This window comes from Phodopus roborovskii, unplaced genomic scaffold (assembly GCF_943737965.1).
Source record: "Phodopus roborovskii unplaced genomic scaffold, PHOROB, whole genome shotgun sequence".
Lineage (NCBI taxonomy): Eukaryota > Metazoa > Chordata > Mammalia > Rodentia > Cricetidae > Phodopus > Phodopus roborovskii.
The window spans coordinates 12,084,587-12,156,675 of NW_026126546.1; the positions used below are offsets into that span (position 1 = coordinate 12,084,587).

A 72,089-nucleotide genomic window follows, 5' to 3' on the forward strand; every position below is an offset into this window, starting at 1 on the left:
CATGGGTAAAGGTGCTTGTCACCAAGCCTGATGACATGAGTTTAATATTTTGGACCTACATGGGAAGGAGAAAGAACTGATTCCTGCAGGTTGCTTTAGACCTCCACACTCCACCGGGCATAGGTGTGAAAGCCTGCTGTCCAGTCTCACACAACTGAACAGATACGTGTGATACATTTTTTAAAGAAAAATATTCTTGAAGATAAAAGAAAACAAAAATCTCAAGCTAAAATATTTTACTTATCATTTATTTTCTGACACAGGGTCAGTACTCAGTGTAGTGTAGTGTAGACCAGATGCCAGTCCTTGGCCTTCCAACACATACTCCTGTAAACACATGCTTGAGGGCATACACACATGTCAGTGCACACACACACACACACACACACACACACATCCCTCATACACACATGCATACAACATACCATACACACCACACAACACCCCCACACCACACATATACACAACACTACACACACAACACCACTGATACATACACACCACCACGCAGACCCCCCCACAACATCACACACACACAACCACCACATATACACCACCATATAATACCACATACACACATACACCATATGCACACACCACACCATTCACACACACATAGACCACCACACACATACCAAAACAATTACACACACTACTACACACACACACCACCACAAACATACACCACCACAAACATATCACATACCACAGACACATACACCACTACACTACACATACACAATACTACACACAGACACACACGCAAAACTACACACAGCAGCAGCAGCAACAACAATGGAAAAGTTGTCAGTAGTCCTCAGGTGATTATCTCTTCCTTTCTTCTCACCCACCACAGGGACTCCAGCTTAGTGACTCATCCCTTTCCTGGTATCAGAAAACAGGCTCCTGTCTGAGGGCCACCTACTTCAGATGTCCTACTCAGGTGTAGTTTTCCTCACAGTGCTGATAACCCACCTCTAAGAACAACAAAGACAGTGTTCAGAGAAGCCATCACAGGACTGTGTTTTATGGCATGTCACAAGAACCCAGCTGCCCTGGTTTTTACAGTTCTTATGCAACTGGGATGTGGGAGTGCCCAGTCTTTGGTAGATGGCCATGCTGTGAAGCCATGAAGCAATCAGGCAAGCTTCCTCTCACTTCTTCAACATGCATGAGGTTTCTTTTCTCACACTTGCAAAATGGCTGCCGAACCCTCTCAGTTTATGCAGCTAGGTCAACATTCCAGGCAGGACGAAAAAAGGAAAGGAGGTAAAGCCAATAGGCAAAAGGTGAAAGGCTCCCGGTAAAGTCCTTGCCACTGAATAAACTTCCTGGAATCCTCTACCTGGAATCCTGTCTCGGAACTTCCTGATACATTGGTTCAAACTGTACTACTCAGCTGTCTTCAGTTTCACTAGAATCTGGCAGTTGAGTGTTTTCAAATAAGCTCCATGAACAGAGTAGATTTGGCTTAGGACAGGACAGTAAATACTATACTGAGAACACTGTCAGTGTGCTGTAGAGAGAGCATATCCAGCATTTTGTGTTCGAGATGAGCCAGCCCGAGGCTGAATTCTGCCTTCATGAGAATGGTATTAGGCACCAGTCTCCCAGAGTGATCTAAAGGATGTTCTGTCATTTAGAGTATGTTTAGGCTGGGCAGGGGGGGGGGGAGCATGCTGAAATCCCAGCCCTGGGAGGCAGAGGCAAAAGCATTATTAAGTTGAGGTCTGTGAAACCATGAGTTTCAAAGAAATGAATGAATGAGAGAAAGGAAAAGAGAAGGAAGAATCTTTTAGGAAATCTGGTAGTTCGGTCGTCATCCAAAGGGCTAGGGTGGAGCTTGGTGGTTGAGTGTGTGCTTAGCATGTGCCCAAGCAACATGAAGAAGATGGTGATGATGCATTCACTCAAAACTGTTAATTCCCTGCTGGGTGTGGAGTTGCAAACCTGCAGTCCTAACTTCTTACTTAGGTGGTTGACGCAGAAGTCTGTGAGAGCAGTCTAAGCAATACAGCAAGTCGTCATCTCAAAATAAAACAACTCTTTTCCCCCGAAACTTGGTGTTATTGGATGCCTAGGAGCAATAGATGCTGCTATTATTATTATTATTATTATTATTATTATTATTTGGTTTTCTTAGACAAGGTTTCTGTACATAACAGTCTTGGAACTCACTTTGTAGACTAGCCTGGCCTCAAACTCACAGAACTCTGCCTGCCTCTGCCTCCCGAGTGTTACCACCATGGATGGGGGTCTATAACTATATGTAATATATAATAAACTCTCTTTTAAGAAGAAACTATAATTCACTTTTTTTATTATTCTTCTGTTTTATTTATTGTGTGTGTGCTTGCGCGCGCGTTCGCACGCGCAAGCGAGAATGTGTCTGTGTGTGTAGTGGAGTGCATCTGTTTCACGTGTAGAGGTCAGAGGGCAACTTTGTGCCATCATTTCTCTTCTTTTACAGTGGATTCCAAGCATCAAACTGGAGTCATCAGAAATGCATGGCAGTCACCTTTATCTACTAAGCCATTTCATTGTCTTGTTTTGTTTTTGTTTTTTAACATAGGGTCTCATAGAGACCAAACTGGCTTTGAAGTCATAACATAGGCAAGGATGGCCTTGAACTCCTGATCTTCCTGCCTCCACCTCCTGATTGCTAGGACTGCAGGCATGTGCCACCCTACCGGATTATTCACATTTGTTTACTTTTTTGTTATTTATATTCTTGTTTTAGATGTATGAATGTTTTGTCTTCAGGTACTATGTCTGTGCACCACTGGTGCCTGTGAAGGACAGAAGAAAGTGGGGTTACAGACAGCTGTGAGCTGCCATGTGGACGCTGAGAATCAGACCCAGGTCCTCTGGAAGAGCAGCCGGTGCTCTTAACCACTGAGTCATAGCTCCAGCCCTCACATTTATTGTAAAATATTTACATATTTGAATTTATGTTTACCAATTTATCTCATTTTTCTAGTTATTCATTTCTTGTGGTTATTCTTTTTTATTTATTCATTCATTCATTCATTTATTTTTGTGGTGCTGGGAATGGAGCCCAGGTCCTCTTCTGTTAAGATACACCCTTGCCCTGCCTCCCCTTTTGTCTCAATTTGATGTTATAGTTTCTGTTGTTGTTATTGTCCTCTGTCTTCCAGTACCTCATTCTTTCATTTCCGATCTTTCTTTCTTATAGTGTTTGGCTTCTGCTTTTCTAGAACAGTGATCTCAAATTATTTGGTTCTCATAGTCACTTAAACAATGTAACAATGCTATAGACCCCTGACAAAGATCCTTTGCTTGGCCGGCCACATTTTAGTCAGGGTGCAACCCCTCCTCTAGGTCTTAAGAAATCTTGCTTCATCAAGAACACTTCTCTGTCACTTTATCTGGAACCTGTGACTTGGATATCTGCTCACCTTCAACATGCCATCAGCTCCTCTCCCTTCCTTGTCCCTTCCAGGTTCCCCCACCCCCACCCGTCATTGCTGGCCACCTGGCCGGCCTGCACACATCCTGTTAGGTCGGTTTAGCCAGGATCTCCTTCGTCTTTGAAGTTTCCTCTTAGTAATTTTCCATCCTCTGGTTTCCACCCTGCTGCTTGAGCTGAAAAGCCCCACTTGGCCATGCAGTGTTTGGCGTTGGACCCAGTCTCTCTCCCCAGCTTCAGAATCTATTTCTCAACCCCAAATCCAGAGTGAGTAAAGTCTGAATGTCTTTAACAAATAGCCTGGCGCACATTTTCTTTAACACCTCTATAGATTTTAAATTTGATAGCTAAAATGTCTTGTCATAAATGTAAATATTAGCAAAGAGTGTTGTTTCATTTTTTTGAATTTAAAAAAAAAATTGGAAGTGCCTGGATCCAAGCCAGAGCTTGAATATGCTGAGGGCAGCAGTCTTATGTAACTTAGGCTAATCTCAAACTCACTATGTATCTGAGAATGACCTTGAATGCTTAATCTTCCAGTTTCCACCTTCTGGATGCTAGGATTTACAGGCATGTGCCACCTGGGGCAGTTTATGTGGGACTGAGAATTGAACCTGCTACACCCGTTAAAGCAGCCCTCTTCCTACTGAACTCTCACTATTCCCCCCACCCCCACCTCACTGAATATCAAACTCAGGGCCTTGCTGCTCTTGCAGAGGACATGAGTCCAGTTCCAGTACCACACGGCAGCTCACAACTGTCTGTATTCCTCTTCTTGGCACACATGTGGTACGCATACATACATGTAAGCAAATACCCGTACACATATAACTATGTAAAAAAAGGACCATGTTTTTATTGTTGTTTGTGCATGTCTGTGTGTTGGTGTGGGAATGTGCAGATAGATGGGTGCTCAGGGAAGCTTGGCAAAGCTCAGACTTTCCAAAGCTGCAGCTATAGGGAGCTGTGAACCACTTGATGATCTCTGCAAGAGCAGCAAGTGCTTTCCATGCTGAGCCGTGTCTCCAGCGCCCACTACGACATCTTACTATAAAACTTCGGGGCTGCAGATGTAAGTCAGGGGTACAGCATGTGTTTAGTGTGTACACTGTCCTGGGTTTATGCTCTAGCAACTAACTAACTAACTATCCAGGTAACTAACTAACATCAGTGACATGGCTCAGTGGGTAAAAACACTCACCTCCAAGTCTGAGGACCTGGGTTCAGTCCCTGGAACCCACTTCATGGAAGGAACTGATGGTCACATGTTGTCCTGTGACCTCTGCATGCATGTTGTGGCATGCTTCACCCACCCAATTTAAATGAATAAAATGTGATAAAATTTAAAAACAATTAAAATTTTGTTTGTTATTCTTTTAAACCTGTTCAATGAAATGTATGTACTATACATGGTAAGTGAGACTTCATCACCATCCATTTAATAAAGCTGAAGATTTATGGACTGAGGCTCAGAGGGCTAAGGGTTTGCTGAGTCTGGTCACAGTGGTACCTGTAATCTAAACACGTGTGTGTGTGTGTGTGTGTGTGTGTGTGTGTGTGTGTGTGTGGTCTGTTCACACCTTCTGAGGCTGAAGATTGAACGTTCTCTTGATAATAGATTACATACATGCACAAACATGAGAATTTATTTAGCAAGTACGAACATTAAGGTTAATGAGAGCTCTCTTTCTCCCTCCCTCCTCCCCTCCCTCCTGACAGGATCCCTCCTCCCCTCAGTACCCAGGCTGCCTTTTTGGCTCATGCCACCACACTCAGCTTGAAGGCTATGGTCTCATTGTTAGAGAGCAGAGTTAAGAACATGAGAGGATGGGGTGTGTGTGTGGGGGGGGGGGGGTTGGAGAGATGGCTCACAGTTGATGACCATTGGTCTTGCAGAGTTTGGTCCCTAGCACCCAGGTCTGGCAGCTCACAACTGCCTATAACTCCAGCTCCAGGGGATCCTAAGCCTCTGGCCTCTAGGGCACCAACATTTGCATGCTCATACCCAAGTACATAAACATAACTGAAAATAAAAAATAAGATCTTTCCAAGAAAGGAGAGAAGGTAAGAATATACCGTTTGAGCTGGCAGATCTCTGTGAGTTCAGGACAGCCAGAGCTACATAGTAAGACCTTCACTCAAAAACAAAACAACAAAAATACAACTTTTTATGTGGGTTAGAATTGGACTTAATGGAGTGAGCCCAGAGTTTTAAAACATGTGCTGCTGACCAATACAGAAGTAAATACAGCTATCTGCATTGACACTTTGTTATATATGTTGGCAAGCAAACAGTAATGTGTATTTATTTTTTTTAATCTGTCTACTAAGAAAATGTAGGAACAGTGGCATTCCACCAGCACTGTCAAATAAATGAATAAATAAACAATAAAAAGAAGCATAAACTCTTGCAACAATAAGCACGCTTAGTGCTAGATCTTTGTCAATAAATAAATCTCCAGTTTTTTTTTTAACAGGGAAAATATACACATTTTATAGCATGCTGAAGGCATTGAAATGTGAGGTTATATTTAGTGAGGTCAGTGCTGGGGATTAAAGGCCAGAGGCTTAATCCCCAGCACTGACAAAAAGAAAAACAGACCAAAAAAAAAAAAAACAAAAACACAAACAAACAAAAAAACCCCCAAAAAAACCCAAAAACAAAAACAAAAAAACAAAAACAAAACCCCAAAACAAACAAACACCCCCCCCCAAAAAAAAAACAAAAACCAAACCCCAACAGGGTATGGTGGTACATGTCTATGATCCCAGTGACAGAGAGGCCTCGTTCGGCAGGAGAACTGGTACAGGTTTGAGGCCAGCCTGTGCTACACACTGAGGTTGAGGCCAGCCTGGGTTACATAGTAAAATCTTGTTTTATAAAGTACAAGAGGACTGGAGAGACACCCAGTGGCTAAGAGACCTCTGTGGTTGCAGAGGACCTGAGTTCACTTCCCAGCTGCTCACAGCCATCTGTAACTTAAGTCCTAGGCATTCTGACACTCCCCTTTAGCCTCTGCAGTCACCAGACATGTGCATATGGTTTACCCATATGCATTAAATAATAAAATAAGAAATTAAAATGGAAGGAAAGAAGGAAGGGAAGATCTTTTGGGGCTCAGGGGTAGCTCAGTAGCAGAGAGTGTATCTGGGACATGCAAAGCCCTATGTTCCATCCCCAGAGCTTGCACAATGGCTGATCATAGGACTGGATCTGGGCTGGGAACAGCCTTATGGACTGGGGAGACAGTTCAGTGACTAAGAGCACTGGCTACCCTATCAGATGATCCTGATTCAATTCCTGGTTTACAGCTGTCTCTAACTCTTGTTCCACGGGATCTGTTGCATTCTTCTGGCCTTGGAAGGCAGCAGGAACACATGTAGCACACAGACATACATGCAGAAAAAACACTCATACATATAAATAATAAAAAATTAAAAAAAGATTTCCTCAAACAAAACAAAACAAAACAAACCCTGGGCATTGGTGGTGCACACTTTAATCCCAGCACTCAGGAGGCAGAGGCAGGTGGATCTCTGAGTTTTAGGTCAGCCTGATATCTACAGAGTGAGTTCCAGGACAGTCAGGGCTGTTACACAAAGAAATCCTGTACTAAAAAAAAAAAAAAAAAAAAAAAAAAACCAAACAACCCCCCCAAACAAAACCCAGATATATTTAGAAATATCAAAATGGTCAATAAATGATGGAGACAACAGGAGTTGTGGCTTGGTAGTAGAAACACTGGTAAGTATGTGCAAGACCCTGGATCTCATCCCAGCTCCCAGCACAGTGTGAGAGGTTATAGGAACAGGTCAAATTGAATTCACTGTTAAGTCTGGAAAGATGGTTCAGTGGTTAGGCACACTTCCGAGTCTTCCATGCGAAGTTCAGTTTCCAACACATATATGACTGCTCACAACCACCTGTAACTCTAGCTCTCAGGGATACGATGCCCTCTTCTAGCTTTCTCAGCATCACATACATGTGGTGCACATACATATAAGCAGGCCAAATACTCACACATGTGCTGATATATTATGATTGTTAAAGCTTGCCTGAAGATTCAGAAAGCAAAGTCAGCCACAAGCCATAGAAGCCAGGCACACACCTTTAATCTCAGAAGCAAGAAGCTAGGAGGAAGTGGTACACACCTTTAATCCTAGGACTCAGGGTTAAGAGTGGTGATTTTAATTTCAGGATGTCTGTGTGGTTCAGGCTAGCCTGGAGTTCTTGCAGCAAGGGATCTTCCAGTCAGTCTGTTTCCACAGTAGTCATTGCCACCATATTGAAACCTTGTTCTAAAAGCACTACATTAAATGGTGAGGTATCAAGAAAAGGGTAAAATTATAAACAACACATTTATTTATGTAAATAGTGTCTGGGATCAACCTCTCCCCAAATGAGGCAGGAGCCCAGGGCTTGGTGCCTGGTAGATAAGCACTTCTCCTACTGAACTATATCCCCCATCTAGCCTACACAGTCTTTTAATTTGTTTGTTTTTCCCAGATGGAGTTTCTTTGTATATCAGCCTTGGTTGTCCTGGAACCCACTATGTAGATCAGGCTGGCCTGGAACTCACAGAGATCCACCTGCCTCTGCCTCCTGAGTGCTCAGGGTTATAGGTGTGCACCACTGTTACGAGTAGGTTGCCACACTACCACCTGGCTCTGATTTGTTTTTGTTTGTTTTGTTTTTAATTGCAGTAAGATTCACAGATTTCAACATCTCTAAACCGTTTGGTGGCTTTAACTACTTTTCAGGGTGCAGGGAAGTGCCCTCAGAGCAGCTACACTTCAAGTGCTCCATGGCTTGTCAAGGTCTACCAAATCTCTCCTCCACTGTAGTTTCAGATAATTGACCCCAGCTCTAGCCTTCCCTGTGACTTGTCTTTGACTTTATGTTTTACTGGCCATCACTGCTTCTTGTGTGTCACAAGACTGAGGACTTAGTTTATCTACTTCGAATCAGTTGTGTCTTGTGGATGCTTTAAAACATTAATGGTCTCTTATGAAAGAGTTATCTAGCTAATCTTGCACAGAGGATATGAAACCATTCAAGTGTTTGCATTTAACTGGTGAAGATTTCACAAACAGCAGTCTGCACTGGGCCAAGTTACTGTTCTCAGTATGATTTGAAATGTTTGCCAGAAAGATAAAAAGCCCTGAAAAATATCTGAGGGAGTGAAAAATCCGCATTCCACTTCTACCCCATTAACCAAGACCAAAATACAGCTACGAAATTTTTCTCCTCTGCCCTCATCTTGTACTTTGTCCACCCACAGAATTACTCACTTTGCCCTAAAGGAGTCGTTCACATTCCTTTTATTTCTCTCGTTTCTTCCTCCTTCCCTCCCCTGCTCTTTCTCTGTTTTTATTTTATTTTTTTCCTGGCAGCGTTAGAAAGTGAATGCAGGGTTCCATGACTGCTAAGCAAACGCTCTGCCCCTGAACTACATTCCCAACCCCGCGTTTTCTTTTTATGCCCAATGGTTTTTATTCATCGTCATCCCCAGTGTGTTTGTGGACACATGATGTGACCAGGCATGTGTGGCGGAGGTCAACTTTGTGCAGTTGCTTCTCTCCATCTTGATGTGGCCTCCAGGGATCGGCTCAGATTGTCACCTTTCAGGATCAGGGGCCTTGACTGACAAAGTCATCTCTTTAGCTCCCAAAGCTTTGAGTTTCAGTGTTCCTCTGGGACTGCTAGCCCAGTTCCAGACATCCTTTTGGCGTTAATAAATCCTAATAAGTAGAAGAGTGTATGCCATAGTTACATGATTTTCCTTAGAGCCTCTCACAGATATACAAGGTCCTTTTACACGGATTTCTACCAACAGAGCTCCAAGGGTTTCTCTGGCAAGAGCTCACAGGCAGCAGTGAACCTCCTGTCACTGGAGGCTCTTTAGCACCCAGCAGCTCACAGCCTAAGAAAGGCAGGCTTCTTGCTCTTCAGAAGGGCCTCTACCCTGAGCTGGACCTGCCTATTTAAAGGAATGGTCATTGTGTTCCCTCATCAGTATGGCCAGAGAAAAGGGACTCATAGCCCTTTTTTTATTCCGGGAATAAAAAACACTGTATTTCTTTAAAGCGATGCTTCTCAACCTGTGGGCTGTGACCCGTGTGTGTGTGTGTGTGTGTGTGTGTGTGTGTGTGTGTGTGTGTTTGTGTGTGTTGGGGGGAGCAGGGGTCAAATGACCCTTTCACAAGGGTCGACTATCAGATATCCTGCATATCAGCTATTCACATTATGATTCATAACAGTAGAAAAATTACAGTTGTGAATTAATAATGGAATGATTTTATGGTTGGAGTCGCAACATGAGGGGCTGTATTAAAGGGTAGTGGCATTAGGAAGTCTGGGAACCACTGCTTTCTTTAAAGGGTGGATGAAACAGACATTGCTTTTACTTCTCCCTGGAGGACCACCTTGTTTGGAAGAACTAATCTGATTCCACACTCCTGAACCTTTCCTTAGACTCTTTGAGGCTTGGCACGCCTTCCCACCTTTGCACCCCTAGAACCAGAGACACGCCAGGCATGGAGCATGAAGTAGTGTCTCCTTGCCAAGGTTTTGGTTTATGATCCAGGGAGCTTACCACTTGTCATCACTTCCAGAAAATGAGGTGCATCTGTGGGTTGTCAGTAGTTTCCCCTGTTTAATAATCTTGAGTCTGAATTGCTCTCTTGCAGCTGCCTGGTGACTCCTCTTCCACAAGAACTGGCTGACCTCCTTAAAGTAGAGCCACTGGACCTGGTGACCCTACGGTCTAAAAGAAAAAAGAAAAAAGAAAAAAGAAAAAAAAAAAAAAAAAAAAAAGAAGAAGAAGGAAAAAAGGAAGGCATTTCTAGCCATTTGACTGACTTTCCCCGAGGCCCAGGTAAAACCCAATTCAGTTGTCACATAGAACAGTTTATTTTCTCCTCATAAAAATGACATTTATGTAGGAGCTGGACAGATGGCTCTGTGGGTAAGAATGCTGCACAAACATGAAGATTGGGGGTTCGAATTCCAGCACCCAAGTGAAAAGTCTAGCATGGCTGAGCCTGCTTATAACACCAGTGTTGGAGAGAAGCTTGATGGCCAGCCAGCACAGCCCCCAGGGCAAGCTTCAAGTGCAGCGGGAGACATTACCTAGAGAGAATAGGGCTGAGAGCAACAGAGGAGGACACCTAATATCCCTGCATCCTATCCCCCTTCACTTGCCAAAGAAAGACATGCTAATAATGTCAAGGCTGGGACACAGTTTAGCGGTATCTCTAATTTCATAGATGAAGTGGGCTGAAGGAATAGTTGAGTGTAGAACACTAGGTTCTGTGTTCAGGCTGTAGCATAGCAAAACAAAGGCAAAGATGGTGATTTAAGCTCATACCAGGGAGTTTAGAAATATAAGCAAAACGAAACCACATGTATCCCCACTGTGCAGACATTATTTATCAACCCTTTACTATGTGCTAAACAATGTTCTGGTGTTTTCTTTTAAAGTTATTTTTCTTTTTTTAAAAGAATAACTCCGGCTAGCTCAGACCTCCTTATGTAGCCCAGGCTGTCCTCAAACTGGAAACAAAGTGCTGAGACTTCGGGCGAGCATCATCATACCCGACTACACTTAGATTTGAAATTGTCTCCTTTCCCAAAGACTCATCTTGCAAAAATTGTGTGTATGTGTGTGTTTGTATATGTGTCCGCTAACTCCTGCAAAATTTGTGTGTGTGTGTGTGTGCGCGCGTGCGCGCGTCCGCTAATTCCAAGCCGGATATGCTTTGGGTTCGATTTTCCACTGCTCTGGGGGCCGACGTGGCGCTGGACATTAAAATGTGGTCAGGCTGGGGTAAAGATCTGTGAGACTCACTCTGGAAATCTGGCCAGCGAGAAAAGCCTGGCATTCCCAGAGATGGGGTGGGAACGCGTTTGCGGAGGACCCCGGCCTCCAATAACCCGGTCTCCGCTGTCCACTCGCCCTCAGGCCCAACTCGCCAGGCCGACAGCTGTGCAGCCACGCTGGACACCCGCCCCGCCCGCCTGGGCCCGCCCTCTGGCCCGCAGAACCAATAGGCGCGGAGAATAGCCGTGCGTCACGCGGAGAGGGCCTATCGCAGACGGCCACGACCCTAGAAAGGCTGGGCGCGGCTAGCGGCTACGGGGCGGGGGCGGTGGCGGCGCTGGCGTAGACGTTTCCTGACCATGGTGGTGGTGGCAGCGTCCCCGAACTCGGCCTCCGCGGCCCCGAAAGTGCTGCTCCTGTCGGGCCAGCCCGCCGCGGACGGCCGGGCGCTGCCACTCATGGTTCCGGGCTCACGGGCAGCAGGGTCCGAGGCGAGCGGGGCGCCGCAGGCTCGCAAGCGGCAGCGCCTCACGCACCTGAGCCCGGAGGAGAAGGCGCTGCGGAGGTGGGCCCGGCGGGCGGGGCGGCAAGGCCGGGCGTGGAACTCTGGTGTGGCGGTTGGGAGGGCTCCGTGGGGTGAGCAGCTTCGCCTCTGGTATCTACTGGAGGGAGGCGCGGAGCTGAGGTGGCAGCCCCTCCGAAGGTCTGTTCAGTCTGTCGGGAGAGGCCAACACTGGTGTCTGACACTCAGTCCTCCGTGAATGCTTGCTCTTGGGGGTCCCAGGGCAGGGTCCACTCTGGCTGTCATTGCAGCCGCTCGCTCAGCACTGGGAACCACCGAGTCACCAGCCTCTGGCAGCCCGAGTCGATCTTGGGGAGGGATGGTTGGTAGCGCCCCGGCCGCCTTCAGGGAGCCTGTTGGACAGTATCGGAACCAGAAAGCCGCGGGGGAGGGAAGATGGTTATGACGCAACGGGAATCTGTTTGCCTGGTGGTAAAGTAAGGCTTGAGTGGACAGCCACATGGAAGAGAAGCAAGTCTTCAAGGCCCGCGGGCAGAAAAGCTGTGGTTTTTGTCTTTTTTTGAGAGGAAGAGCCTCAGAATGTGTTTACCACTGTTTATCCTTATTCTGTAAAGTCATGGAAAGCACCAGCTGGCCACATTTGCAAATGAAGAATCAGGAAAGCTGGAGGTGATATTATATTCCGTTATATTCCTTGTCTTCCTTCAGGAAATTGAAAAACAGAGTAGCAGCGCAGACTGCCCGAGATAGAAAGAAAGCCCGGATGAGCGAGCTGGAACAGCAAGTGGTGGATTTGGAAGAAGAGGTAAAGGGATTTTAGGCCATACTTTCTTCCCTGCCCATCCTAAGCTGCCGCAGCCCTTTAGAATACAACTCAAAGTGCCATTTAAGCCGGGCATTGGTGGTGCACGTCTTTAGTCCCAGCACTTGAGAGGCAGAGGCAGGGGGATCTCTGTGAGTTCGAGGCCAGCCTGGTGTACAGAGCTAGTTCTAGGACAGGTTCTAAAGCTACACAGAGAAACCCTGTTTCGAATCCCTCCCTCTCTCCCCTCCCCCAGAAAAAAAAAGTGCCATTTAAAGTTTAACTAGCCTAGCAGATAGGTGATGAAGGCAGACATGACTCACTCCTGGCAGCTAGATACTATCGATAGAAGTTGCTCAGAGATTAGCTAGGTCAGATAGATCATGGCTTAACCTTCTGTACTCTTGGCTCTGCCAAAGCTCGCTAGAGCTTCCGCCCTTCTAGGGTTCTCTTGTTATCTAATCTGAGCAAGGGCTATTGTTCTTTTTAAAGTTTTAATCATCAGCTGGTTCGTAGAAGAAATGTGGGTCATATCAGTAAGAGTATAAAAAAAAAAAACCCAAACTATTTTGTTAGTTAGGTATAGCCTACCACCCCCACTTTGTTCTATATTCAGCATACAGAATATTGGGACATTTTCAAGCAACTTGTTTTAGTTGATTGATTGTTCTTCCCTGCCATTTCCTCCACACTCCTCCCACCCCCAGTATCGTTTTGCTTTCTGGGCACATGTCCATATCCCACATCCCAGCATCCTTTACCCTTTCTTGGACTTATAGCTTTGGCTTACATTTACATCCATTTATATGCACACACACACACACACACACACACACACACACACACACACTCTTTCTCCCTCCCTCCCTTCTTCCCTCTCTCTCTCTCTCTCTCTCTCTCTCTCTCTCACACACACACACACACACACACAGAGTAAGATCTACAATGCAAGAGAACTCTTGCCTCTGTGTTTGAGCCGCCTGACTTAACAAATCTACACGTTTTCCTGCCAACTTCCATTTTCTTTACAGCCAAGTAACATTCTACTGTGCATATGTGCCACATTTTCATCTGTTTCATTTATCATATGTTGGTGGGCATCTAACTTGCTGTGTAGCCAAGGATGTCCCTGGGTCTCTGTTCCTCCTGCTGCTATCTCCCACGTGCTGGCATTACAGGCATGAGCCACCCATACTAGTTTTATGCAGAGCTGGAGGTTGAACCCAGGGTTCATATTAGGGCAGGCATTCTACTAACTGTGCTATACCATTAACCACCAGTGGCACAATAGTTATGAACAACTGCATATGCATAGAATTTATGAGATCAATGAGAAAACCAACTGTAACAAATCACATTTTAATAGCCTTTTCTGGATTTTCTTACAGAACCAAAAACTTCTGTTAGAAAATCAGCTTTTACGGGAGAAAACTCATGGCCTTGTGATTGAGAACCAGGAGTTAAGAACTCGATTGGGAATGGATATATTGGCTACTGAAGAGGCTCCAGAGACAGAGTCCAAGGTAAATCTTGTGAGACCTGGTTGTGACATGAACGGATTGTATTTGTGTTCCCAACCTCTGATCAAGTCTTCCTTTTCCTTCTTTTTTGAGACAGACTCTTAATCTCTTAATTTTGGCTGGTCTTTGAACTTGCATCAGTTTTTCTGCCTCCAAAGTAGTGGAATTACAGACATGTGCCACATGATCAGTCTTGAAAATTTCCCCTAAGTTTCTCCACATTTCCAACAGGCAATGTGTTCATTCTTCAGTGATACTCATTCTTCAAGTGTGTAATGGAGTGCTACTAAGCCCTAATAATACAAGTAATTCAATTTACATAGTTCTCTCAGAACAAGTGCTAACACCAATAGCCAACAAGCTATACATGCAGACATCAAATAGAATGAGACTGCAAGGTCAGATTTGGTGGGCTTTTGGTCTTGTTTTGAGACAAAGTCTCTCTGTATACAATCCACGTTGGCCTTGAACTCATCATCCTCTTGCCATAGCCTCCCTGGCGCTGGGGAGTGGCTTGTTTCCTGGACTTTTATTTTTGATACACTCATGTAGCCCAGGTTGGTCTCAAACTTGGTTTGTAGCTGATAACCTTGTTTCTCCTTTCCAAGTGTTAAGATACAGGCATGTACTACTTTATTTGGTGTAGTTATATAGACATGGTATTTGTGTACATGAGTGTGGGTTTGTACACATCTATGCAAAATGTAGAGGCGAAAGGAAGATGCTGGACATCTTGCCCTATCTATCGCTCCCCACCTTATTCCTTTGAAGCAGATTATTTTACAAATCTGGAGCTAGGTTGATGGCCAGCAAACCCTGGTGATCCTCATGTCTCTGCAATTATCATGCTCCACTTTTTACATGGGTACTTGCATAACAAGCAGGCTTGTGCTGAGCCACCTCCCATAGCGTGGTGTGCATTTCCTTGGAGACTTCTGGCTGTCCCCTCACTTTGGTCTTTCCTTCCAGGGAAATGGAGTAAGGCCGGTGGCCGGGTCTGCTGAGTCCGCAGCACTCAGACTACGTGCACCTCTGCAGCAGGTGCAGGCCCAGTTGTCACCTCCCCAGAACATCTTCCCATGGATTCTGACACTGTTGACTCTTCAGACTCCGAGGTAGAGCTTGTTTTGCCTTACTAAAGTGCTGTGTAAGATTGGCTCATTCTGTAGTATCTATATGATGGTGTGACATGCCTAGCCAGGCAAATGGAGAAAGAGAAGGTAGTGTTGGTAGGATTAGGGGTGAGCAGTCACTTTAATTTTCAGTGGTTTAGATCATGGAGTGAGAAGAAGCTGGTTTGGTGAGTGGGTACTGTGTTCTGAGAGCATAAGGCCTAATTGACATTGTGGAACTCATTAGTACTAAGTGTTCCTGGTAGACTACCACATTCATTCTAATAGTGAACTTTTTTGTTTTACCTCTTGCAGTCTGATATCCTTTTGGGCATTCTGGACAAGTTGGACCCTGTCATGTTTTTCAAATGTCCATCCCCAGAGTCTGCCAATCTGGAGGAACTCCCAGAGGTCTACCCAGGACCTAGTTCCTTACCAGCCTCCCTTTCTCTGTCAGTGGGGACCTCATCAGCCAAGCTGGAAGCCATTAATGAACTCATTCGCTTTGACCATGTATACACCAAGCCTCTAGTCTTAGAGATCCCTTCTGAGACAGAGAGCCAAACTAATGTGGTAGTGAAAATTGAGGAAGCACCTCTCAGCTCTTCAGAAGATCCCCCTGAACTCATTGTCTCAGTGAAGAAAGAACCTTTGGAAGAAGACTTCATTCCAGAGCCGGGCATCTCAGACCTGCTTTCATCCAGCCACTGTCTGAAACCATCTTCCTGCCTGCTGGATGCTTATAGTGACTGTGGATATGAGGGCTCCCCTTCTCCCTTCAGTGATATGTCTTCTCCACTTGGTATAGACCATTCTTGGGAGGACACTTTTGCCAATGAACTCTTTCCTCAGCTAATTAGTGTCTAAAGAGCCACCCAACACTGGGCCCTTTCCTTGACCATTACACTGCCTAGAGGATAGCAGAGAAAGATTCCTCTAAAGTATTCTTTTAAACCTCATAGATGACTTCCAAGTATTGTCTTTTGACACCCAGCCATCTAAGGTATTCAAAAATATTGTAATTCAGGACTACAGCTTTTAAGATTGTTTTAACTTAAAGGTGGTAGTTTGTCCAATACAAGGAGGGTCATTTGACAGGTTGGCTTCAAACTATATAGCTGAGGCTAGGCTGGAACTCTAGACCCTCCTGTCTCCATCTCCCAAGTGCTGGCTTACACAGGTGTGCACCTGCACACCTGCCTCTTGACATGTCCTAAAGTGGACATGGGGTTTATGAATGGCCTTTGATCATTTCTCTTCCCTGCTCTTGGCTTCCCAGGTTTTAGTTTACTTCTACAAGCAGACAAACACCAACCTGAGGGAGTTTGTTTATCCTTATGTACAGTTCAAGTGAAGATCAAGAATCTTTGTAAAATTATAGAAATTTACTATGTAAATGCTTGATGGAATCTTCTTGCTAGTGTAACTTCTGGAAGGTGCTTTCTCCATTTATTTAAAACTACCCATGCAATTAAAAAAGCAACGCAGCAGCCTTGTTCTGTGATTTCTAGGGCTACTGTATTTTCTCATTGTTTGCTAGAGGAGAGTCATTTATCCAACTAAAGTGAGCATAGCACTTTTTATTATTTATATTATTATTATATTAATATATATAATTTATTTTTTTGTTTTCTCAAGACAGGGTTTTTCTCTGTAGCTTTGTAAACCAGGCTTGCCTCAAACTCAAGAGATCCACCTGCCTCTGCCTCCTGAATGCTGGGTTGGGATTAAAGGCGTGTGGCGCGACCACCACCCAGCGCACAGCACTTTTTAAGGTCACTGAAAGCTTTTACACTTTACTACCTGCTTCAACTCCTGTCATGAATGCCTCCATTTTATTTTAAGGCAGTTTCTTCAGGACAGTTGATCAATGTCACAGCTACTAAGTGGCAGAAGTAGAATCCTAACCATCTGTTTTGGTAGTGATGGTAGGTAGGTGGGCAGTACTGAGTTATTAAACCTAAGATCTCTGCATGCTGGGCAAATGTTATTGAGCTACAGCTGGGTCTCCTCAACTATTGCTTTGCTATCAAATACCAAGATTTGCCCTGATCAGGGAGCATCAGACTCCCTGGTTTCAACTCTTGACACGTTTCACCTGAGTAACCCAAGAGGACAGATAATTACAACTTGGAAAGAGGGACAGTGTTATCTTCAAAGACCAAACACGACTTTAAGTCACATGTACTTCACATCTGAGCGGTGTCATTCTATGCACTGGGTGCTCAGTTTTGTCTCAGGATCTACTTTGAAAGGTTTAATTCCCTCATGGAATCTTAGTATAGGGGCTTATTTCACAAGACTGGGCTGGGAGTATGGTTCAGTGCAGTGCTTGTCTAGCATTCATGAGGCCTTGGTTACATCCCTAGCATCAAAACTAATGGGCAAATCTATTCAGGAAGAAAAGGCCTAGGGGTATAAATCAACTACCAAACTCCAGAGACAATGACATCATCCTTTACTGTGCATTCTGGTCTGGGGAAATCTTAAAAGATGAAAAAGAACTTCATTTTAACCATGTAAGCAGATGAACTAATTTCACCCCCATTTAGCATTTAAGTGTATATCTTCCCAATTAAGATTACTCTGGGGTGATCAAAGTAAACTCACAGAAGAATTCTGAATCCAGTCAGCAGGCTCAGGCAGGCTACAGCTGCAGACAAATCCAGATCATGGGTTGACTGCTATGACAGGAGAGGTTTCCACATAACACTTGAGGGCAAGTCTGGATAGGACCTGGACAGTAAATCTGTCAGGCCAATCCAGTGCTCAGCAACACAAGGTCACTTAGACTGAGTGCCAGTGTTGTGAACATTAATGACTATCTACAGTTGCCCTGTGACTGAAAACTATCTCACCTTCTTCACTCTGGAGGACCAAGACTATTACGGTTTATACAGGAAGATATGCTTGCCTCCATCCAGAAGAGCACAAGTATTTGTAGACTAAGACTCAAATCATTTATATTTAATATCACATTGAAGAAGTTGCTGCTGTGCCAAAAGGACAGAACACAGAGATTTCAGGGTTTCATTTCCTCCACAGAAAGCCAAAAATGACACAATCAGCTTTGAGAAGACATCTGGTTTTCAAGGACATTTTCATACTGAAAGCCCAAACTGGCTAGATCTAAAAATTAACATTCTTTTTATGAAACCAAATAATCTATTAAATGGAGTGTTATATCAAAATTCAGACCAAAGGTGCAAGTGAAGGTTGCAGGCAAAATCCCTGGGCCTCACAAAATAGCTATGCATATGCCTCCTTGCTTTTCTATTAGATGAGATGGAGCTAAACAACAGACACATGGCCTACTTCAGGAGTATTTCAAAGTATCAGTTCTATTTCTGTCTCCTAGAAACTTACACTCTATCTTTACCCTTGTGACTTTAGAAGATATATTTTTGTATACATGTTCATGTATAGGTATGTATTCCTACGGGTACAAATGTTGGGCCAGAGGTCAACATCAGGTATCTGGTACAATCAGTATCCACCGTATTTTTTGAGACAAGATCTCAAACTGAAGCTGGAGTTCACAAATTCAGGTAGACTGATTGGCCAACAAGCTCTAGGGATCCTCCTTCCCAAGTGCTGGGATGACAGACATGCACTCCCACCCCTTTAAAATGAGTGTTAGGGATCTGAATTCAGGTCATCCTGCTTGCAAGCCAAGCACCTTACTGACTCCTTACTGACTGACTCATCCCCTCCAGACCCTGTGTGTTTGAAACAGGTTCTCATGCAGCCCAGGCTGAGCTCAAACTAAATGGTGAGCACACAATGATTCTGAACTTGGGAGTCTTCCTTCATCCACCTCCCCAAATGCTGGGATTATGTTTTACTCTTCTGACCTAAAAAAAAAATATATTTGTTCTTTGACAATCTCCTATTTATGTGTTTTAATCATATTTACCCCCCATCATCTTCATCTCCCTTCCTCCCATTGAACCCTCTCTTCCCAATAATGGCCCCCTTCTATCTTGTATGAATGTATTCCACTGAATTTAATTAAGGTTGCTTGTATGAGCACGGGTAGGTAATGGTTTACTGTAGCATAGGCAACTTACCAGTGGCTATAGCATTGAAGAAAACTCTCTCTTCCCTAGCAACCCTCTTGACTCCTATCATTCACGAAGTAGGATGACTGGCTTACCCCCAAACTAGTGCTGAAGTCAACATCAGCAGCATCTTGCAGGAGTCTGAAGTTTCAGCACTGTTCAAAATGCATCTCTAAAATACCACTGCTAGTCTGAGGAACTAGGTGACTAACAGAGAACCAAACCAATACACATAAACTTACATTTCCTTGATTATCTATTCATCTTGTACTCAAACCCTGGATCCAATGAGCTGGTTAGATACTGAACTGTCACCATCTATTCTAATATTTATTTTCATCCTGTTACGTTAGATTTCTTTTACCATGGTTTTCAAAATTTGGTTAAAATAAAATAGCATCTTGTTTTCTGCAACTGCAACCCAAAGATAAAACTCCTTGCCTCACCATTCAGAGATCTGGTTATCAAAGAACACTGCAAATATGCAGGCAATACTGCCACCCAGTGACCTGTCAGCTCTTAGCAAAGGAACAACATGCACCAACATCACAGACCTTGCCTAATCTATCTCTAAAGGTTCTAAGCCCTCCAGTTCCACATATGGACACTAAAGAATCAGTCACAGGGGGCAGCATTGCATGGTCCCCAGAAGTGACTCATAGGCAGTTGGCATATTTACAAAGACTTTACAAGCAGCTCACTTTTAACCTAACAGGATCAAATTTCAGGACAAGTTTTTCACTGATAGGAATGCTGCCTTAATTAAAATTTAAAGGAAAGCAAGAAAACAAAACAAAACTATTTCATTTCCATGTGTACAGGATTACAGATACTTTAAACAGTTCAAAACACTTGACTTTTATTGAAAATAATAAAATACAGAAAAACCAGGTTCTCATTTTTAAAGTAAAATTGACACCATCTTCCAGAATGTTCTGAGTTCTGTACTATTCTTGTTACTATTAAAGTCAGGGTCCAGATCCAGAGTAGCAAATGGACCTTCTAGTTAATGTTCCCCTTGCAGTTATTCTAAGTCCTGTCCTACTTGTTTCTAAATTTTACATTTTTTTTTAATCTTTTCAAGAATGAGCACTTTTTAACTGATTTAAATTATGAGAACTAGATTCTCATATTTCATATTAAGAACAAAAACAAAACAAAAAAACCAAACCAAGAACCTAAAAAATAAACATCCCCCAAACACACCCACCTCAAACTCAGAGAAACACATTTGTTCATTGAAGCTCACCTGCTTTAGATAATTGCTGACCTTCATACATTAGCATACTGAGCCAATGTCTGATCCATGTTCCAAAAACTATACAAGATGGAAAGACCTGTTAATTCTTTAGGAAAACCTTAAGGCAAAGCAAAAGGCTTATGCTAGAAAAGGAAATAGACTGCAGAGGCATCGGGGCTGTGGAGACAGTCTGTTGAGTCAGCACCACAAGGATGAAGAGGGATGATTTTTGTACAAACATGTGAAAGAAGGTAAGTCCAAAAACGACTGTGAAACATCACTTTCCTGCAGAAATAAAGATCATGTCAGATAAGGGCTCCTGAAGAGTTCTGTTCTTTGTTAAAAACCATATCTTCTCTCCAGTGGTTACCAAATTGATAAGAGGCAGTCCTGCCTGGTGTTCTGTGCCTTTTGGAAAGCTGCCACTTCCTTCCCATTCTCACACTGGCTAACTCCAAACTCTGGGCAGTTTGCTTCTACACTGTACTAAAACTCCCTGGCACAGAGAATTCTTTAAGGCTATATATAAACTTTACTAGTTGGTCCCATTAAACAAGCTAGGAGTTTTCAAGTGACATGAGTTAAACACTTGCACATTTCAACAGAAGACCGTTTTCTTTCACCTCTGAGTCTGAGATGAAGAAACAATTAGCTGGTTTCCAACTGGTTTCAATACTGGTTTCGAAGCTTGAGCAATTTTATTGTGTAGACATAACTATTTTGTTTAAATATTAAACATTAAATCTTTTCCTGACATCCAGACAGAAACAGAGAGAGCAAGAACAATAGGCAAGAAGTCCACTGAACAGACTATGACTCCTATGCCATCCATGGGAGGGATTTCCGCATGGGCTGCAAAATGCCTGGAAGCTAATTTCTAAAAAATTCACCTCTACTCAGCATAAACCTTTTCATTTTTCCCCTACAAAGGAAGAAGAAACCCACAAAGTGAAAACTGAACTGAGGTGCTCTGCTGTGGAAGAGGTGCCATACTCCCCCCTGCTATCTTACATGGACTACTCTACAGCACTGAAGGAGTTGCCAAGCCTTCATTACACACCCTGCCATGCTGAAGAGCTCTTCCTGAGAAATTAAAAACTTTTACCCTGGTTATTCCCAAAGAAAACCTTGAGCCTGGTTCTGGTACTCAAAGGGTAAAGATTTCCTGCTGGTAGGAGGCCATCTTCCACTAAATTTTAGGCTTACTGTCGATAACTTAAGCACAAGACAATGAGCTATTTCAGTAAACCTCCAAGATATTTGCCCATTTATTCTCAGCTAATTCACTGTTTTCAAATCCAACATTAAAAAATTCAACCTGCTGATACAAGTACAACCTTCCCTTTTTAAACTCTAGAAGCTATCAATGCTGGGTTTGGCTGACACTGTTTGTCCTCAAGATTCATGAAAAGACACTTCTTTCACAGACAATTTACAGAAAGGTTACCTCACACTGTTTTAATCAATTAAAGTTAATTGAGGTGTAAACATCACTGACCAACTGAGCTTATCAGTCATTAAAGCAGACCAATGGCTACTGCTTGAGTAATAATGGCTACACGGACCTGAAGCCAACACACGTTTCCTTGCCTGTTTAATTCCTTTGCAAGAGACTCAAACTACTGCTTTCTTCCCTCCCGCTCCTGATGTGTACAGTTACCACTACCAGAAGCTCAATACATGACTCAGCTGTCAGGGTGCAGGGGAATTAGGAGCATTCCTCTTTATAAGCATCTTAAGAATGAATGGCTTCAACATGTGACAGATGACTTCAGTCACTGTAACACATCCAGCGTCTATGGTTGTCTTTAAAGAAACTGTAACATTTCTTGGATAAGCCTGCTAGAAAACTGCATTTCCTTTGAGATAAGCTTCCTTGGCAAAAAGTTGAATTCAATAAATGGCTACCCACAGTGACAGTCCCACCCCAAATCACAGGTGGAGATATTACACCCGTTTCATAAAACTTTCAGGTCCCTATACTATACAGGCAGGCTCATTACTGAACACAGGAGCCTTCTAGAACTTGCCAAGCTGGAGCAGAACTGGTCTCTAGAGCTCCATCTCTTCCTCTGTACCAGCAGCTGTCTCCAGACTATGGTAAAGTGGCGTGTCTGTGTGCCGAGGTTCCAGCAACACTTCAGTTCTCTGAGGAAAGGCAGTGCCGGCAACTGTACGTTTCGTTTGGCTCTCTCCCATGTAGTTCTTAGGGTTAGACGATGGCTTTGGCTTCTCAGAAAGGAGTTCAGGGAGAGGTTTCCAGAGTACAAGTTCCATAGAAGGACGACTCCTGAGATGTGAAATACAGATTTCTATAAAAAAAAACTTTAGGACATTCAAATCTCTATCAACAAGCTCCCACTCACTACTTAACACCTTCCAGTTAAGATCTAGTGGCCCTCAAAGTGCCATTCTCTGCTGTACTTTTGTATCTCTACCCATTTACCTACTGTATGGTTTCACTGTTATTTTGATCTTGATGTGTTTCATCAGTTCTCATTATATAAATTCTCTTAATTGAAAAAAGATAAAGTGTTCACTTCAGCAGCAGATATACTAAACTTGGAATGATATGGGTTAGCATAGCCCTGTACAAGGATACACAAATTGTGAAGCTACTCATGTTTTGTAGTTTTAAAAGAGAGCTAGAGATGTTTAGGAGAATTCAAACTGGACTTAAATTAAAAAAAAAATCATGTGGATGTGTGTTTGTGTCTGTATGGGGATATGAACATGTGCAGTAGGTGACTAAGGAGGCTAGAAGCTTAAGTTCCCCTGGAGCCACCAGATGTAGGTGTCAGGAATCAAACTCCAGTCCTCTGCAAGAGCACTACATCTTCTAGGAGTGAGTATTATTCCCAAGTCCTCAAATACGTAAAGTTTCACAGTTCCATATGTAATTATCTTTTCTGATGTGCTAGAGATTGAAGCCAGGCCCTCACACATTTAAGTGGTCCCACTTCTTAGTGATATCACCAGCCCTATTATATTTTAAATCACAAATAGCAGCAATACAAACATCCAAGCAAATACCAGGCCCTTCAGCGGGTTGTAATGGTACACGCCTTTAATTCTAGCACTCAGGAGATAGAGGCCGGAAGACTAGCCACATCTACATATGGAGTTCTAGAATAGCAGGATTATACAGAGACGTCTTGTTTCAAACAACAAAAACAAAGAAAGAAGGTCCCCAGATTTAATTTAATACTACAATTAGGAGTGGAACTAAGGCCTCCTCATATAAGGCCGAGCTACATCACTAGCTATAATAACACACACAGACACCTTCTTAATGAATAGATTTGCATGACTACAGTTTTTTGTTTTGATTTGTGGTACTGAGCAAACTGTTCTAGTACTACCCTATTTCCCTAGCCTTGTGGGTGACTTGTATATTAAATCATTATAAATAAAAAAGAAATCCTGGATCAGCATATTAATTTCTGATGAACTGTTTCATATAGTTATGAAGTAGAATGCTTTGCAGTTAAACCAAACAATTATACTAGATAAGTATAATCATGTGTTTTTCCCATCCATGGCTGGGAATAGTGTCTGTTATTCTAGTACTTGGGATGTGCAGGCAGGAGGGCCAGAAGTTTTAGACTAGCCTGGGCTACATGAGAACCTATCTTATCTCCAAAACAGAAAAAAATTCCTTACCCTGAATATAGAAAATCTTCTGGGATCCAGAAATAAAAAAGAAAAAAAAGTTACAATGAAGTATAGTCTCAAAGGCCCCATTCTGGAAAACTACTAAGAGCAGCAGACACTACTTTGAGCAGGACGACCTGCATTCATAGTGGCTACACTATTTACACACCCTCAGGGCTGAGTAGTTAATCATAAACTTAAGCTAGGGCCTGACTGGAAAACCCTCTGCCTCTCCCACAAGCAGTAGCTGAACTGCCCTCACTCTGCCTGTGCCCAGCACTATTGAGGTCTGGGTCCCAAGAGCCCTTTTCAGTCTAAACTTACCCTCAGCGCGTATTAAGTCTAGGTTTCCCAGGCAGTACTTCCATGTACTTTATAGCTTGCCTGTTATTCTGCATAGCAGTTGAGAACTGAGACCTTCCACACTAGGCAGAGCTCTTCTCCAGTCTGCCACTTTGCTTGGCAGGCTCCTGTGTTTGCGGCCCTGTTTCCTCCCTCAACCTCTCCCCTTAGTCACTAGTCCCTACCCTAAGCCTGCCTGTTTTCTCACCTGCTGTTTCTGTGTTTTTACTCTGAAAATACAACAAACCAGTTAACTGAGCTATAGAACTTATTTTCTGTTTTTCTTTGTGTTGCTGAGGATGGAACCCAGGTGCATGGCAAGTACTTCATCATGAGTCACCCTACTACCTATTTTTTTTTTTTTTTGTTTTCATCTTAAATCTATGTTATCATTTGATTGTTTATCATCCCCCCCCTTTTATTGAGACAAAAATCTCACTATGTAGCTCAGACAGGCTAGAAACTAATACCTCTGCCTATTGAGTGTTGCTGGGATTAACTGCATAAACTACCATGCCTGGCTTAAATTATACTTGAAATCAAGAGCTAAAGAAGTGGAGGCAGCAAGATGGTGAATTTGAACCTAGCTTAGGCTACACAGTAACATTCCCACTCCCTAAACAAAACGAGCTAAATATTCCAAAGTGGTCCCAAAAGGCTGTGTTATGGTTTGTGGGCTTTGTGATAACTATTTCAATTGTTACTCATTTGACATGTCATTTTCTGTTACCTAGGTCTCCATGCTGTGTCCAAGTAATTTAGAGAAACAGATAAACCAGAGGTTTCAAAATGTGGTCCCTATTTCTCCTGTATGAATTAAGAGGAGAACCCTTTCCCAGGTATTGGATCAGTTAAGGGGAAATGTTATGCACCATAACTTACATAGACTCAATCATCTTCTTTGTGAAGACTTCATCAAATTCCCTCTTCAAACCCGTTTTCATTGTGTCAGAAAGGACAAGACTTGGGAGGTGGCTAACATTTCTGTCACTTTCAACCTCTTCATCTTCGTCAATTATCCTAAAAAAATAATGAAGCAGAAGCAGAGAAAGAAAAAAAAAAAAATTAGTCAAGGTATTGGTGTTCCTGCAATGAACACCAATCGTAAATCAACAAAGTTTAAAATCCAAAGAGTAAAATCACAGGCGCTATAGTGAAAAATAAGTAAGGTATACCTCAGAGAAAAGTTACCACATGAGGCCACTTTTTCCAACATAACGGGAAGAGTTATTCAGTAATTCACATAACAGAAAACATGTGTCCTGGAGGGCTAACCCTGCCATTGCCAGTAAAATGATTAATTAAGCTATAAGAACTCGCTCTACTATTTAATATTTTCAGGACCACGCCTCCAAAAACTATCCAACCACCAGAACCTGAGCCTCAGTCCTGCCTGTGCATAGCACAGGCTCCACCTATATTGAAGATATGTGTAGACAACAGTGTAAGAACACACTCAACAATTCAGCACCACCAGATACTAGTGGTTCTACAATAGCAAGACTGAACATCCCAACACAGATAAAACAGAAGAAAATGACCTTAAAAATAAGTTTATGAAGATGACTGAGGCCCTTATAGAGGAAATAAAAAATTCCCTTACAGAAGGAGGAAAAGAAAAAAAAAAAATGGGAAGAAATCAACAAATCTATTAAAGAAAACCAAGAAAAAGCAATCAGACAAGTGAAAGAAATAGTTCAAGACTTAAAAAAAACTGAAATAGAGGCAATAAAGAAAACACAAAGTGAGGAAACCCTTGAAATGGAAAATTTGGGTAAACGATCAGGAACTACAAAATCAAGCATAAACAACAGAATACAAGAGATGAAAGAAAGAATTTCAGGCATTCAAGACATGATAGAGATATTCTATCAGTCAAAGAAAATGTTTAAATCTAGCTGGGTGTTGGTAGCACACACCTTTAATCCCAGCACTTGGGAGGCACAGGCAGGCAGATCTCTGTGAGTTCAAGGCCAGCATAGTCTACAAAGCTAGTTCTAGGACAGGCTTCAAAGCAACATAGAAAAACCCTGTCTTGAAAAACCAAGACACCATGAAAACACTGAACCTAAGAATCATACGGATAGAAGAATGAGTAGTCCAGTTCAAAGGCATAGAAAATATATTCAACAAAATCACAGAAGAAAACTTTAAAACTTTCCCAACCTAAAGAACATGCCAATGAAAGTACAAGAAGTTTACAGAACACCAAATAGATTGACCCAAAAGAAAAAAGTCCCCTCTCCACATAATAATCAAAATACATACAGAATAAAGAATATTAACAGCTACAAAAGAAAAAGGTCAAGTAACATATAAAGGCAGACCTATTAGAATTATACCCAACTTCTCAATGGAAACAATGAAAGCCAGAAGGTCCTGGTCAGGCATTATGCAGATACTAAGAAACCAAGGATGCCAGCCCAGCAAAGCAATAAATCACCACAGATGGAGAAAATAGGATATTCTATGACAAAACTAGATTTAAACAAAACCAACCCACAAATCCAGCCTACAGAAGTACTAGAAGGAAAACTCCAACCCAAAGTAGTTAGCCACACCCACAAAAATACAGGCAACAGGAAATTCCACACCAGTAAATCCCAAAGAAGGGAAACACACATACTCAATACCACCACCACCACCAAAAATAACAGGAACTAGCAATCACTTGTCATTAATACCCCTTAATATCAATGGACTCAATCAGACTATAAAAAGACACAGTCTAACAGATTGGATCCTTTTGCTGCATCAAGAAACACATTTCAACTTCAAAACAGACATTACCTGAGAGTAAAGGTTTGGCAGATTTTCCAATCAAATGGACCTAAGAAACAAGCTGTTTCTATCCTTATAGCTAACAAAATAGAGTTCAAATTAAAATTAGTCAAGAGATGAAGGACATTTCATATTGCCACAGAAAAACTCCATCAAGATCAAGTCTCAATTATGAACATTCATGCCCCAAATACTAGAGTACCCACATCTGTGAAAGAAACATTTCTAAAGCTTAAATGAAATATCAAGTCCCACACACTAACAGTGGGAGACTTCAATACCTCCTTCTCACCACTGGACAGGTCTTCTAGATAGAACCTTAACAGAGAAATAAAGGAACTAAAAGATGTTATTGACTCAAATGGGCTTAACAAATATCTATAGGACACCCCACTCAAACACAAAAGAATATACCCTTTTCTCAGCACCCCAATGATCCTTTTCTAAAATCAAGCCCATAGTCGATAAGCAAACCTCAACAGATTAAAAAAAAAAAAAAAAAAAAAAAGGAACAATCCCCTGTCTTACCAGATCACCATGGCTTAAAGTTAGAATTCAATAACACTAATTGCAGAAAGCCCACAAACTCAATGAAATTGAACACTGCTCAAGTGAATCTCCAAAATATAAAAGGAACTCAAACTAGATATCAAAATATCAAATAATCCAATTAAAAAAATAGAGTACAGAGATAAATAGAATTCTCAACAGAAGAAACTCAAATGGCTAAAAGACATTTAAAGAACTGCTCAACATCCTTAGCCATCAGAGAAATGCAAATCAAAACAACTCGGAGATACCATCTTAGACCTGTCAAAATGGCCAAGATCAAAAACTCTGAGGACAGCTTATCCTGAAGGGGATGTGGAAAAAGGGCAACACTCCTCCGTTGCTGGTAGGAGTGCAAACTTGTACAGTGCTTTGGAAATTAGTATGGCAGTTTCTCAGAAAATTGGGAACCAATCTACCTCAAGGACCAGCATTATCACTTTTGGGCATACACACAAAAGATGCAACTCACACCACAAGGACATTCGCTCAACTATGTTTATAGCAGCATTATTTGTCATAGCCAGAACCTAGAAACAACCTAGATGCCCCTCAACCAATGGATTAAGAAAATGTGATAACATTAACACAAAAGAGTGTAGTAGATAATAATCACATCTTGAAATTTGCAGGCAAATGGATGGAACTAGAAAAAACCATACTGAGAGAGGTAACCCAGACCCAGAAAGACAAACATAGTTATGTACTCATTCGTAAGTGGATATTAGTCATAACGCAAAGGATAACCAGCCTACAGTTCACGAGCCCAGAGAACCTAGGTAACAAAGAGGACCCTAAGAAGAGACATACATGGATCTGCCTAGGAAGGGAGAAAAGACAAAATCTTCCGAGTAAACTGGGAGTGAGGGGGAGGGAGGGGAGGAGGGAAGGAAATGAAGAAAAAAAAAATGTATAGCTCAATAAAAACAAGGAAAAAAAAAAAAAAAGAAGCATTACAATCATCAAATGATGCTCTGGATCATCTTAAGAGAACCGTGACACAGGAGCAGCAGCAAGCTTGCATCCCACTGTCAATACCTGTCCTCAATCTCCTGAAGCCTCCTTCGGGCAACTTCACACTGCGGTTCTGCAGTTGTTTGATCCATTTCTTCACAGACAGCGTCTAGCATGCTGGGCACAGAAAGGCCACTGGGACATGTGTTGACCCCGTGATCCTCTATGCCCTGGTGTGTGTCGAGAACCCACTCATTAGTAACCGTACAGAGTTCAGCTTCAGTCAGTCTCTTCTTTCTTACTGGACACCTAGGAGGAGGAAGGCAGAGAGTGGTGGGAAGAGAGGGAAGAAAAAAAAAAAAAACTCCATTACAAATGAAATTTAAGTAATTTCTCTAGTCAATTAGAAGGATACATGCTACCGTGCCCAGTTCAAATTTATTTAGTCAAAAAAAAAAATGTATTTATTTTATGTTTGAGTGTTCTTCCTGCACATATGTATACCATGTGTGTGGCTAATAGCAGTTAGAAAACGTCTCAGACCCCCCAGAACTGGAGTTATGGACATCTGTGAATAACCATGTGGGTGCTTAGAATTGAATCTGAGGGTCTTCTGCAAGAACAAGTGTTTTTAACTGTTGAGCTATCTCTCCAGCCCCAATTTATTATTACTCTTTTTAAATTAAATTATTAAATATAAAAATCTCTACTTTATTCTACAGCTAGAACATCATGTGTTCCCCCAACCCCCCACAATAGCTTCTCTGAGAAATTTTCTTCTATTTTTTTCAATTTATGCAGCACCTCCAAGACTTTAACCTTTTAAAGGAAAAAAGTCTATAGGAAAAATTAAGTGGGAAGCAAGGTAATTAAAAAAGTGGGTTGGAGAGGTGGCTCCGCAATCAAGAGCACTGGCTGTTCTTCCAGTGGATGTGGGGACACAAGGTTAATCCCCAGTACCCACAAATGTTTGTAATTCCAGTCCCAGGGAATTCTACACTGTCCTGGCCTCTAAGGGCATCAGGCATATACCTGGTTGGTACAGACATACACACAGGCAGAACACCAATACACACTAAAAAGTCAAAGCAGCAATTCTGCCCCAACTACATTTTGTCATTGCTTCAGCATCACATTCCCTGACCCACACGAGAATGTGTCTGGCTTTCACCCTCTAATTCCTTACAGCAAACACACCTGTCTACCATAGTATGCTTCAAGTACCACAAGCACCAATTTCTTGCCTTTGGCTATCTGTCCGACTGATGGTGGGATCTCCCTTTCTCCTAGTGTAACATACCCCATTACTTCCTAGATGCCTTAGTATTTAAGAGAGAACTTGGAATTCATCAAACCCAGCTCCTTCCTTTTGGAGATACTTGGAAACGTATCAGCTGACCCTTCCAAAGTGCCCCAGTAAAGGAAAGTTAAATGTTGATTAGAACAGAGTTCTACCTCTATAATTTTAGAGAGGAAGTTAATTGTTAAAGTGTTTATCATAAGCTTGTATGTATCAGCACTATGATGTATACACTGCTAGCTAAAAGCAGTAAGCAGCAAGGAAGACTTTTAAAGTGTTTAGACCACACACTCTCTAATGAATAGCAGCAGTGTGTACAGCATTAAGGCTAGATCACAGCTATATAACCAAAATGCCCATTCATTAATTAAACTGATGGTCAAAGGAAATGAATAAACATGTTTATAAGAGAAAAGTTTTAACCCATCTTAACACTGTGAAAATCAATTTTACATTTCTGGAATGTAAAAGTCTGATAGTACTGCCCTCTTGAACCTGTATTTGGAAGAAATTACAATCTACTGTGTTTGATTTAAAAATTTACCTCATTAGAAAGTACTAGTAGCCAGGCACTGGTGATGCACACCTTTAATCCCAGTTCTTGAGAGGCAGAGGCAGCAAGGATCTCTGTGAGCTGGAGGCCAGCCTGGTCTACAAAGTGAGTTCCAGGACAGCCAGGGACACACAGAAAATCCATGTCTCAAAAAACTTTAAACAAAACAACAACAAAAAAACCTAAGAAGAAGGTACTAGAAATATCTAGGAGACAAGAAGCAGGAGTTTAGGGCCAAGAGCCAGCTATAAAGTTCTAGGACAAGACTGAGATACATCAAAAATCCCCAACAACAACAACAAAACCCTTCAAGTTGGGTGTGGTGGTACATACCTACAAAAAAAAAAAAAAAAAAAAAAAAAAAAAATCAGCTAAGAAAAAGCATAAATTGAGAGAGAATAGGAAGTTTCCCAGAGCATCTAACAATTCATCTATGAAATAGTTCTTCACTTTTAGGTTATTTCATGTCTGTAGGCTTACTTTGCTAATAACTGAATATCGATAGTGATTAAGCTCTTAAGAAAATGTGATGGCACATGACTTTAAACTCAGTACTCGGGAGGAGGCAGAGGCAGGCGGATCTGAGTTCAAGGCCAGCCTGGTCTATACAGTTAGCTCCAAAGCAATACAGAGAAACACTGTCTCAAAAAACCAAAGAATTAAAAGGCTTCTAAGTGCTGGAGAGATGGCTCATTAGTTAAGAGCATACATAGCTTTTACAAGACCCAAGTTCAGTTCCCAGCACCCACATTAGGTGGTTCACAACGACCTGCAATTCCAGCTCCAGGGAAACCAACACCTTCTGGGTTCTAAACATTAGCATATACTCTGAATGCACATACAAATTTTAAAGAAAGGCTTCTAGATACTGAGAACAATGTGGCAAGCTCAGCAGTTCACATCTGGACAACCCCCTCAATCTCTCCACAAATCAAAGGTAGTTAACTTTTTAAATTAAAAGTTTCTACCCTACCCCCACCTCCCAGAATTTCTGTGTTGCCAGGGCTGTCCTGGAACTCACTCTGCAGACCACGCTGGCCTTTTAACTCAAGATCTGCCAGCCTCTGCCTCCCAGACATTGGGATTAAAGGTGTATGCTGCCACACCTGGCTTAGTTTCTACACTTTAAGCAAACACTAGAGTGAATAAAAAACAATCTAGAGCACTACAAGACAAAAAAAAGTTTTTTTTTTTTCTTTAATAGCAACCCTAAGGCAACAAACTCCATCACCTAGGTTTTTAATTTAAGGTAACTCTTTGGATTAGGGGAAACAGCTTGGTGGGAAGAGCACTTGTCAGGAAAGTATGAAGACCCAGAACCAACATAAAGCAAAGCTTGGTGACTCATAATACTAGCAGAGAGGCAACGATAGAAATATCCCTGGGCTCTGCTCGACCCCCTCACCTCAGCTGACATGGTGATCTCCAAGCCAGTGAGAAACCTTGCCTTAAAAACTAGGCAGGCAGCTAGGGAGAGGGTTCAATGGATGAAATCACATGCTGGCTAGAATGAAAAAAGAGTGTATGTGTAAATGGCAGGTAGGCATGGTAGCCCACTGTAATTATAGGGCTCAGGAGGAGACTGGATTCATAGAGCAAGCAAATGCAAGTTCTGGGTTCAAGTGAGATACTCCACCTCAAAATATAACATGAAGAATGACTGAGCAAGATACTGGATGTCAACCTTTGGCCTCCACATACTTGACAGCACAGGGGAGACCTTGCCTCAAAATAAGGATGGATGATACTTAAGAAATGACATCCAAGACTGATTTCTGTGTCCCTCCTACCTTCAACTCACTCACAAAAAATAAGGTAACCTCCAAATGTCAATTCAAAGTTTCTTTTAATTATTTTTAAGCCAGAGTCTTATATATCCTAAACTGGCTGCAAGTCAGTACTGTTACTGAGGATGACCTTGAATGTCCGATCCTCCTGCTTTGACCTTCCTCCAAGAGCTGAGATTACTGGCTTGTTTCATATGGCCCATGGCTGACCCCAAGCTCTTGGTGATATCAGCCTCATAGTGCTGGAATTACCTGAGTGAGCCATCATCCTCAGAACTCAGTTTCTACTAGGGGTTAGAGGTAGGATCATACAGAATTTATTCTAAGCCCTATCTGGGGCAGGGCTTAGAATAAATGAAGCTAGAATAGAATAAACAGGAGAACAGTTGCCAAGCATCTGCCAGGCCCAAGGTTTGATCCTTAATACAGGAAAACAAAAAGCAAGATGGCTCAGTGAGTACAGATGTTTGCCACCAAACTGACAATTTGAACTTGATTCTGGAACTACATGGTGGGAGAGAACCAACTTCCAAATGTCCTCTAACTTCCACATCCCACCATGGCATTTGTTCATATACATCATCATCATCATAATAATAAGGAAACATACAAACAAAACAGGTATTGAAACATGCTGGTATTTAATCTCAACAGGCAGAGGCAAGCAGATCTCTTATAGACCTATCTGCTCTACATAGTGAGTTCCAGACTACACAGGGCTACATAGTGAGGCTGTCTTTTAAAACAAAACAAAACCAACAACAAACAACAGGTAGACCTTGGAATAAGGCAAGAAAGTAAAAGGAAACAACCCCCACCCCCACGGATGGTGGTGTGAATAGGTATCTAGCTACAGAAGTAAACAACTGAAGCACATCTTCATAACTTTTAAGTTTCTGAACTATTTTTCTAAAAGTAAGAAATGGGCTACAAGGTTACCTTTCCAATATATATCCTTTGATTTTCTTTTTGTTTTGTTTTAAACTCTGTGTCTATAATGACAATTTAAAATTCAAACACTACGTTGGTTACAGAGTGAGTTTTCCTCTACCTGCTTGACATCCAGTTCCTGCCCCTAACAGGCAAACAATGTCACTAGTTTAAAGAGATACAATATGCTTTACCTTTTCCACTTAAAATAGGATACACGTGTTAAACTAACAGCCATCATACAGAGGGCAAATGGTCCCGAAACTTACTCATCATCCTCCACCAATCGCTTGTGTTTCTTTCTACAGTGAATGGGAACACTGTTGGAACAAACAAAAACAAATTAGTCAACCAAGACAGGAACTTAAATTTACGGTTTCTGCATTCCATCGTTGTCGCTCTACTTATCGGGATCTCGCGCCGCAATTGCATATCCCTTCTGTGGTCGTGAGAGACCTGCACAGTTCCCAAGATCAAGTCACGTCTTGCGGAGGTCTCCAAATAACCAGACAAGGAAATCTGAAGTTGTCACTTCTGTCGGGGCAGTGACCGTTGATCACTCGCTCCAGGACCCATTTCTGTCCCCACACTGCCAATGAGGAACCGCAGTGTCCCGGAGGTTCCCAAAGTTGTCCCGGCCGGCGGCCGCGCGTACAGGGGAGCGGCCAGGCCGAAGGTCCCTCTGTGGGTCGCCGGCCCTGGGACCCGGGGCTCACGGTTAACGTCCCGCGGGGTTAACGGGCCCGCCCCACCTGGTCCTCACCGTCCGCGAGCTGTTCTCCCGCCCGGGCTGCTTGGCGCAACGCGGACTCCCGGCCGCAGGGCCAGGTCAGGGCCGGTGGCTCCTGGCGGGAAGGCCCGGCCCGCGAAGGCCGGCGGCGGCTGCAGGAAGTCCGCGCTGCCTCTCAGAGGGAGGCCGCTGAAGGGCCGGCCGAGCGCCGCCATGACTTTCGAGACGAGGCTACGTCTGCCGCGCCAGTCGCTAGTATATTCCGAGGTCCCGTAGTGGCGGCCACAGCCGCCGACCACGAAAACCCGCCTCCAAGCCCGCTTCGACCCCCCACGTCACGCCTTCTAGAACCCTCCACTCCTGACCGCCCAAAGACACGTCGGGATTTGTTGTGTATATTGGGCTGCTGTCGTGAGGCATGCCGGGAGTTGTGGTTCTTAATGGACTACAAGGAAGATGGCTGGCGGTGTACTCTGCGAATTGCCTGTGGTCAAGTCACCTTATAGCACATGCTCCTAGGTCCCAATCCCCGACACAGAATATTCAGCTGGGCGTGGTGCTGCTCATGACTATCTTCCCAGCTATGATGACCAAACGTTCGAGGCTGGCTTTTGACTATGTAGCGTGGATTAGGCCAGCCTGGTCTACATGGACCGTGTCCAAGAAAAAAAAAATACGCCTCTGTTTCTTCTCTAGTAAAATAGGATAATAAAAGTATTTTTGAAGTGAGGAATAAATGAACTTTTAAAAATCTAGAGGCGGAGCAGGGCATACTGGCACACTTAATCCCAGTACTCCCAGGCAGAGGCAGGAGGGTCTCTTTGAGTTCGAGGTCACTTTGGATTACATTAGGAATAATATGGAGCGAATGTTAGGAATACTTCCAGAAGGTGACTGCAATGGGTGGTGGCTGTAATGAGAAAAATTAAAAAGACCCCAACTAAGCAAGGGACCCCTGACTCTAGGCTTTGCCAAGGGAAGAGCAGTTCCTACAAGAAGAGGGGAGCCTGAGCTCATCACCAACTGTGTAAACATCTCTTCCCACCCCATTGTCTCTTAGGAAAACTGGGAACCAGGTTGCCTCTCTACCTGGCAGGTTGTAAATCCCCCAGACCCCAGGATGTCCTTAAAGAAACAGGGAACTAGATAACTTCTCCCAGACCCCAGGATGTGTTCATCAACCCTGCCTGAGTAGACTACAGTTAAGGCATCTTTGCAAAATACTCTTTGTCTCTCAATTACCTTGTATGGAAACTTTGTAACCTTGAGCACTAAGAAATCTCTGTAACCATGGAAACCTTATGACTTGAGATCAGGGGTCTCCCGACCCATTTCCTGTTTTTTGCTCTTTAAAAATGCCTTGCATTTATAGTTCCTGGCTTCAAATCTCCCGATAGAGTGGAGCACCAGCTGGTTGTTTTTTCGAAATAAACACCTTCTTGTGTTTGCATTCAGGCATTGCTGGCTCCTTGAAGCTTTGCTATGTCTCTTGGTGGGCACAATAGTGGCACCGACCAGCAGGTCCCACAGTGGGCAGATTGGAGAAAGAGTCCTGCAGCCCTGGCTATAAGGAAAGTTTTATTGAGGGGGAGGGAAGAAAATAAGGGAAGAAAAGAGAGAAGAGATAAATAGAATCAGAGGGGAACACAGAGAGAGCTGCCTCAGAGAGAGGACAGAAGAAGAGAGGGAGAGGGGGAGAAAGAGACAGATGGAGAAAAAGAGGCGGGCAGGGGAGCTAGGCAGGGATTTGTCTGCCTCCAGAGGTACAGAAAGAGAGAGAGGGTAGATGGAGTTTTCCTCTTAAAGGGCCAGGATGTGCAGAGGAGTGAGAGGCCGGGACACGTTTATCTGGATTACAACAGTCTACATAGGGTATTTTAAGCCAATCACGGTTACAACAGGGACCCTGTCTCAAAACAAAACAAAACAAAACATGTCTCAGGGTGGGACCTGACAACCTATGGAGGAAGGAAAACCTACTCACCCGTGAGCCTTGATGTACACCACACCCCCCAGGCACACACAATAGCTCTCATGTGCCCATACAATAATAATAAGTAGAAAATAGAAAGTCAATGAAGATCTGGGGGTGGGGGTGGGGGTGATTGAGTGGTAGGGCACATGTACAACACCACAAAAACATAAATGAAGTAGCTGGATATGGTGGCATGCATCTGCAATCCCAGCAAATGGACAACAGAGGCAGGAGAATTGTTTGTGGTCAGCCAAAGCTTAGAAAACGGTCTACCACACATGCATACTTTCAGTTCTTTCCTTGTTATAGTATAAATGAAGCTGTTAATGTATTGGATCCCATGGCCAATCACTAAAACCCTTATAGAGATTGGGAGAACAATTAGGGCTGAGGAAACAAAAGTTCAACCTGGCATATCCAACCATGGTTATCCAACCATGGTTAACAATGTCTCCCGTTTAGGTTGGACAAACAGGGTAGCAGAATCGGTCAACCTCATCACTGATCATTCTCATTTTTTTTCCATCTTAAAGAATGATCCAATCTAAGTTGCTTATGCCAATGTTAGTGCCATTTAGCCAAAGACTATTAAGAACACACCGGTAATTGAACTAGAGTGAAGTTAATAATGTGAGTTATTGTCTTACCCAGGGGGAGATGTTAGTGTTAAATGATTTGTAGGAAGGTTCACTAAAGCAGCTTTGGACAAGCAAGATGTGGTGGCAAAAGCCTGTAATCCCAGAATTTGGAAGGTGGAGGCAGGAGGATCTTAAAAACGTAAGGCCAGCCTCAGTAATGAAGGAAATGTAATGAGTGTGTGAGACCTCATCTCTAAAATAAACAAAAATCGACTGTGACTGGAATGAATTGTTAGGAAATGAGAATAATTTTATGCCTGGACATTTGGATTGTGTTTTTCCCTTAGAAGATAAGAAAAAATAAAGGGAAGTGTCTTTATGGGCTGCATTCAGTATGGACTGAATCTGCCATGCTGACAGCTATCCGGTGTCTCTGATTCTTAACTCTTTAAGCTAGTCATTACCTCATCCACACACACCCCCACTCAGGTTTGAACCTGGGGCTGCTTGGCTAAACAAGAGGAAAAATATACTTATCACAAAATTGACTTTAAATTGTATCAATAAATGAAAATCCATTCCAAAGCAAAGTATTTATATCTATACTATAATCCCCTTTTTACCTTTAAAGAGATAGGTAGTGGTCATTAACTATAACCAACCCCATATAAATAAAAACAAATATTTATAAATGATATTTGGGAATTTGGGTGTCATTCTTTCCAAACTTTTTCCTGCTGGTAGGGGCTCTGTCAAGGGGATCCTAAGAAGACGCAGAAATCCTGGCTGTAGTGGTCTGCAAGGTTGCCTTGTCCTAGCTGTTTTGAATGGTGGATCACCTGGGACACAGGTGGGTCTTGCTTGATTAAACCGTGTTAGTCTGGAAGGAATCCACAGCTTTCATTTTTTGTGGAAACAAAAATAGAAATCCTTTTCCCCAGTAACCTGTCTTTTGACTTAAATTTTGAATTTAAAGCATTTTAAAAATATATAAATTGGATTAACCCAGCAGCATTTGTTTTAACAGCTATTATTTATTCAGCAGTCAAACAATTTAAAGACAATACAATACCATACAGTACACAGATTCTTTTTGTGCGGTTCATCTTTATGTGACTTTTTATTACTCCATTTCTTCTTCTATTTTTTTTTTTTGAGACAGGGTTTCTCTGTGTAACTTTTATCTATCCTGGAATTATCTCTGTACACCAGGTTTACTTTGAAATCACAGAGATCTGCTTGTGTCTCCTGAGTGCTGGAATTAAAGGCGTGTGCCACCACACCCAGCTACTCCTTTTATTATTTTTTTCTTTATCTGAATCTGTCTTTATTGTAAATCTTTATCTTTTTCTGGCCATGAATCTTTTTCTGGTAAACAAGATTGGTCAAATGAAAGCCATAGCTGTATTAGTCGTGGTCTATCCAAGATGGTTGCGGGTACTTTTACTGCCAGAACTGAGAGCTGTGCTCACTGCCTTGGTCTAACTGCCATCCAGCAGCATGTTGCCGGCTTGGAGATGTGGTCACTGCCATTGCTAACTCTTGTACACACCATGAAGTTCTTAGCAGAGCTCTTTAAAAGCCTTGCGGTTTTTTGCCACTTATGCTGAGTCAGGAAACCTCAGCCCAAATTTCTGTTTGTCTCTAGCAAGAGTACAACTGAGAAACATGTTGCTACCAAAAAAGCCTTGCTTGTTTTTATTCTTTTGTTTCTAAAACTCCTTTTTAAACTTTTGTTTTAAGTGGAAGTTCTTATTAGATACCTTGAAGGCACCATTTTGTTAAAGTAGGTTTTCCTGCCCGTCTGGTCCCAGAGCTGGGCCAGCCCCAAAGAACACACAGAGACGATGTATTAGATATAAAGCTGTTAGCCTGCTACTAGCAATTCTTATTGACTAGCTCTGTCTTAAATATTAACCCATTTCTATTAATCTAAGTATTTGCATGTGGTCTTTTTTTTTTAATTTTACCTGTCGATCCCAGTTCCCTCTTCCTTCCTCCCTCTCTCTCCCCCCTTCCCCCTTACATGCACCCCGACCACCCTCCCTTCCCAACCCCCTACCCCAATTCCACATGCAGGGCAATGCCATCCAGGTGGGGTCATGTAAATCTGTCAAGTCATTTGGAGTAGGGACTAGGACTTCTCTCCTGTCTCCAGGTTAAGGGAGCACCCATCCATGGGGGATGTGTCCACAAGGTCCTTTTGTGCATCAGGAATATATCCTGGTTCCACCGTCTGAGGTCCCCCAGACTGCTCAGTCCCCCTAGCTGAGACCCATATCAGGGGGTCTGAGTCAGTCCCATGCTGGATTCCCAGCTATCAGTCTGAGGGCCCGTCAGCTCCTCCTTGTTCGGGTCAGCTGTCTCTATGTGTTTCTGCAACCCAGCCCTGTTCTCTCCCTCTGCATCTGGACTCTAGTTTAGTTATGGATGTTTGCTTCTGTTTCCAACAGGTACTGGATGAGGGCTCCATGATGGTGGATAAGTTAGCTGTTGATCTCACTATCCAGGAAGGGTATTTATGGTAGCCCCTTATAGTAAACATGGCAATCTTGCCAAAACAACCCTGCACAATAAAAGAACTTCAGGAGGCATCACCATCCCTGACTTTAAGCTCTACTACAGGGCTATAGTTCTGAAAACAGCCTGATATTGGCACAAAAATAGACAGGTAGACCAATGGAATGGAATCAAAAATCCTGATATAAACCCACACACCTATGAACACCCGATTTTCGACAAAACAACTAAAAGAATACAATGGGGGGAGGACAGCATCTTCAGCAAATGGTGCTGGCACAATTGGATGAGGGAGTGTAGAAGACTGCAGATAGACCCATGTCTGTCGCCATGCACAAAACTCAAGTCCAAATGGATCAAAGACCTCAACATTAATCCAGCAACACTGAACCTCTTAGAAGAGAAAGTAGGAGGTACCCTTGAACAAATTGGTATAGGAGACTGCTTTCTGAACATAACTCCAGTGGCACAGACACTGAGAGCAACAATTAATAAATGGGACCTCTTCAAACTTAGAAGCATCTTTATGGCAAAGGACACCGTGGACAAGACCAAAGAGCAGCCCACAGACCGGAAAAAGATTTTCACCAATCCTACATCTGACAAAGGGCTGATCTCCAAAATATACAAAGAACTCAAGAATCTAGACAACAAAAACACCAAATAATCCTATTAAAAAATGGGGTACAGAACTGAAGAGAGAATTCTCAGTAGAGGAAATCAAAAAGGCTGAAAGACACTTAAGAAAGTGCTCCACATCCTTAGCTATCACAGAAATGCAAATCAAAACAACTTTGAGATACCATCTTACTCCTGCCAGAATGGCTAAAATTGGAAACACCAATGACAACTTATGCTGGAGAGGATGTGGAGAAAGTGGAACACTCCTCCACTGCTGGTGGGAGTGCAAACTCATATAGCCATTTTAGAGATCAGTATGGCGGTTCCTCAGGAAAATGGGAATTAGTTTACCACAGGATCCGGCAACCCCCCTCTTAGGCATGTGGTCTTATCTTACCAGAAAAAGGGGCTGGAATTCTGCACTCTCTGTCCTACATCTTGAATCTCTTCCCTACTTCTTCCTCTCTCCTCCCAGGCTCCTAGTCCCATCTGTCTTGCTTTCCTATTGGCCAACAGTGCTTTATTCATTAACCAACACGAGAAGCATATTTACAGAATGACATATCCCATCACCATTATCTCCCCAATAATGACGTGGAGACTTATTATTAATTATGAAAGCTCAAGTTCTTATAGCTAAAATTAACCTATTTCTATTAATTTATGTGCTTTCATGTGGCTTTTGGTTTTACTTGTCCTACAGCATAACTTGCTCCCTCTCATCTCCTGGCAACTCTGCCCTTCTTCTTCCCAGCATCCTCTGTGTCTGGCTGTCCCACCTATAATCCTGCCTCACTAATGGCCATTTAGCTTTTTATTAAACCAATAAGAATGTGCCTTGGCAAAGATAAATTTTCACAGTGTACAAAAAAATTATTCCACAACATGGGATAATCTTTATATGTATGCATATCTATACATGTTCATGTATGCTCATACATAGATGTGTGTGCAGGGACATGTGTGCCTTTTTCTATATATTGATACATGTATACATGTTGATGTATGTGCACATATGTGTGCTTATAGTTAGATATTCACTTTTTTCATATGTGTATAACTATATCTATGCTTGTACATATGTATACTTGTCTATTCTGTGTGCCCTTTTATGTACATATGTGTGCAATTGTTTGAAAATGTGTGTCTATGTGCAATGTTTATATGTATGTGCATGCATGTCTGTGAATATATTTGTGGGCCTATATGTATTCTGTGTTCAATGCATAGGTGTATTCATTTAAATGTGTCAATTTGTGAGTCTATGTATAAATAAGTGCATAAATGTACACATATATATGTGCGTTTGTATGTAGATATTTTGCGCACACAAGGGTTTGCCCTCTGTATGTGTCTCTGCTGCCTATGATTTATCTCAGTGGAGATAAAGGTATACGACTGTAACATCTATTCAGAGTCTTTGTATTTCTAGTTGCACCAGTACTGAATTCATCCAAAGAATACATTCTGCATTTCAATTACTTAAGACTATTAGGTGATCACTGTTAATCAATAAATTATTAACATGTAATCATAATTTATTCTGAAGCCATTATCTATCTCATACAAACTCAGCTCATGGAACTAGTTTTGGGGATAAGGCTGTGGAGACATTTTGCTTGTACAAATACAGCCTGTCTGAAGATCAGAGGATGGAGCTTGCCATTAGCTAACCATAGAGATCAGGAGGTCTTTACAGACAGACAGGACCTGAGATGGCTGGGTAGAGAGAGGATATAAGTGGGAAGAAACAGGAACTCGCTCTCTTTTCTGCTGGGAAGCTAATGAGGTAAAGGTGGCTTTGGCTTGCTTCTCCTTCTCTCTGATCTCTCAGCGTTTTCCTCTATGTTTGACTCTGGGTTTTGATTATTTAGACCAACTAAGAACTCCATTTACAAAAGGTGTTTTTCTTCCTGAGTTTTCCAGAAAACTCATTCATGTTGGTGAACAAGTCCCATGTATTTTGTCACCTGAGGAGTCACAAAGTCACTATATGTTCCAGTTGAGTAGTCACATATTTTAAAGTGATGAGCATTAAATATGTTAAAATATAAATAAAAAAGGACCTGGACAGTGGTGGTGCATGCCCTTAATTCCAGCACTTAGGAAGCCGAGGTAATCAGATCTCATCTATCTATCTATCTATCTATCTATCTATCTATCTATCTACCTATCTATCATTTATCATCTATCACGTTCTCTTAACATAGTCATGGCTATTTGTCAGGTTCTCATTACATAGCCATGGCTATCCTGGAATTCACTATGTAGACAACACAGGCCTCCTACTCACAGAGACCCATCTACATTTGCCTTTCTAGTGCTGGGGTTAATGAATGTACCACCATACTGTAAGAGCCTAATTCCGGGATCCTGATGGGCCGATGGGAGAGCCCCGAGACACAAACACCAAAAACCAGGAGATGCAACAAGCAAGAGGTTTTATTGAATGAGTGCACTCGGGTGTCAGCAATCTCGGGGAAAGCTGCACACCCCTCAAAGAGCTCAGGCTCTTTTTATAGAGAAAGACTACAAATCAGCATACATGCATGGGGCACAAGGTGATTGATTACAAAGTATGGTCTCATGTTTGAGAGATCACCCAGGTATGACCTGTTCTTCAAAGGAAAAACCACAGAATGACTTGGAAAGACCCCAGACTGTCTGTTGGGCAGGTGTGACCCAGACAGGGCTGTTCATCTGGGACCATTTGTTTCAGGGTTGGGGTCTATTTCCTTGTGGTGGGCCAAGACCTGTGAGAAACTTCTTTCATACTCTGGCTTTCTCTTGGCTGTACATTTAGAGCCTTCAGTTATTCCACAAAGGTTTGATGATTCAGTAACTAGACCTATTTAACAAGATCAGCCTATCATATAACCACGAGCCCCATCACCATAGTAACCTTTCTTGTTCTCATAATTCCTGATTTTTCCACCCATGTCAATGTCCATCCTTTGTGATTTTCTATATTCTTCTTGCAAGAACTATTTTCCTGCCCCTTTCCTACAACCTTGCTCTGCAAACTAAAGTCTTTCAATACCAGGCTAAAATATTCATTATATTCTTAAACCTTCACAAAGCTGAATGTAAATCTCACCAACTATTCCCAGTGTAAGACTAATGTAGTGCAGGACTGTGAATTTGAACAAGTACAAACAATAACAAATTACTTTTCTCAATTTGTGTATATGCTAAAAACCTCCCAGTTTTTAACTTTGAGGTTTAAGATTGATTTTAAAAGGAAATAATACAACTGATTATATTGTAGTTGCCAGTTAAAAAAAGTGGAGGCTAGAAGAGGGCATGAGATAGCCTGGAGCTGGAATTTCAGGTGGTTGTGAGCTACCCAGTGTGAGTGCTAAGGATTGAACTCTGGTCCTCTGCAAGAACAGCACTTGTCCTTAATTGCATTGTCATCTCTCTAGCCCCTTTAGCTGCCAGTTTTTATCCATAGTAACTGTCTCAGTTTCTGTTCTGCCCAGTCCTGCAGCTGTTTAGTTCCAAATAAACACATAGAGGCTTCTGTTAATTATAAACTGTTTGGCTGATAGCTCAGACTTTTTATTGGTTAGCTCTCTCTTAATTATTAATCCATTTCTATCAGTTTGTGTATCTCCACATGGTCTTGGCTCCTTTCTTCCTCAGAAGCTACATGGGGTCTTTCTCTTCATACCCACTACGTTCTTTTTCTGGGCATTCTCCTACACTGGTAGCCCTGCCTATACTTCCTGCCTGGCTACATCCTACCTGCCCATTGGCTGAAACAGCTCTATCCATCAAACAATGAGAGAAACATATTTTCACAGCATACAGGCCATCCACCATCATGTTAGCCCCAGTGAACAGAGAATGTCATTTGATGAGCCAGAGGATCATCAAATTTTGATAGGTGATAGACATTTACTGAGCAGTGGATATGTATTGAAATATGGGGACTATATCAATGAGTCTAAAATAAATGGGCACGCTTCTATTTCATGAGAACCTGAGTCAATGTGATAATTTTCTATTTTTCTATCACGAAGCTTATTTTTAAAGTATTTAAATTAATTTGATAGCACAATGGCACTGGTAACTATCCAAATGACTAACATCATAAAGAACTGATGGCGAGACAATTGGGTATAGCTTGAAAAGTTATCTAATGTTGAAGTCTGATAAAACTGGAGACCGTATTGGTCTAATGCATTTTTCTTATTTTTTTGTTAAGTTTATGTGTATCGTAAATGCAATTGTAATAACTGCAGAGGATAGAAGAATGTGTAGGATCCCCTGAAACTGAAGTTGGAGCCGTTGTGAGTTGACTGATAGGGGAGCTGAGAACCAATCTTGTGTCCTCCAGAAGAGTGCTCTTGACCCCTGAGCCATTGTTGCAGGATATTTGCTCAGCGGGTGGAGCCTGTGACAAGTTGACAGGAATTATCCATAGAAAGGACAGAGGAGCCAAGAATATGGATGAGAGATGCCCAGGAATGAGTAGGGAGGGACTTAATTAGTTCATGATCTTTTTAGTTTAGGACACGTGAGGAGATGTTTTCCTTTTTGGGTCTCCAGCTGAAAAAGGAGGTCAGCCAGTTGCTTCTCAACTTTTCTCATCTAGCAGGTTTTCACTCCAACATCTGACTCTGAGTTTGTATTTTAAATAGAGTGATAGAAACTTAGTTTAACCTACACTTGGCAGCCACAGCTGAGCTTGTGTTGGAGGACTAGAAATCCCACCAGGCTGCAGTCTGAGTTTTGGGGTGCTGACTGTGGGTCCTCCGGGTGCAGACGATAATTAAAATATCAGTAGATTCTGGTATAGTCACTAAGCAGACAGAAAAACTAAACTTCCCAGTCTAAGTATTTTTCGATTTGTAGAGGGAGTCTACGTATCAAACAGAAATTCAAGTACAGGGTACTCTGTGGACATCTCTACCCAACTTCATGGTTACTGTAGGACCCTAATTCGGGGTCCTGATGGGCCGATGGGAGAGCCCCGAGACACAAACACCAAAACCAGGAATTGCAACAAACAAGAGTATAGTGAGATATTCACCTTTCAGCGCCTGTGGCCTGGACCACGCCCATTGGGGGTGGAGACAGGGCTGGACGTGACCTGGGGTAATAAAACTTATAGCACACTTGGAACATCTTGCAGTATTGGATACCGCAAGTAGTAGGCAATAAGGAGTAAAAGTTGCAGTGGTGTGATAATTTCCTTCAGAGAACATATAGAATAGACCAAAGGGCTTCAGTATGAAGAACTTGTACCCCAAACACAATCTCTGGTTACAACCAATAAACATGCTTGCCAATGGAGATTCGAGGCTCAGTTCACAGGATCTGTTCCTCCCTGATGCCAGAGAGCCTAAAATTACATTTTGGGTGACTTTTCTTTTTTTTGACCATCCTATGCAAACCCCAAACCCCAAAAGGCCTGTGCTCTACACTAGGAATTCGATCCCTTTTTCCTTGGAGCAGTGGCTCCTTTCTCCTTCCTCCATCAGTTGCTATGTCACAATTCTTTTGCAGCTAGTCAACTGAGCAAGATTGTGGGGTCGGACTCCAGCCATGGAGAAAAACAGTTACTGAAAAGATGGGAAATACAGCCTCACTCTCCAATGACCCCAGGAAGCTAGAAGTTTAAAAATGCTATCTAAAAAGCTCTAAAAACCTCAAATTCCAGACCTTGTCTTCTGCCAGTAAATAGGCAAGGTCACACTCCTTGCTGCTTATGACAGACAGGCCCTTGAGTACATAATCCTGGCCTAGTAAGATAACAGAAAATGAGCCGACTAACAGCTTATCTGACTTCGTAAACTGCTTGTGAAACACCCGCCCCAGTGAGCTATGTGTAGGCTTTGTTGTAACCCTATAAAAGCTGTCTCAATTCTGTACTCGGGGTCCTCAGTCCTCTACCCCTGTGTGGCGTATGACTGTGGACCCAAGGGCACTTGGAATAAAAAGTCCTTATGCTGTTACGTCAAGACTGCTTCTTGTGAGTGATTTGGGGTGTTGCCTTTCTTGAGTCAGATCGTGAAGGTCCATGCTCTGTGGGTCTTTCATTACCACCTGAATTAAGATGGAATCCAAATCACTTCCTGCCTCCGGGTCTTTGCTTTTGAGGTTCCCTCACCCTCTAGATTAAGAGTAATATTTACCTTCTCCAGACACTTCGGTTGAGACATGGTTTCTTTTCTTTCAACCCTAAATGTGTCTCTAACATGCTTAATTCCACAGCCTGGGAATGTAAGGACCATCGAAACATTCATTGAGAATGACAGTTTGCTGATTAAGATAGAGACAGCATCATGAATTATCACACCAACTTTCAGAGTGTAAAACATGAGTAGTGGCAGAATGGACTCTATCGTAGTAATTCCAAACATCCAAGTTTAGAAAATTATTTGAGGCAGGACAGTGGTGGCACACGCCTTTAATCCCAGCACTAGGGAGGCAGAGGCAGGCAGATCTCTGTGAGTTCAAGGCCAGCCTGATTTACAGAGCCAGTTTCAGGTCAGGCTCCAAAGCTACAAGGAGAAACCAACCATATCTGGAAAAACACGTGAGAGAGACCGAGAGAGAAAGAGATTTGTGACCTTTTCTGAATACTTCATAATTTTTGTTCACTCATTTAAATGTGTTTAATATTCTTTTTCAGAAATAAGCATAACTGACACCATTCAGGACTTGGAACCCAGCACCTAATAGGCAGTAACATTTGCCAGAAGGAGAACAAAGATCTATTCTATCAAAACCTATAGTTCTGGGAAATCTCTAAACGTATTTTCTTAGGGTTTTCATTGCTGTGAAGAGACACCATGACTGCAGCAACTTTTTTTTTTTTTTTTTTTAATCCTAGAAAGGGTTACTCTGTAAGAGCTCTGCATGTCCTGGAACTAACCTCAAACTCAAAAGAGATCCATCTTTCACTGACTCCCAAGTGCTGGGATTTAAGGCAACACCACCACCACCCAGGTGACCACAGCAACTCTTGCAAAGAAACCTTTAGTTGGGGTGGCTTGCTTACTGCTGCGCCTGCATGACTGGACACCATCTGGACGGAGGTTGTCGAGATTAAGCACACAGACTTCATCTTAATGTTGCAGGAGGGAACCTTTATTGAAAGCTTTCAGCCAGCTTATATACACAAAGCCACTGGGTGGTGGGACAGCCTTTCCCATGAGGTCAGGGAGGTCATCATGTTCTGGGCAGGATGTTTTGCAAATTACTTTCTGAAAACAGGAGGTACAACATACCCTTTGCAGTTAGCTGCAGGGGGTTTTATGGGCCTGGGAACATTTGCCTTTGGCAGTTCCCAACAGTTCCCCTGTTTTTTCTTTTATAGAAGCAAGCCTGTCTTAGGTCGTTGAGGGGGAGATCACCACCTTACCCAACATGGGGAGGCCCATTCTCCTGTCTTAGGCAGCAACTCCACCCTTGAAGTTGCCCGTCATTGGTCATCAATGCTTCTCAATAATTTGCAGCCAAACATGGGCTGTTGTACTGACAGAGCCAAAAGTGCCTGTCAGGTGACACTCAATTGCATTTCAGAGTGCCATCGGAAGCGCCAGAAAAGACAGAGACAGAATCCCAAACCACAAACACCCAAAAGGGACAGAGCAACAGACCCAGACCAGCGCTGCACCCAACCTCCCAGCTGAGCCATGGTATTCCACCAGCTGTAGCTGAAATAGGAGGAACCCTGGTTTCATTAATTTTCTGAATCACACGAGTCATAGCCCCATCATATATCCATTCAACATTTTAACCATTGCAGAGGCATTTGAAACCTTGTCAGGGGTAAACAAACAGTATGATAGAAAGCAGAGCAAGACGTTGTTGTTGAATCCACAAGGCTTCCACTTGTTCCTGTACTAAGGCTATTTGTTGTTTTAAATTCAAAATACTAAATTAGATATGAGGGTTCATGGTACTTTGGAGCTGTAGTGCCTCACTAACTTGAGTGGCTAGTGAGTCCACTGTGGCTGCTGTCAAGGAAGTCTGTGACAAGGCCAGTCCAGACACAGTTGCAGAAGTGGCAGCTATAGTGATGACAGTAACAATAGCTGCAGTGATGCTGAAGTCTCTCGTGTCGATACAAGGTCAGGGTGGTATGAGGGTCAGGGTCATCAACCAGCAATGGGAATTTGGCAGGAATACGCGCTGGCAGCGCTGTCGTTGATCCATCCCAGCAGTTTGTCAAAGAGCAATTTCTCTAAGAACAATTAAAAACACCCCCCAGGCCCTCCAGTTTCACTCCAAACAATAAAGAAAAATGGAGGTGGCACACAGGGTCGAGAAAATATGGTATATTTTTTTACGACTGAATAATTGACCCTCAAGCTATCCTCAAACACACTACTCTGATTTCAAGAGGCAGTGGCACTGAATGCCAGACCTCGTTGTAGGGTCAAAGGTGTAGCATCCATGCAGGTATAAGGCTCACATAGATATTGCCCTGTGAACAAAGGTACCACTCCAGCTTGATTAGGATTGCTATAATGAAATTCAGGAGAATCAAGGGTAGAATTCTTAAAAGGGGCAGATGTCCATACCATCATAAATCTTTTCTGCCCTTTAAAAGCCAAGGTTTTTTATTATTTTTAATATATTATTTTATTTTTTATTTTACATATTGATCCCAGTTCCTCTTCCCTTCCTACCTCCCTCTTTCCTTCTCTCCCACCCTTGCATGCACCTTGACAGCCCTCCCCTTCCCCCCCCACTCCACATGTAGGGTGATGCCCTCCAGGAGGGGTCATCTAAATCTTTCAAGTCATTTGGAGTAGGGACTAGGACTTCTCTCCTGTCTCTAGGTTAAGGGAGTATCCCTCCATGGGGAATGTGCCCCTAAAGTCCTTTTGTGCACCAGGAACACATCCTGGTTCCACTGTATGAGGACACTTAGACTTCTCAGGCCTTCTAGCTGAGTGAGACACATGTTCAGGGGGTCTGAGTCAGTCCCATGTTGGACTCCCAGCTATCAGTCTGGGGGCCCGTTAGCTCCTCCTTGTTCAGGTCAGCTGTCTCTATGTGTTTCTGCAGTCTGGTCTTGTCCTTCCTCTCTGCATCTGAATTCTAGTTCAGCTGAGTGTTTAGTTTTGGGTGTTTGCTTCTGTTTCTATCAGGTAGTAGATGAGGGCTCCATGATGGTGGATAAGTTAGTCGTTGATCTCATTATTAGGAAAGGGCATTTATGATAGCCTTTCCACTGCTGCTCATATTGTTAGTTGGTGGCAGTCTTGTAGGTCTCTGGACCTTTCTTTAGGTTCAGTATTCTCTTCAATCCTATAATGGCTCTCTCTTTCATGTCCTCCCCTCTCTCTTCTCTCTTCTGTTCCTCCCCTGACTCAATCTTCCTAGTCCCACCTACTTTCCTTTCCTTCCCTTCCCTTTCTCCTAGTTCCCTCTCCACTCACTGCCCCCCACCACATTCCCCATGTGCTCTGGAGAACTTGTCTCTTCCCCATTCTGTGAGGGACGTTATATGAATCTCTTAGAATACACCTTGTATCCTGGTTCCTCTGGCGATATGAGTTATAGGCTGGTGATCCTTTGCTCTATGGCTAAAATCCATATATGAGCTAGTACATACTATGTTCCTCTTTTTGTGACAGGGTTACCTCATTCAAGATGGTTTTTTCAAGGTCCATCCACTTGCCTGTGTATTAAGATTCCATTGTTTTTTATCAGCAGAGTAGTATTCCATTGTGTAGATGTGCCACATCTTCTTTATCCATTCTTCAGTTGAGGGGCATCTAGGTTGCTTCCAGGTTCTTGCTATTACAAAAAATGTTGCTATGAACATAGTTGAGCACATGTCTTTGTTGCATTGACGTGGATCATTTGGGTATATGCCTAAGAGGGGGATTGCCAGGTCCTGTGGTAAACTAATTCCCATTTTCCTGAGGAACCGCCATACTGATCTTCAAAATGGCTGTATGAGTTTGCACTCCCACCAGCAGTGGAGGAGTGTTCCCCTTTCTCCACATCCTCTTCAGCATGAGTTGTCATTGGTGTTTCTAATTTTAGCCATTCTGGCAGGAGTAAGATGGTATCTCAAAGTTGTTTTGATTTGCATTTCTGTGATAGCTAAGGATGTGGAGCACTTTCTTAAGTGTCTCTTTCAGCCTTTTTGATTTTCTCTATTGAGACTTCTCTATTCAGTTCTGTACCCAATTTTTTAATAGGGTTATTTGGTGTTTTGTTGACTAGTTTCTTGAGTTCTTTGTATATTTTGAAGATCAGCTCTCTGTCAGATGTAGGATTGGCGAAAATCTTTTCCCAGTCTGTGGGCTACTGTATCCTTTGCCTTATAGAAGCTTCTAAGTTTGAAGAAGTCCCATTTATTAATTGTTGCTCTCAGTGTCTGTGCCCCTGGAGTTATGTTCAGGAAGCGGTCTTCTGTACCAATTTTTTCAAGGGTACCTCCCACTTTCTCTTTGAAGAGGTTCAGTGTGGCTGGATCCATTTGGACTTGAGTCTTGTGCATGGCAATAGACATGGGTCTATCTGCAGTCTTCTACACACCATCATCCAGTTGTGCCAGCATCGTTTGTTGAAGATGCGTTCCTCCTCCCATTGTATACTTTTAGTTGTTTTGTCAAAAATCAGGTGTTTGTAGGGGTGTGGGTTAATATCAGGATTTTTGATTCCATTCCATTGGTCTACTTGTCTATTTTTGTGCCAATACCAGGCTGTTTTCAGAACTATAGCCCTATAGTAGAGCTTAAAGTCAGGAATGGTGATACCTCCTGAAGTTCTTTCATTATACAGGATTGTTTTTGGCTATCCTGGGACTTTTGTTTTTCCATATAAAGTTGATTATTATCCTTTCAAGGTCAGTGAAGAATTGTGGTGGGATTTTAATGGGGATTGCATTGAATCTATAGATTGCTTTAGGCAAGATTGCCATTTTTACTATGTTAATCCTACCTAACCAAGAGCATGGGAGATCTTTCCATTTTCTGGTATCTTCTTTAATTTCTTCCATTAAAGACATAAAGTTCTTATTATATAGGTCTTTCACTTGTTTGGTAGGCATTACCCCAAGATACTTTATGTTGCTTGTGGCTATTGTAAAGGGTGATGTTTCTCTGATTTCTTTCTCAGCCCCTTTGTTGTCTGAATAAAGTAGGGCTACTGATTTTTTGAGTTTATCTTGTATCCTGCTAGTTTGCTGAAGGTGTTTATCAGCTGTATAAATCTCCTGGTAAGTTTTTTGGGTCGCTTATGTAAACTATCATATCCTCTGCAAATAGAGTTTGAATTCTTCCTTTCCAAGTTGTATCCCCTTGATCTCCTTTTGTTGTCTTATTGATTTAGCTAGAACTTCAAGTACAACATTGAAAAGATATGGAGAGAGAGGGCAGCCTTGTCTTGTTCCTGATTTTAGAGGAATTGGCTTAAGCTTCTCTCCATTCAGTTTGATGTTGGCTGTTGGTTTGCTGTATATTGCTCTTATTATGTTTAGGTGTGTTCCTGTTATCCCTGACCTCTCTAAGACCTTTATTATGAAAGGGTGTTGAATTTTGTTGAAGGCTTTTTTCACCATCTAGGGAGATAATCATGTGGTTTTTCTTTTTCAGTTTGTTTATATGGTGAATCACATTGATATATTTTCATATGTTAAACCATCCCTGCAACTCAGGGATGAAGCCTACTTGGTCATGGTGGATGATTTCTCTGATGTAATCTTGGATTTTGTTTGCCAGTATTTTACTGAGTATTTTTGCATCAATATTCATGAGGGATATTGGTCTGTAGTTTTCTTTCTTAGTTTTGTCTTTGTGAGGTTTGGGTACCAAAGTTACTGTGGCCTCATAAAAAGAGTTTGGTAATCAACCTTCTGTTTCTATTGTGTGAAACAATTTGAGGAGTATTGGTATTATCTCTTCCTTGAATTTCTGGTAGAATTCTGCATTGAAGCCATCTGGCCCTGGGCCTTTTTTGGTTGGAAGGCTTTTGAAGATTGCTTCTATTTTGTTAGGGGTTATAGGTCTATTTAAGTTGTTTGTCTGTTCTTGATTTAATTTTTGTAAGTGATAGTTATCCAGAAACTTGTGTATTTACTTTGAATTTTCAAATTTTTGTGGAGTAGTTTTTCAAAGTATGACCTGAAAATTGTTTGGATTTTCTCTGTGTCCATTGTTATGTCCCCCTTTTTGTTTCTGATTTTGTTAATTTACATGTTCTCTTTCTGCTTTTGGTTGGTTTGAATAAAGGTTTGTCTATCTTGTTGATTTTCTAAAAAAAAAAAACCCAACTCTTTGTTGCGTTGATTTTTTTGTATTGTTTTCCTGGTTTCTATTTTATTGATTTCAGCCCTCAAATTGATTATTTCCTGGCATCTACTCCTTTTTGTTCTAAGGTTTTCTACTAGTTTTTTATCGGCTAGCTTTTTTAAAATTATTAACCCATTTCCATTAATCTAAGTACTTCCATGTGGTCTTATCTTACTGGAGAGAGGGGCTGGCATTCTTCTCCCTCAGTCCACCATCTTGATCTCCTTCCTACTACCTTCTCTTTCCTCCTAGTCTCCTAGTCCCACCTGTCTTGCTTTCCTATTGGCCAACAGTGCTTTATTAACCAATATGAGAAAATATTTACAGAATGACATCTCCCATCAGCTTTCAGTTGTGCTGTTAATTCTCAAATGTGATTATGCTCCATTTTCTTCAAGACACTTAGTGCAATGAACTTCCCTCATAGCATTGCTTTCAAGGTGTCCCATAAGTTTGGGTATGTTGTGTCCTCATTCTCATTTTAGGAAGTCCTTAATTTCTTTATTTCTTCTTTGTCCCAGGAATGGTACAATTGTGCATTGTTCAGTTTCCATGAGTTTGTAGGGTTTCTGCGATTTGTGTTGTTCAATTCCAACTTTAAAGCATGGTGGTCTGATAAGATATAGGGAATTATTCCAATTTTTTTTTTAATCTTTTGAGGTTTGTTATGTCACCTAGTATGTGGTCCTGTCTAGTGGTGAGAGTGGAGTGTTGAAGTCAACCAGTATAAGTGTGTGAGATTTTATGTGAGCTTTGAGTTTTAGTAGCATTTCTTTATGAATGTTGGTGCCTTTGTATTTGGGGCATAGATGTTCAGAATTGAGATTTTTGTGTTGATTAATTTTGGTTTGAAGTCTAACTTGTTAGATACCGGCTTGCTTCTTGGGTCCATTTGATTGGAAGGGCTTTTCCCAGCTCTTAACCCCTTGGTAATGTCTGTCTTTGAAGCTTGGATGTGTTTCTTTTTTATTTATTTATTTATTTTATATAACCAAGTCCATTAAATATTTGGGAATTTGGGCGTCGTTCTTTCCAAACTACTTCTGCTGATAAGGGGCACTGTCATGGGGGATTCTAAGAAGATGCAGAAATCCTGGCTGTAGTCTGTAAGGCTGCTTTTTCCAGCTGTTTTTAATGTAGGACCACCTGGTACTTTGTTTCAGGTGGTCTGGCTTGATCAAACCACATTAGTCTGGAAGGAATCCACAGCTTTTCATTTTCTGTGGAAACAAAAATAGAAATCCTTTTCCCCAGTAACTTGTTCTTGAACTTAAATTTTGGAGTCAAAGCATTTTTTAAATTTAATTTATTATTTTACATGTCGATCCCAGTTCCCTCTCCTTCCCTCCCTCCCTTCCTCCTTCCCTCCCTTTTACCCTCTCTGCCCTCTCACATGCACTCTAAACACCCTCCCCTCCCATCCCCCCACCCAATTCCATATGTAGGGGAATGCCATCCAGTTGGGGCCATGAAGATCTGACAGGTCATGTGAAGTAGGGACTAGGCAGTTATCCCTCCATGGGGCATGTGTTCGCAAGGTCCTTTTGTGCACCAGGGATACATCCTGGCTCCACTGTCTGAGGTCCCTTAGACTGCTCAGTCCTTCTGGCTGAGACCCATATTCAGGGGGGCCTGAGTCAGTCCCATGCTGGCTTCCCAGCTATCAGTCTGGTGGCCCCTTAGCTCCTCCTTGTTCAGGTAAGCTGTCTCTATGTGTTTCTGCTGCATGGTCTTGTCCTCTCCACCTGCATCTGGGTTCTAGTTCAACTCAGTGTTTATGTATGGGTGTTTGCTCCTTTCTCCAACAGGCATTAGATGAGGGCTCCATGGATAAGTCAGTTGTTGATCTTATTATCTGGGAAGGGCATTTATGGTAGCCTTTCCATAGAAGCTCAAATTGTTAGTTGGCGGCAGTCTTGTAGTTCTCTAGACCTTTCTTTGTGTTCAATTTTATCTTCAAACCAATATTGGCTCCTTCTTTTTCTCTCTCTCCCTCTCTCTGCTGTCTTCTATTCCTAACCGGGCTCAATCTTCCTAGTCGCACGTGTTTTCCTTTCTTCCCCCTCGTTTTCTCCTACTTCTCTCTCCATTCTTCCCCTGTGCTCTGGAGGACTTGTCCTTTCCCGGTTCTGTGAGGGACTTTATATGAATCTCTTAGAATACACCTTGTATCCCACTTCCTCTGGTGGTGTGAATTACAGGTTGGTGATCCTTTGCTCTAGGTCTAAAATCCATATATGAGTGAGTACATACTGTGCTCCTCTTTTTGTGACTGGGTTACCTCATTCAGGATGGTTTCAAGTGCCATCCACTTGCCTGCAAATTTTAAGATACCATTATTTTTTTCTGCAGAGTAGTATTCCATTGTGTAGATGTGCCACATCTTCATTATCCATTATTCAATTGAGGGGCATCAAGGTTGCTTCCAGGTTCTTGCTATTACAAATAGTGCTGCTATGAACATAGTTGAACAGATGTCTTTGTTGCATGGATGTGAATCCTTTGGGTATATGCCTAAGAGGGGGATTGCCGGGTCCTGTGGTAAACTAATTCCTATTTTCCTGAGAAACTGCCATACTGATCTCTAAAATGGCTGTATGAATTTGTACTCCCACCAGCAGTGGAGGAGTGTTCACCTTTCTCCACATCCTCTCCAGCATGGGTCATCATTGGTGTTTCTAATTTTAGCCATTCTGGCAGGAGTAAGATGGTAGCTAAGGATGTGGAGCACTTTCTTAAGTGTCTTTCAGCCTTTTTGATTTCCTCCATTGAGAATTCTTTCTTCAGTTCTGTACCCCATTTTTAATAGGGTTATTTGGTGTTTTGTTGACTAGTTTCTTGAGTTCTTTGTATATTTTGGAGATCAGCCCTTTGTCGGATATAGGATTGGTGAACATCTTTTCCCAGTCTGTGGGCTGCCATTTGGTCTTGTCCACTGTGTCCTTTGCCTTACAGAAGTTTCTAAGTTTGAAGAGGTCCCATTTATTAATTGTTGCTCTCAGTGTCTGTGCCACTGGAGTTATGTTCAGGAAGCAGTCTCCTATATCAATTTGTTCAAGTGTACCTCCTACTTTCTCTTCTAAGAGGTTCAATGTGGCTGGATTGATGTTGAGGCCTTTGATCCATTTGGACTTGTGTTTTGTGCATGGCGACAGACATGGGTCTATCTGCAGTCTTCTACACACCCTCATCCAATTGTGCCAGCACCATTTATTGAAGATGCTGTCCTCGCCCCATTGTATAATTTTAGCTGTTTTTTCAAAAATCAGGTGTTCATAGGTGTGTGGGTTAATGACAGGATTTTCAATTCGATTCCATTGGTCTACCCGTCTATTTTTGTGCCAATACCAGGCTGTTTTCAGAACTATAGCTCTGTAGTAGAGTTTAAAGTCAGGAATGGTGATGCCTCCTGAAGTTCTTTTATTGTATAGGGTTGTTTTGGCTATCCTGGGTCTTTTGTTTTTCCATATAAAGTTGATTATTATCCTTTCAAGGTAAGTGAAGAATTGTGGTGGGATTTTAATGGGGATTGCATTGAACCTGTAGATTGCTTTTGGCAAGATAGCCATTATTACTATGTTTATCCTACCTATCCAAGAGCATGGGAGATGTTTCCATTTTCTGGTATCTTCTTTAATTTCTTTCTTTTAGAGCCACAAAGTTCTTGTTATATAGGTCTTTTACTTGTTCGGTAAGCGTTACACCAAGATACTTTAGATACTTTATGTTGCTTGTGGCTATTGTAAAGGGTGATGTTTCTCTGATTTCTTTCTCTGTCTCTTTGTCGTCTGAAAAAAGTAGGGCTACTGATTTTTTTGAGTTTATCTTGTATCCTGCTAGTTTGCTGAAGGTGTTTATCAGCTGTAGGAGTTCCCTGGTAGAGTTTATTGGGTCGCTTATGTAAACTATCATATCATCTGCAAATAGAGACAGTTTGACTTCTTCCTTTCTAATTTGCATCCCCTTGATCTTTTTGTTGTCTTATAGCATTAGCTAGAACTTCTAGCTATGGAGATATGGAGAGAGAGGGCAGCCTTGTCTTGTTCCTGATTTTAGAGGAATCGCCTTAAACTTCTCTCCATTCAGTTTGATGTTGGCAGTTGGTTTGCTGTATATTGCTCTTATTATGTTCATGTACGTTCCTGTTATCCCTGACCTCTCCAAGACCTTTATCATGAAAGGGTGTTGAATTTTGTCGAAGGCTTTTTCAGCATCAAGTGAGATGATTTTATGGTTTTTCTTTTTCTGTTTGTTTATATGGTGGATCACGTTGATAGATTTTCGTATGTCTACTTGGCATGGTGGATGATTTCTCTGATGTATTCTTGAATTTGGTTTGCCAGTAATATTTTATTTTTCTTGAGCATGCTATATAATGGTTAGGGCAGGAAGCTAGGTAAGGTGGCGAATCAGAAGGGGGGGGGGTTCGTTGCCTGCTAACTAGACTGTCTGTCTGTTGTTCTTCATCATAGGTCACTGAAGATGAGCAGGATATGCAGATAAGCAAGTTGTTATCAAGGGAAGCGGTCTTCGGAGTTGCTAAATAAGTGCATAAGGAGGGGTTATCTAATTGCATTCCCGTGAGCCCTAAGTTCTACTTCTCAGGAAGTTGAGAAGGGGGAGAAGGTAGATTGGAACTGAAAGTGGCAGTCTTCTAACTCATTGTGCTATTCTAAGAAGAAGCTTGCAACCTCTAAGTCTTATGTCATGATTGGTTCTGGCAATTCCTCCCTTATTTTCCAAGCAAGAATGTGAGCTATTGACACTATCTCACCAGGAGTGGGAGCAGGGATTCTGGTCCCCCTAGATGGTTAGTCAATATGCATCCTGAAGCAAGCCAACCCAGCTTGGCAGGCAAGATTGCTCAGGCCCACAGTGATGTCTTTTGTGGAGGGAAGGATTTTACTGACATTGACCTTCAAGTAACTAGGTTTACTCCCATGAAGCCTAGGGTAGGCCCCCTTGGTGGCCTCTTCATTGCACTCACAATAGGGCCACCTCGGTGGCAGATGTTTTAGTTTTGTCAATAGAGGAAGGAGGCTTCCTTGGGAAGTGGCCCCCTTGATCATGGGTTATTTATCACCTTTTAAAGGCTCACTGTGACCATGATCCTCAAGGTCAAGCCAGTGATAGTGTGCTTGGATAGACTTTCCCATGGGATCTGTTGGCAGATGAAGCCAGTTAACCTCTTAATGGCCCAAGGGCCATAGGCAAGCAGAATCAAGAAGCCACCAAGGGGTCCTAAAATGGATGGGAGTATGATGGTAAGCTAGTGTGAGGCTGAGAGCCAATTTTAGAACCAGTCTAGTTCCTGTTCTCACTGCTTCTTTCTTTTTTTCTAGTCCTTCTGACCTTGGCCATACTGTCTCTTGTCACTCCTATGTGATCCGTATAGAAGCAACATTCCTCCTTGAGTGCTGCACAAATTCCTACTTGTTGTCAAAACAATAGGTATAAGCCTAGCCTGTTTTGGAGGATGACCTCTGAAAGGAAGACTAAATATTTTCAAGGCTGGTAATGCCCTTTTCTAAGTGATGGATTTCATTATCTATACAGGTCGGGAGCTTTGAAAAATGGCAGTTTAAGAGAACAAGGGATGAACTCCCAGTGCCTCCTGCTTCTTGAGTCTCCCAGCCCCCAAAGCAACCCAAGGGTCCCTTCTGTGAAAGTTTCCCTTCTTACCCAGAGGGATGAGGGACTTGGGGTTCCAACAAAAGCTCACTAAATTCTAATTCAGAATAATAGTTGAGTCGGGGTACTAATTTAATCAAAAAAATGGAAAGCATAGGTGTAGTGTTTAGGAAGGGTGAGTTGATGCAGGTGGTAAGTCCATCCTGACATGCCCACCAGGGATCCTTGTTAGGAATTAGGTATAGAGAAGGGTCACCAAGAGACAGGATGACTGCAGAGATGGGAATGGGTCAAGGGGACTTGGAGACTGGGGGAATTTACACAGAGCCCTGAGCCCAAGACTTGGCTGAGGGTGAGCTTGCAGGATTCTGGTTCTACCTGCAGTAAGTCGAGATGTTAGAGTAAGAAAAGGATCCAAGAAATGCAATTCCCTTGTAGAAGTGTGAGGAAGAATAGTAGCAGAGACAACAGGATTCAGTGAGTTGGGGGTTGATTTGTTCAAGGCCAAAATGGTTTGATTAACAAGTTTTAAAATGAGCTCTTTAGAATTTGAATCAAAAGAGGGCTCTTTAAGGGGAGGAGAGGAGTGATTGTCACTGGGTTTAGACAATGGGTTCTTATCCAGGGGTGAGAGGACATTAGTTCCCAGGGATCTGTTAGGAACTATTTGGACTGGGTTGTCACTATTGGGAACTGCTTTAACCAGTTTGATGGTAAAAGTAAGGTCATCATCCTACCTCTCCTTACAGAGTCAAACTCCCCAGGTAAAGCCTGAGGTCCATTTCCGTTTCTTGCCCTCAGTTTCAAAGGTAATGTTAAGAGGGTGGCACCATGCAGAGCATTCTGGAACATTAGTCCATTCTGTTTCGGGGCCATCCTTGATAGTATAATTGGCTGTGACTATTACGTAATCCCAGGAGGAGGACGGGTTCCAGTATATCTGCCCACTTGTCTCACAGCCCCAGTTTCGGAAACAAACAAACAAAATTCCCAAAGACACCACATTTGTAACAGTGCTCTATCTCAATGGAACCCGGGACAAACATAGAAAGGGAGGGTGCGAGCATTCTCCTATCTTTAGTGCTACAGCCACTCCAGAATTCAAGGCCCATGCTCCCCAGAGCCGTGGGGGAAGTAGGTACCTTCGAAGGGTCACAATAAGATTCTAAGTTCTAATTGGCACGGGCACCAAGGGCAAGTTTGCATAGGTCAGGGTGTAGGTTAGGCCACTGGTGGTTGTGGGATATGCCGGACTGGCTCCATATGACTTCTCCTTGCCAAGTGATGACCACCCTGGTGTAATTGAGGGGCTGATGAGAGCTAGACGAAATGTGAACCGAGATCCAGAGGAGCAATCTCTCAGCAGGGGTCTTTGGGGTGAGTTTAGGTAGGTGAAACAGCATCCGCAATGGAAGGAGAATTTATCTTAGGTGAGGGGTACCCTGGCACCTGGATGGGGTGACATTAATTTGTCTGACAAGCCTCTCTGGGAGCCATCTTGGACCTCCTATTTCTTGATCATATACGCAGGGCGAGCCTCATCCCCAAATTAGGACTGGATCAGGTCCTTTCCATCTTGCACTTAAGGGGTCCCACTATTTTTCCATGGTTTGTTGTTGTTTGATCTCTGGTTGCCGAAGCGGTCTGCAGCAGATTTTCCATTGCTATCCACAACCATGAATTAATCCCAAAGGGGGCGTGGTGGAGGATGTTTCACAGGATACCGCAAAAGTCATAAGAAAGATTCCTGTTTTAGTTTGTGGCCTGCCATTAAGGAAAAGTTTGAGATGGGGTACTGGAGTGAATCCTCTTGAATCCAGTGTGTATGGGAGGACTCAGAAGGATCATCATTGTGGTCCTGTTTGTGGTATTAAGCTGGTAAGACAGAGGAGAATGAGCTCTGCCGGGCAGTCACCAGAGAGTCTAATATATTCAGAGGTCATTGCCTGTGTATGTGTGGAGGGCATCTTATTAGGCAGGGTTTGCATTTTCAAAGGGCAAGTGCTTAATAAAAGGACTTTCTGCCTCTCCACTCCCAAGGAGCCATTTTGCTGATCTACTCTCTATAGGACTCATCTGGGACTTATTTGGTACATCAGTTGTTCAGCTTCAAGGTGCTCTTGTGGCTAGTCAGGTCTTACAGAGATTGTGGAAGGACCCATGTGAGTTCTTGGCTGCCACCCACCTCTTTTCTGTAAATAAGAACCCGGCCCACAGGGCTTGGCAGGCTCTACCTGTGGGCCTGTAACCTGCAGTGAGCACCACAGTCCACTCCACCCCACCACCTGCCCCACTGAATGAGTCTCTCAGCAGGCAAGCAGAGCTCTCTGAAGTTACAAGATCTCAAGTCAGGGCCCGTCAGGTGAGCCTACGATGTGCACTATTTAGGGAGGACACTTGGCTCCCAGGGCCAGCTCCTCCATGTGCTCCAGCAGCTCTTAGATGGAGGATTTGTGGGGCAGATGGACTCAAAGCACTGCATCTGGACCCTGATTCCTCCTGAGTTGGTCAGGCTCATTGGGGATTCCTTCATTATTGTAGGGCTGCAGAACATTTAAGTGTTTAAAATCCATTTGTGTTACCTCTTTTGAAAGTTCTAAGGTTAGGTAATGCCACATTTTTGGTGGAATAGTGTTATTTTTTATATCTAGTTCTTGAATTCTTTGTATATTTTGAATATTATCTTTTCATTGCATACCTAGTTACTGAAAATCTTGTCCCAATCTGTATGTTTACACCATGTCTGAATAACAGTGACATTTGCTGTGCAGTTTCATGAGGTCCAATTTATTCAATGTTGATCTATATGTGTGCTAATGGTGATGTGTTCAGTAAGTTTTCCAGTTCTAATGTGTTCATGGTTCCTAGGGATGGAGTATTGCTGTGAGAAGCCAGACCATGTTTTATTTGAAGGAATATTCACCTTGGGACTATGGATAGAAAGGCAGTTGAAAACTTTAAGTGCAGCTTAATGGGCCATTGTAGTAAAAACTAGGAAGACAGTGGTGCTGTGTTTGATTTGAACTGTGTGGATGACTGGACCAAGATGTTCTGGAAGACAAGAATATCAATATGTTTGTATGAGCCTCAATTACTCTGATTAATATATATGGATGAAGGTCAAGTCTCAGGATATATAAAATATGTTGTCAAGACAAATATTGTAGGGGTGCCGGCTGATAAATTTCTAGGCAAAAACAAATAGTCTCAGCAACATGGCATTAAGTCCCTCAAACCATGCCTGACACATTATATCTTCTTGATGGCTTGCTCCTTACATGAATATGCACAGACCATCTTTTCCTCTCATATGCTCCATAGATCCCAGAACACTGAGGCAAGAAGCTCATGAAACACCTGAACCCTCATATACCACCTATGTATTACTCAAGACCTGGCATTGTCTTTCAAAAAGAAAGGCAATCTTAATAAAATTTGAAGAAAGCTGGCAGAAGGGGAGAGAGGAGATGGTTGACTAAAGTTGAAGATGGGAAGGGGTGAATATTGGCTACAGGGGACATACTGCTAGTTCAGGGCATCTGCCCTCTCTGACTTCAAAGAATGTAGCCAATGGCTACAGCAAAATTTTGGTAAATCAATATTTATTTGTTACACTCTAAAACACAAACTCACAAGTTTCTAGGACACAGGCATGAACCGTCACCATATAGACAAAAAGCAAATGTCCACTGCAAATGCAGAGAAAGCAAGCATCCACCTCAAATGTAGCAGTTGAATCCCATGTCAGTGAAAGGCTCTTCATAGCCCTGGGTAAAAATTCCAGTTCCTCATGTCACCACCGTTTGTTTCTTTTTTTTTTTTTTTTTTCTTTTTAATGTTTTTAATTTGTGAAATTTCTTTTTTTTTATGCATATAGAGTATTTTTTATTTAATTTTTTATAACAAAGTCCAATTAAATGAAAACAAACATTTATACACAATATTTGGAAATTTGGGCGTCATTCTTTCCAAACTACTTCCTGCTGGTAAGGGGCGCTGTCTTGGGGGATTCGAAGAAGATTCAGATATCCTAGCTGTAGTCTGTAGGGCTGTTTTGTCCAGCTGTTTGGAATGTAGGATCAGCTTGTACTCTGTTTCAGGCGGTCTGGTGTGATCAAACCACATTAGTCTGGAAGGAATCCACATCTTTTCATTTTCTGTGGAAACAAAAATAGAAATACTTTTCCCCAGTAACTTGTTCTTCAACTTAAATTTTGGAGTCAAAGCGTTTTTTTGTTTTGTTTTTTTTTTTTTTTATTATTATTTTACATGTCGATCCCAGTTCCCTCTCCCTCCCTTCCCTCCCCCCAAACCCTCCCTCCCTCCTTCCCGCCCTCGCGCCCCCCCCCCCCCCCCCCCAGACCCACCCACCCCCCCCCCCCCCCACCCAAAAAGAAGGGGGGGGGGGGGGGGGGGGGGGCGGGGGTGGGGGGGGGGGGGGGGGGGGGGGGGGGGGGGGGGGGGGATTCGGGCGTTTCTAGTCGGTGGGCCGTGTGGGGGGGCTGGGGTTGGGGGGGTTTTGGGTGCTAGGGGGGCGCCGCGGGGTGCGGGCTCCTGGGGCGTTTGGGCGGTGTGGTCGTTGGGCGGGGGCCCGGGTCTGGGGGGGGCCGGGTCGGGGGGGGGGGGGCCCCCGGCTGTCGGTGTTGGGGGCCTCGTGGCCCTGGGGGCCCGGCGCCCTGTCTTGTTGTGGTTAGGTCTGCCTCTTGCCCTCTGCCCCTGCGTCTGGCTCTTTGGTTTTGGTTTTGTGTTTTGACTCAGTGTTTATGTATGGGTGTTTGCTCCTGTTTTCAACAGGCATTAGTTGAGGACTCCATGGAGAAGTTAGTTGTTGATCTCACTCTCCGGGAAGGGCATTTATGATAGCCTTTCCACGGAAGCTGAGATTGTTAGTTGGGAGCAGTCTTGTAGTTCCCTCGACCTTTCTTTGTGTTCAACTTTATCTTCAAACCAATATTAGCTCCCTCTTTTATGTTCTCTCTCTCTGTCTCTGTCTCTCTCTCTCTCTTTCCTATTTTCCATTCCTAACCAGGCTCAATCCTCCTGGTCGCACATGTCTTCCTCTCCTCCCTCTCATTTTCTCCTACTTCTCTCTCCATTAGCTGTCCTCCCCCACTATACCTGAGGTCTGGGGGACTTGTCCCTTCCTAGTTCTGTGAGGGACTTTATATGAATCTCTTAGAATACAACTTGTATCCTAGTTCCTCTGGTGATGTGAATTATAGGCTGGTGATCATTTGATCTAGGTCTAAAATCCATATATGAGTGAGTACATACTGTGTTCCTCTTTTTGTGACTGGGTTACCTCATTCAGGATGGTTTCTTCAAGTGCCATCCACTTGCCTGCGAATTTCAAGATACCATTATTTTTTTCTGCAGAGTAGTATTCCATTGTGTAGATGTGCCACATCTTCATTAACCATTCTTCAATTGAAGGGCATCTAGGTTGCTTCCAGGTTCTTGCTATTACAAATAGTGCTGCTATGAACATAGTTGAACAGATGTCTTTGTTGCATTGATGTGAATCCTTTGGGTATATGCCTAAGAGGGGGATTGCCGGGTCCTGTGGTAAACTAATTCCCATTTTCCTGAGGAACCGCCATACTGATCTCCAAAGTGGCTGTATGAGTTTGCACTCCCACCAGCAGTGGAGGAGTGTTCCACTTTCTCCACATCCTCTCCAACATAAGTCATCACTGGTGTTTCTAATTTTAGCCATTCTGGCAGGGGTAAGATGGTATCTCAAAGTTGTTTTGATTTGCATTTCCCTGATAGCTAAGGATGTGGAGCATTTTCTTAAGTGTCTTTCAGCCTTTTTGATTCCCTCCATTGAGAATTCTTTCTTCAGTTCTGTACCCCATTTTTTAATAGGGTTATTTGGTGTTTTGTTGACTAGTTTCTTGAGTTCTTTGTATATTTTGGAGATCAGCCCTTTGTCGGATATAGGATTAGTGAAAATCTTTTCCCAGTCAGTGGGCTGCCGTTTGGTCTTGTCAACTTTGTCCTTTGCCTTACAGAAGCTTCTAAGTTTGAAGAGGTCCCATTTATTAATTGTTTCTTTCAGTGTCTGAGCCCCTGGAGTTATGTTCAAGAAGCGGTCTCCTATACCAATTTGTTCAAGGGTACCTCCTACTTTCTCTTCTAAGAGGTTCAATGTGGCTGGATTGATGTTGAGGTCTTTGATCCATTTGGACTTGAGTTTTGTGCATGGCGACAGACATGGGTCTATCTGCAGTCTTCTACACACCCTCATCCAATTGTGCCAGCACCATTTGTTGAAGATGCTGTCTTTGCCCCATTGTATAATTTTAGCTGTTTTGTCGAAAATCAGGTGTTCATAGGTGCGTGGATTAATATCAGGATTTTCAATTCGATTCCATTGGTCTACCTGTCTATTTTTATGCCAATACCAGGCTGTTTTCAGAACTATAGCTCTGTAGTAGAGCTTAAAGTCAGGAATGGTGATGCCTCCTGATGTTCTTTTATTGTATAGGGTTGTTTTGGCTATCCTGGGTCTTTTGTTTTTCCATATAAAGTTGATTATTATCCTTTCAAGGTCGGTGAAGAATTGTGGTGGGATTTTAATGGGGATTGCATTGAATCTGTAGATTGCTTTTGGTAAGATTGCCATTTTTACTATGTTTATCCTACCTATCCAAGAGCATGGGAGGTCTTTCCATTTTCTGGTATCTTCTTTAATTTCTTTCTTTAGAGTCACAAAGTTCTTATTATATAGATCTTTTACTTGTTTGGTAATCGTTACACCAAGATACTTTATGTTGCTTGTGGCTATTGTAAAGGGTGATGTTTCTCTGATTTCTTTCTCTGCCTCTTTGTCGTCTGAAAAAAATAGGGCTACTGATTTTTTTGAGTTTATCTTGTATCCTGCTAGTTTGCTGAAGGTGTTTATCAGCTGTAGGAGTTCCCTGGTAGAGTTTATTGGGTCGCTTATGTAAACTATCATATCATCTGCAAATAGAGACAGTTTGACTTCTTTCTTTCCAATTTGGATGTCCTTGATCTCCTTTTGTTGTCTTATAGCATTAGCTAGAACTTCTAGTACGATATTGAAGAGATATGGAGAGAGAGGACAGCCTTGTCTTGTTCCTGATTTTAGAGGAATTGGCTTAAGTTTCTCTCCATTCAGTTTGATGTTGGCTGTTGGTTTGCTGTATATTGCTCTTATTATGTTTAGGTATGTTCCTGTTATCCCTGACCTCTCTAATACCTTTATCATGAAAGGGTGTTGAATTTTATCGAAGGCTTTTTCCGCATCTAGGGAGATAATCATATGGTTTTTCTTTTTCCGTTTGTTTATATGGTGGATCACGTTGATAGATTTTCGTATGTTAAACCATCCCTGCAATCCAGGTATGAAGCCTACTTGATCATGGTGGATGATTTCTCTGATGTATTTTTGAATTCGGTTTGCCATTATTTTATTGAGTATTTTTGCATCGATGTTCATCAGGGATATTGGTCTGTAGTTTTCTTTCTTAGTTGTGTCTTTGTGAGGTTTGGGTACCAAAGTTATTGTGGCCTCATAAAAAGAGATTGGCAATAAACCTTCTGTTTCTATCTTGTGGAACAGTTTGAGGAGTAGTGGTATTAGTTCTTCCTTGAATGTCTGGTAGAATTCTGCACTGAATTCATCTGGCCCTGGACTTTTTTTCGTTGGAAGGCTTTCGATGACTGCTTCTATTTCATTTCGGGTTATAGGTCTATTTAAGTTGTTTGTCTGTTCTTGATTTAATTTTGGTAAGTGATAGTTATCCAGAAACTTGTCCATTTCCTTTGAATTTTCAATTTTTGTGGAATACAGATTTTCGAAGTATGACCTGAAAATTGTCTGGATTTCCTCTGTGTCTGTTGTTATGTTCCCCATTTCGTTTCTGATTTTGTTAATTTGCATGTTCTGTCTCTGCTTTTTCGTTAATTTGGATAAAGGTTTATCAATCTTGTTGATTTTCTCAAAAAACCAACTCTTTGTTGCATTGATTTTTTGTATTGTTTTCCTGCTTTCTATTTTGTTGATTTCAGCCCTCAAGTTGATTATTTCCTGGCGTCTGCTCCTGCGGGTGAATTCGCTTCTCTCTGTTCTAAGGTTTTCAGTTGCGCTGTTAATTCATTTATGTGACTATCCTCTGTTTTCTTCATATGGGCACTTAGTGCAATGAACTTCCCTCGTAGCACTGCTTTCAAGGTGTCCCATAAGTTCGGGTATGTTGTATCCTCATTCTTGTTGAATATTAGAAAGTCTTTAATTTCTTTCTTTATTTCTTCTTTGACCCAGGAGTGGTGCAATTGCACATTGTTAAGTTTCCATGAGTTTGCAGGTTTTCTGCTATTTGTATTGTTGTTGAATTCCAATTTTAAAGCATGGTGGTCCGATAAGATACAGGGGACTATTTCTATTCTCTTGTATCTGTTGAGGTTTGTTATGTCTCCTAGTATGTGGTCGATTTTAGAGAAGGTTCCATGTGGAGCAGAGAAGAAGGTATATTCTTTTGTCTTTGGATGGAATGTTCTATAGATGTCTGTTAGCCCCAGTTGAGACATAACTTCTGTTAATTCTTTTGTTTCTTTGTTGAGTTTCTGATTTGTGGTCCTGTCTAGTGTTGAGAGTGGTGTATTGAAGTCTCCCACTATAAGTGTGTGAGGTTTTATATGATCTTTGAGTTTTAGTAGTGTTTCTTTTACGAATGTGGGTGGCTTTGTATTAGGGGCATAGATGTTCAGAATTGAGACTTTGTGTTGATGGATTTCTCCTGAGATGAATATGAAATGACCGTCTTCATCTCTTTTGACTAGTTTTGGTTTGAAGTCTAGCTTGTTAGGTATTAGGATAGCTATGCCTGCTTGCTTCTTATTTCCATTTGATTGGAAAATCTTTTCCCAACCCTTTACCCTGAGGTAATGTCTATCTTTGGAGCTAAGATGTGTTTTTTGTATGCAGCAGAAGGATGGATTCTGTCTTCGTATCCATTCTGTTAATCTGTGTCTTTTTATAGGTGAGTTAAGACCATTAATGTTGAGGGTGAGTAAGGACCATTGATTGTTGATGGTTGTTTGATTTAGGTTTGTTGTTGGCAGTGGTATTGTGAATATATTTGTTCTGCTTCACCCTAGGTTTCTGGTGTAGTTGGATTATCTGTTGCCTACATTTTTGTGGGCGTAGTTACCTTCCTTGGGTTGGAATTTTCCTTCCAATACTTTCTGTAGGGCTGGATTTGTAGATACATATTGGGAAAATCTGGTTTTGTCATTGAATATCTTGTTCTCTCCATCTATATTGACTGAGAGTTTTGCTGGATATAGTAGCCTAGGCTGGCATCCGTGTTCTCTTAATACTTTTAGAACATCTATCCAGGACCTTCTGGCCTTGAGGGTTTCCATGGAGAAGTCAGGTGTAATTTTGATAGGTCTGCCTTTATATGTTACCTGTCCTTTTTCCTTCGCTGCTCTTAATATTCTTTCTTTATTCTGTATGCTAGGTGTTTTGATTATTATATGTCGAGGGGTCTTTTTTCTTTGGTCCAGCCTATTTGGGGTTCGGTATGCTTCTTGTACTTTCATGGGCATGTCCTTCTTCAGATTTGGAAAGTTTTCCTCGATGATTTTGTTGAATATGTTTTCGGCACCTTTGAGCTGGGCTTCCTCACCTTCCTCTATGCCTATTATTCTTAGGTTTGGCCTTTTCATGGTGTCCCACATTTCCTGGATATTGTGTGTTAAGGATTTGTCGGATTTATGGTTTTCTTTGGTCGATGAATCTATTTCTTCTAGTTTATCTTCTGCGTCTGAGATTCTCTCTTCCATCTCTTGAATTCTATTGGTTATGCTTGTGTCCGTCGTTGCCGATTTTTTGCCCAGCTTTTCAATTTCCAGCTTTCCTTCCATTTGTGTTGCCTTTATTTTCTCAATTTCGGTTTTCAAATCTTGAACCGTTTCCTTCACCTGGTTAATTGTTTTTTCTTGGCTTTCTGTACTTTCCTTAAGGAATTTGTTCATTTCTTCCACTTTTTTGTTTGTTTTTTCCTCTATTTCTTTAAGGGATTTTCTCATATCTTCTTTGAGGGCCTCTATCATTTTTATGATGGTGATTTTTAAGTCGTACCCTTCTGCTTCCTCTGCTTTGTTGTTGTGTTCCATTCTAGTTGGTGTAGATTCCCTAGATTCTGGTGGTGTCATGTTTGTCTTTCTGTTGTTAGGTGTTCTCTTGTATTGCCTTCTTCCCATAGTTTCTTCCTGTAGGTGTTGGTGGTGTCTCTCCCCCCCCTCTGGGGGCCCCCCCGGGGGGGGGCCGGGGGGGAAAAAATATTGTGGGGGTCTCTCGGGGGGGGCCGCGCCCTCGGGGGGCCCCCGCCCGGGGGGGGGCGGGGGGGAGGGGGGGGGGGGGGGGGGGGGGGGGGGGGGGGGTGGGGGGGGGGGGGGGGGCGGGGGGGGGGGCGGGGGCGGGGGCGGGGGGCGGGGGGGGGGGGGGGGGGGCGGATTTGTGGGTCAAGGATCTTGCCTGCAGGAACTCCAAGTGGACCTGCAGAGATAGGCGGATCTCTGGGAGGGGGCCTGGGACTCCAGCAGAGGACTGGAGGCGGGGGTCAGGGACCAAGCTGGTGGAAATTACAGGTGGTCCCATGTGGATAGTCAGGTCTCCTTTGTTCGGAGTTGCTCCGAGAGGTCTCCAAAGTAGGGTGGACTGTTGGCTCCACCCTCTGTCCCAGTGCTCAACCAGAGCAGCAGGACCGTAGGTGGGGTAGGGCACAGGGTGGGGGGGGTAGGCTGGAGGTTGGGATGGGTGGGGGTGTATCAGAGCTCCAAGGGTGCTCTCAAAGGGGACTGGAGACAGGAGCAGCAGGATCAGGGGCCAATCCAGGGAGTTCAGGCGGGGGAGGGGGGAAAAGAGGTTGAAGGGGACAGGCAGCCCCGATTGGTCCCAGACTCACCTCTGGCCAATAGCTGGCAGAAGAGGACGAGGGCTGGACTGGAACTTGAGAAGGTTTTGCAGGGTAGTGGGATCTCACTCTGTTTGTTTCTTTTTACACAGTGTGTGAAAGCTCCAGGCTGTGGTGCACACAGAGATGGAATAGTGCTTTGTTGTGCCAGAGTGTCACCTTTGCTATGAATGTCCTCCTGTCCTTGGCTAGGAGTTGTCCAATGGCTGTCAAGATCTGTGATCTTCTGTCCTCCCTCTAATGAAGAACTCTGAGATTCACTGCCAGACAAGTCCTGGAGGTCAGATACTTGGTGTGGGACAAGGCAGCTCTTCAACATGGAAGGCCTAGGCAGATTGGGTGGGTGACCATGCTGTAGAAGGTCTTAATCATGGCAGTCAGAGACCCTGAGAGCTGTGTGAGCTTAGAGAGCTGTTCCCCAGGGATCAGGAGTGATGCTCCTGGGCCTGCACCTGGACTATGTCTCCATACACTGCCTCAGACATAGCTCGAAGGGAGAGTACAGGGCTCTTTGAAGTGGCAGTTGGCTTGTGTGCTGAGCTTCTGGTCAGGCTAATTCTTGTTGGCCATTGACTTTTGGTTCTGCCTCTTTTGCTGAGGTCTTTTTTTTTTTTTTTTTTTTTAAATCTATTTTCCACTTGGGAGTCCTCTCATTTCCTATGGAAATCCGTGAGCATGAAAGGAACTGTAGAGAAGTTCCAATACACCCTTTTTCTAGAACCTCCCCTAGTGCCTTAAGAAGTCCTACAGAGGTGACTGGCCATTGTGCCCCAAGTACCTCAGCCTCTGTGCTGAGATCCCAAATGTCAAGAGATAACATTGTCACTTAGGTGCTCAGAGGCACTAAGATCTTTCTTCAGTTAGCTTTGTGTAAGTCAGATGGGGTGGACACTTTGGGGAAAGGCAGCACTTACCCCTTCTGACCTTCCTGGAGTCACTGGAACAGTGTTTTCTCATCCTCAGGGTTTCCATTTTCAGAGCTGAAAATTGATTGTGTGGATGAGGGGAGTGACAGAGAAAACCTTCAGCTGCACACCCAAAACAGAAGCTGGACAACAGGAATCTAGGACGGCCCAAACATATGGTACCCAGAGCCAGGAAGTCTAGTGACCTGAAAGCCTAAGAGCTCTTGGGATCATGCAAGAACTCTGACCTCACCCCTTTCTATGGTCACCATATAAGAGGAAAACCTACTTGATCTATCATCATGCTCTCTGGAATTGCTCTTTCATTCAGGATACTTGCCCACATTTTCCTTTGGCTCTGATCTTAATGCAGAGAGTTTGAGTGACAGGCTGCCTTGTATCAACCAATCTCCCCACTGGGAATGGTGCACCAGGGATGGAATTATCTGTGAATTCGGGATTTTATGCCTGTACCAAGAGACTTCTGAACCTATCCAAATCTCCTTCAGATGACAACTGTCCAGAGGTTGACTCCACACTTCCTACATTCCCTGTAAACCCTGCTCATACTGTCGTTGTGGTCGGGATACTCCGACTCCCAAATCTTGTTCTCTCCCCATCCTTTCAGGCCATCAGATGAGGAGAAACAACTGAGAGAAAAGGGGGATGAACTAGGTTCCCCTTATAGTGAGACCTGTGAACAAAGCCCAGGTGTGCCCATTCTCCATTAGAATGACTTACAGGCTGTGGTTCAACTAATCCAACAATGGCTGCCTATGAATTTGAGGGATAGTATCCAGTGGCTGTTCCCTCCAAGGGGGTGGATGTCTGAGGTGTGGGTCAGTATTTGCTGCTGCTAAAATCCCAAACAAGCAGGCAAGTAAGGGACTTAACTCAAGCAGAGAGCAAACAGACAAATGGAGGCACTTCCAGCTTTTGAGTCCTTTATAAGCTTCTGGCAGAGGGTGTGGCTGAGATCAGTAGCAGATCTTCCACCGATGATCTGGATTAAAGGTGTGTGTTCCCACATCAAAGTTCCAGGTTAGGAGTGGACCTCCTTACTTTCCTGATTCAATTAAGAAATGATCCCTCACAGGTGTCCCAGAGTTTTGGCTTACAAAGAATTGCAGATGCAGTCAAGTTGACAACCAAAATGGCCATGAAACTTAGCCATTTGTAAGGAGTACGGTTTTTCCTCCCACCGCTGGTCTTGTCCCACTGCTGTGCCAGCCCCAAATAACACACTGAGACTCTGTATTTGATATTATGCTGTTGGCCAGGTGCTAGTTTCTTATCGGCTAGCTCTGTCTTAATTATTAACCCATTTCTATGTATTTCCACGTGGTCTTACCAGTGAGAGGTGGCTGGCGGATCTATTCTCTCCAGGCTCTCCATCCTGACCCCTCCTTACTACTTCCTCTTTCCTCCTTGTCTCCTAGTCCCGCCTATCTTGCTTTCCTATTGGCCAACAGTGCTTTATTCATTAAACCAATATGAGAAACATATACAGAATGACATCTCCCATCATAGCCTGCTTTAAGGGCCTTTAATAATTCCCCTTTATGGTTGGAGTACTCTCATTGAGTGGACAGTTCTTCATTCCCTCATTACTGTCACTCTTGAGGCCTTGTCTAGGGAAGCAGTCTATTTTGGTGGACTTGAGTCTCAGAGAATGGTGAGACATTTGTGGTGTTATTACATGATGACCCTAGATGGATAGCAAAGCCACAAACAAAGGGATGCTCCCTGGACAGAGAGGCAGCAGACAGGTCCACCACTAGTTTATTCATCCTCCTGTCTCTGAAAAATATTTTGAAAGAAAGAGACAAGTCTCCTAAAAATTAAATCATCATTGTGTATCTTCAGTGCAACTAAGTAAATAAAATTACATATCCCTAAGTGCTGCTGATAATCTAAAAATCCATATAGTTGTTAATTTCCCATATTCCACTGAAGACAACCTGTCTAGGACATTTCTCTAAACAAGCCTTCTTAAATATGTAAAATGGAACAAATAGCACAAGGATTAAAAAATTAAAATTAATCTCCCCGAGACATCCTGAGGCTTTTAAATTTTTGATTGTTGTGTATATGTGGTATTTGAGACAGGGATTTTTAGTAGCTTTGAAGGCTGTCCTTGAATTCTATAGACCAGGCTGGGCTCAAACTCACAGAGATCCATCTGCCTTTGCCTCCAGAAGGTGAGATCCAAGGCACACACCACCACTGTCCTACTAGCTTCATGAGTTTATCATGCTATTTTGAGTTATCTGAACAGATTAACAATCGTTCCTTCAAATACTTTGTCTCAGATTTTGTTTCAGGGGCTTTTACACTTGGCCGATGTGATGGGATTAGTCATTGGGGCAGACTCCAAGGTTAGATCCTCATCCTACTGTCACAGTTCCTCAGATAACCCAAGATTCAAAACAATTTTCCAAATAAAGAGGAACTAATTCATATCTCTGGAGTTTTCTCCGAGTTATTCGTCTAAAGTTCTTGATTTCCATGAACTTGTTTCTGATGTCTCTGTAGATTTCTTCATCATGA

At 42.7% G+C, this 72,089-nt stretch overlaps 2 protein-coding genes across 2 annotated transcripts; one reads left to right on the top strand and one right to left on the bottom strand.

The window, feature by feature from the left end:
• The first annotated feature begins 11,580 nt into the window (after positions 1-11,580).
• Xbp1 (X-box binding protein 1) lies at positions 11,581-16,700 on the top strand. Its single transcript, XM_051200182.1, is given in 6 exon segments — positions 11,581-11,818; positions 12,485-12,581; positions 13,967-14,101; positions 15,068-15,103; positions 15,106-15,213; positions 15,526-16,700. Coding segments are annotated over 6 exon segments (1,134 nt in total). The 5' UTR covers positions 11,581-11,612; the 3' UTR covers positions 16,078-16,700.
• A 4,487-nt stretch (positions 16,701-21,187) lies between these two features.
• On the bottom strand, positions 21,188-34,511 carry Ccdc117 (coiled-coil domain containing 117). The gene is given in 6 exon segments (XM_051200202.1): positions 21,188-22,801; positions 25,390-25,527; positions 28,876-29,100; positions 33,631-33,681; positions 34,125-34,420; positions 34,422-34,511. Coding segments are annotated over 6 exon segments (1,038 nt in total). The 3' UTR covers positions 21,188-22,563.
• Between the last annotated feature and the right edge of the window lie 37,578 nt (positions 34,512-72,089).